The 72,089-nt window shown below is 38.7% G+C and overlaps 1 protein-coding gene and 1 pseudogene across 1 annotated transcript; one reads left to right on the forward strand and one right to left on the reverse strand.

Moving 5' to 3' along the window:
• The first annotated feature begins 11,430 nt into the window (after positions 1–11,430).
• Positions 11,431–40,363, forward strand: MTNR1B (melatonin receptor 1B). The gene is made up of 2 exons (XM_044668996.1): positions 11,431–11,716; positions 39,498–40,363. The coding sequence occupies exons 1-2, from the start codon at positions 11,431–11,433 to the stop codon at positions 40,361–40,363; spliced, it is 1,152 nt and encodes a 383-aa protein (XP_044524931.1).
• A 26,081-nt stretch (positions 40,364–66,444) lies between these two features.
• Positions 66,445–72,089, reverse strand: part of LOC123241324 — a 56,044-nt pseudogene continuing 50,399 nt past the window's right edge.

The raw sequence follows: 72,089 nt of genomic DNA on the forward strand, positions 1-72,089 counted from the left end.
CTTGCCCTAATTAGATGATATAACACCTCCCTCCTTTATAACAGTGCCCAGGCAGGATCCTTCAGGTCAATGGATGATATCCCTTCAGGTCCCACCTGGGGTTGATTGATAGGTATAATGGGCTCTATTAGCTTGGTAATGGTCTGTCTCTGACTGTGTATCTCCCTTCCCAGAGAAGCTATAAATAACCACTTCAGGAAGGTACTTTAAAAGGCTTTGACTGTATTTAACAAAGATGGGGTATTGGGATTGGATAGAGGGATTGGGAAACCCTATCTACTTGGGTGATGATAAACCCTCAGATCTGTAGACAAGTATTGAGTCAGGATGGTTAGCTCCTCTGGTCCAGCCTGGCCACAGCCAAACCAGAGTAGGCAAACTGCTGCTTGATGTTTCAGCTTCTTTTCCTTGCTAGAAGATGTGCCTAACCAGTCTTCAGGATATCCACCCCTTTACACCCACTTCTTCTTCTCCTGCCCACTTCCTGGATCCCTCCCGGGCCCTGGGAAACCTAGATAACTAAGATGATTGATTTCCTAATATCTAGGGGCAGTAGAATCAGAAGATGATGGTCTGGGTACAGGTTGATGATGTTATCAGAAACAAGACAGGAGGAGGATCTTGCAAGATTGAGCCCAGCAAGTCTTAATCCCGAAAGACCAGGATCCATAGATCTCCAGTCCAAGGGAAGGAAAGGAACCAAAAGTCAGGGCTGCCAGGATATTTATACCACCCTGGGCCAATCGCTCTCTCCCCTGTCCTCACGGCCCTCTGGGAACATTCTGATATCCAATGGACCCACCTGTCAATCAACAGTGTGGATTTCTGGCTCCCAGGGTTTCAATATAACACCTCTCTGCAAGGAGGAGGAGAATATTTTTCATCATTTATCCTCTGGAATAATAGCTGATCATTTCATGGATCAGAATTTTTAACTCTTTCAAAGGAAATTCTTTACAATGTTGGAATTGTATAAATTGCTTTCTTCTCATTTCACTCTGTGTCAGTAGATGCTAGCCTTCCCAGTTTTCTCTGCAATGCTTCCTTTCTTCATTTACCCTTAGTATTCCATTACATTCTGAACTTTTCTATGGTTTGTGAACTATGAAAAATGATCTATGAACTTGAGGACTCAGCAAAATAAATGGAACTAACATCAGGTCTGAATAAGTGTGAAATATTACTTAGACCCAATGAGCATTGAACTTACCTATTCTTCAGATGGATTGAAAACCAAGGTCCTTTTCTCTCTGCTTACCATAGAAATTTTTAAAAATCCTCTAAACCTGTAATTTGGTAGGAGGTGTCAGAGGACGTGCCAGTTTCAATACTGGGAAAGACAATCTTTTCTAGACAATGTCTTCCCTTGGGGCCAGCTTTTCTCATTTAAACTGTGATAGCCATTTAGAGCCATATGAACTGATCCTAGATGGGATGTTTGAGCTAAAGGAGGAAGAACACTTCTTCACTTTAAGAGGAGAATCTACCTTAAATCTACCTAAGCATCACTCTAGATTGTTGACTTGGATACAGAGTTTAGAAGTGAAAATAAGTTTTTAATTATCAGCTCATGGAGAATTATTTGAAAATATTTCAATGGTTTTGTAAGTAAAAGTTTTTGTATACCCTCTCATTATTCCATAATAAATCATTTGATCCAAGGACATTTTAATGAAATTAATTCAACAATTTTATCCAAAAAGGAAATGGATTCATTAAGAAGTCTTGAGAGATGAACCTCAAGTTGGTTCTTAATGATCCGTTCTTCCCAAGAGGCCATCCTTTAATTATATGAGCTCTGGAATTTTGTTAGGAAAGAGATATCAAGATCATGTATCCCCCTAAGTCTTCTCTTCTCTAGGCTAAATAGCTCTCTTTTCTTTAACCATTTTTTCATGTAGCATGCTTTCAAATTTTCTCACCATCCTAGTTAACTTCCTCTTAGCACATACTAGTTTTCCAAAATGGGGTAACCAGAGCTGAACAGAATATTCCAGATGTGATCTCACCAGGATCAAATCTAATAAGAACTATCCTCTCCTTTGCTTTAGTCATTATATTTTATTCTCTTTTTAAAAAAGAATGATATAATTGTGTGACATTTTAAACATTTCTATTTTAAACTTGAAAACACCACAAAACATAGATATAAGGATTACTTATGAAAATTTGAATTTCCATCATTAAATTCATTGGCTTTTTTGAATGTATATATTAACTTCAGCATGTTTGTTCCAAAATGGACTCATTTGTTGGTGTTTCTCTTTAAATGCCCTTCTGTTTTATGTTTTGCATTTTGCTAAAAAAAAAAAAAACTTCAGTGATGTTATCTTTCTTTTTGTTTTATCAGTTGCCCGAACTCTTCCAACCTAATTCTTCCACCACCTAAGATTTTTGTTTCTTATAAAATCCTCTTATTTAAGAAATCAGCATAAAATAAGTTAAATCTATGCATTGCCCAAGCCCCAAAATGTCTTATTCTTCATCTCTGGACCATCACCTCTATGTTAAGAGAAGTTATTCATTTCTTTCATCATGCTTCTTAAGGCTTTTAAATCTATTTTCCTTTCCAGTATTATTGGTCATTGTAGAAGCAAACTGGTACTGCTCACTTTGCCATGTATCTATCAGGCCATGTAAGTATTCTTAGACTTCTCTGAATCTGTCTCTTCGACATTTTTATAGTGTAATAATATCCCATTACATCCAAATGGTATTTGTTCAGTCATTTTCCAAATTATGGGGAATCTTTAACTTCCAGCTTATTCTATAACATCAAAAAGTGCTCCCATGAATATTTTTATTCATAAATATCCTTTCTCTTTTTATCTTTGGGGAAAATATATATTCATATATGTCTTTCTCTTATATTCTTAATAATGGTATTGCTTGGTCAAATGTTATATGCCTAGTTTAAGTCCAAATTGCTCTCCAGAATGAAGGTGCCAATCCATAGATCTACCAACAGTACTATGGTGTACCTGTCAACTCATATTCTCTCCAACAATTTTACTTTTTCTAGTAATCTTTTCTAACCTTATGGATAATAGGTAGCTTCAGAGTTGTATTACATTGCATTTTCCTTATTTTTTAAAATGTAGTTGTTGATCACTTCTTTTTATTCTTTTGATAACTGCTTGCTCCTATCTTTTTAAGCATATATCAATAGAAGGTTGAATCTTGTTCCTACATTTCTGATGCGATTCCCTTTGCTTATTTGTATTTTTTTTTTTGGATAACAAACCTTAATCAGAAATTTTTGCAATCAATTTTTTCTTTCTAAGTTTAGTGCATTTATTTTGTTTGTGTAAAAGTTTTTCAATTTTTTAATCAAAACTATCTGTGACCTTCTCTATCAGTTGTTTGCTCCATAACTCTTCCTTTATCCATTATTGTAAAACATATCTCCTTCCTTCCTCCTCTACTTTTTTTTAATTTTAAACCCTTAACTTCTGTGTATTGACTTATAGGTGGAAGAGTGGTAAGGGTAAGCAATGGGGGTCAAGTGACTTGCCCAGGGTCACACAACTGGGAAGTGTCAGAGGCCGGATTTGAACCTAGGACCTCCCGTCTCTAGGCCTGGCTCTCAATGAACTGAGCTACCCAGCTGCCCCATCCTCTACTTTTTTTTTATGCTTATGGCCTTTTATGTCTAAGCCATAAATCTATTTTGAGGTCATTGATGTTGTTTTGTGTGAGATACTAGTCTGAACCTATTTTCTGTTTTCTAGTTTTCCCAGCAGTTATTGTCAAATCCAGTAGGGCCCTATATCTGACCAAGGGTCCAAGATCTACCATGGATATTTGAAACCATGGATATAAATTAATGCCTGCTAATTCCCAAATATATGTGCTTTCTCTCCTTACTCCTTCCCCTTGGCTTAGTGTTATATGACCCACAAAGTGCTCCCCCTCCCAAAGTAAAGTGAAAGCAGAAGAAGAGACCATAAACCTCTGCCAAAGGCAGATTTCTAATGTTTTGTATGTTGACTTCCAGAGCTTGAAGTTGGCCATGGATAACAAACTATGGAAATGTGTAACAATGAGGCAAGCCCTGACATTTTCGGAAAAACTGCCATAGAATGTTGGAGGAAGAAGAGCCCAAGTGACCATTGGAAGAGCAGAGACTTCTGGGAGAGGAAAACCTGACTAGGGTTTGTTTTTTTTTTGGGGGGGGGGGTTGGAGCTGGAGAGTAAGGATATGAAATCTAGCTCTGAGATACTCTGAAGTGGTCATCAGGTTTTTCCTGTCCTGAATAGCAGACCTACACCCATGACATCTTGTCTTCCCGGCATTCACTCCTATCATCAACAGAGATTTACTGAGTTTAGGGTTACTGGACTTCCTTTGGGGGGAGCCATTCCCTGAACCCCACTTGCCTTGAGCCTGGCCCAGCAGTATCCCACCTGGACTTATAGCAACTATAGCTTATAGGAATATTATTAATGGGGTTTGGGAAGGAGAAGCTCTGGTTGAGGGACACCTTGACTCACCTTTGGGTCTGAGGATTGGTGGAGACTTGTCAGAGTGACAGACCTTGGCTTAGGGATACCTATACCCCTTTTCCTGCTGATACCCCACTTTCATTCCCCCCCTACCCCTATTGTTCCTGATTAAACACCCAAGTACCTTCAAGATCAGATCTGTGTTGGTTCTATCTGAGGGAGACTTACTGGGAGGGAGTGAAACAGCATAGGAAGGCTGATCTCCATTTTGAGCCTGCCCCTTCTGTTGTGAGCAAGGAGGAGTTTCTGTGTTCCCCGACTTGCACCATCATCCAATCGGGGTATAGTCTCCTTGAGGGGATGTCATTTCTTCAACCCCTCAATGGTGGCATGCCTTTCCAGGATTCCCCTCTTCCCAAGGGGACATCATTTTTGTCTCCTAGTAATAGGGGTAGCAGTGAAGGAGGGGACTTCCATCCTTCTCCAACTTGTTCTTAACTACATCCCCTTCCTCCTAACACACACCCCCTTTTACAAATGGAAACCATGGATAAGGGGGTCATACTACAATAAATTCTTGCCTTACCTGGAATAACTGAACACTATGCTTTTATGTTTGCTTCTAGATTCTGTGCTCCTAATCTTTCCTACTGATCAATTTTTGAAATTGAATACCAAGTAGTTTTTATGATTATTATTTTGTTTTTTGTTTGAGAACTAGTATTGCTAAGCCCCTCTTCCTTCTCACTCCCCAACCCCATTATTTGTCTTGGGATTCTTGATCTTTTGTTGGCCCATGTAAACTTGTTCTGATGTTTCTTGCCCTATTAAGTAACTCTTTGGTAAAGGTGCCATTTCATAAAGATAACTATAAAGTCTTATGCTTAATAAAATCAACTTAAACATATAGTATGGGGGAAAAGTGCTAAGAAATAATTTATATTAAAGTTCTAGGGGATTCTTACTAAAAGTTCAATATGAAATAGCAGTATGATATGGCAGCCAAAAGACATACTGAGATCTTATTCTCTATTAATGGAAGTATAGAATCCAGAGTTCAGAAATTCTGCTATACTTTGTTCTGAATGACCATATTGAATGAATTAATGAATGAAATATGAATGAAAGCATTTATTAAGTGCTTACTATTTGGAAAGCACTGTGCTAGGCTTTGCAGATACAGAGAGAAAATCAAGGTAGTCCCTAATTTTAAGGAGCCCATATTCTAATAAGGACAGAAAAACATATGGAAGATCTCAGATGAAAGTCAAATGGAAAGGGCAAAAGTCCTTAGGGTACAACAGCAAAGCAGATGGCAAGGCATCCAATGTAATTGCTAATAAAATTATATCTGTTTCTGATGTTGAACTATCCAACTATGCAAGGTCTCTGACAAAAATCTTCTCTGGGTCCTCAACAGATGTGGATGCAGTACCTGTAGGAGCAAATATCTATCAGGTTGCATCTCCACGGGAATTGCTTCTCAAAGAGATAATTCCAAGACATCAGATTAAAAAACTGCTATTTCCAGGGCTCTTGGGCTATGTGCTGCCTCTGTTAGGGGCTGAGTAATCTTGTTAGCAGAGGTGGCTTGACAATTGTCTCTGCCTCATGGTGCCTTACTGCTTCAACTAGGCTGACTTGTCTCCGCAATAAGTGATAGCTGGTTGGGAGTCAGTGGGGATATCTGGTCCCTTCTCTACAAAAACCACTTCCCCAGAGGGTGGCTATGATAGTTGGCTTGAAAATAGGGACCAGTGGTCTGAGAGATACTGCTACTCTAAGAGTTTTTATGTTTAGCTCTCTATTGGTGGCAGTTATTAAAGACTAAAGATAGAGTCTCAGACTTTAATGAAATAAATTGGTGCTAATATTTTTTATCAATTATTTTCTAGTTGCCCTCAAGTTGCTGGATCTTTCTGGCTCAGGTTAGTATAATCCAACTGCCTATTCATCCATCCACACCTTTAGAACCTCATTCTGCAAGCTTTATTTTCAAAAGGGTATTGAAGTGTTGGAGTATGTTTAGAAGAGTCTAATTAGAATGATGAGGGAACTTGAAACTATTCCTAATAAAGACTAGTTGAACTAATAGTTATGTTTAACCTGCATTTGAGAAAACTTATTGGGACACAAGATATTCAACTATTTGAGTGATTTCATTGCAAAAGAGGAAGGAAAGGAGTCAAGTATTTATTACATGTCTACAATATGCAAAGTATTTTATAAATGCTATCTTACTTAATTTACACAATAACCTTGAGTAGTAAGTGTTAGTTTTTACTCTAATTTTACAGTGAGGTAGACAGAAGTTAAATGATTTGCCCAGGGTAGTACAAACTAGTAAGTATCTGAGACTAGACATGAATTCAGATCTTCTTGACTCCAGGCTCAGTGCTCTATCCATTGTGCAACCTCACTACCTTATTATTCTTGGCCCTAGAGGGCAGAACTAGAACTAGAAGCCATGGAAAGTGCAGAAAGGTTTCAATTCAACGTATAAAAACATTTCCTAACAATGAGAACTGCCCAAAAGTAATGGACTGCCTTAAGATGGAATATAGTTCTCTCTCACTAGAGGTCTGTAGGTGGAAGCTAGATGATGACTTGCTGGAGATGTAGTTGGGAGACATGGATCCCTTGCAATTATAATCACTTAATTTTATGATTCTGCCCTGGTAGGGTTATTCTGTGTTTGTGTTAAAGGCTAATGCTGTTTTGCCAAATATTTTCTTTTCTAAATTATTCTAATATTGATATTCTTGTGAGCAGGCTTTTGGTCTGAATTTGGATCCAGTGAAGGGTATATGACAAGAACCAGCTGGGTTTCTTGAACTTCTGTTTTTCTCTTCCCCGTTGATACTTTTTCCTCCAATATAATTTCATCTCACCATAGGTAGCAGCTAATATTTTTGACTATTGTGAAAAAATCCTTTCTATATAAGAGTGCATCAACCTGGAATGCTAAAAGCAATCAGCTTTTAGCTCATACATGTTTATCACAGACAAAGATTGCTTCCTGCAATGATCGAAGTAAAAACTTTTCTGTACTTGTATGGAATTGGGAAACTGGGCTGGATTAAACATTTGAATAAACAACTGGTCTTTTTCTCTTTCTAGAGTCAAGGACATGGGGAACAATATGAAGCCATTCTCACACCATGTGTTAGTAATCTCTCAGCTTCATTTTCCTTATCTATAAAATCACAGAATCTCAAGAGTGGAACTAAGCTTTGGCCCAACTCAGACCTGGACAAGAATCAAACAAGTGCCCATGTGCCAAGGACTATGCTCAGTAAAGGATATACAAAGACAAAAAGAGAAACAGTGTAAGCTTTAAGAAGCTTACATTCTTTCTAGGGAAACAACAAACATAAAGTACAAAATACATGCAAAGTAAATTCAATATAATTGTGTGCATGTTGGGAAATTAGTAGGTGGAGACAACTTCTGTTAGAAATTAGCCAGCCTCTCTTTGAAAACACCCAATAAGGAAAGCATCCAATTTTTCAAGGCTACCTGATTCACTCTTGGATAGCCATAACCTTTAGGAAGTATTTCTTGACATCAAACTTAAAATTGATTCTTTTTAATGTCTAATTATTCATGGTTCTGCCTTCTGGTGCAGAATATAAGTCTATTCCTACCTCCTCCACTGAATAGACCTTAATATACTTCAAGACAAGAGTCTGCGTGGAGTTTGGAAGACCTTGTTCAAATGTGACCTCAGACACTTCCTAGCTGTGTGACTCTGGGCAAGTCACTTAACACCAATTGCCTAGCTCTTACCACTCTGCCACCTTGGAACTGATTTTAAGACAGAAGTTCTTATATCTTCCCCTAAGTCTTTTCTTTGTCTCCTTCAACCAATCCTTGTGTATATGAATCTGAAGTTCTTTATTACCATGATTACCTTCCTTTAGACACCTTATGATCAACCTTAGGATTACAGATTTAGCACTGGGAGAGATTGTAGTAATTAGTCCAATCTCCCTTTTCTCTGAACTGAACTGAAGCCCAGAGGAATTAAGTTATTGATTCAATGTCACACAGGTGGCAAGTAGCAGAGCTGGAATTTTTAAACCCACATCTGACTACAAATTCATTACTCTTTTCCACTGCCTCTGTCCCATGGAGATAAGAAACAATAGTTCACTCATCAGGACTTTGCTAGATCTTTAGTTCCTGGATCTGCCAGCAAATTCTGTGAGCTCCTTGAGGGTAAGAACAGGGTAAGAACTATTTCTGCATTTCTTTTGTATTCCCAGCACTTGGTAACTGCTTAATAAAATACTTTTTGACTGACTTCTGGAGGTTGTTCTCCTAAAAATAGCCTAACATTTATATAGTGCTTACTATGTGTCAAAAATTGCTTTGTGTTTTACAATTAGTATCCCACTTGATAAATCTCACAATAGCTCCAGGAGAGAGATGCTAGTATTATCTCCATTTTACAGATGAGGAAACTGACTTTGTCCAAGATCACACAGTTAGTAAATGGCTGAGGCTGAATTTGAACTTATATTCCTGACTGTATGCCTGGCATTCCAATGCCATCTTCAATATTCCTTAACCTGAGAAAAAGAAGGAATAGAAACAACAGAGACATAAGCTACAGCAGGACTCTGTATTCAAGGAACCTGAGTGGGCTGAGTAGGCCACTGGTTGTCTCCCCACGCAGAGGCTTGAACCTCTTATTGTTTCTATTACTACCAAGGTCAGCTGGTACCTTTTCAATTTCTATCTAGTTCAAATTGAGCAGCCAATCATCAGGCTCCTTTTTGAAACACAGCCACAAAATACATGCACATTTTCTGAAGAATAGAGTAGTGCCTGCCATTACACTTGCCTGGAAACAGACTCACTTCCCATGTGGATACATGGGGAAATTATCAGAGCAGCAGCAGACGAAACACCATACGTGATTGAAGGATGGAACTCCGATTGGCCAGTGACCTGTTACATCAGCATGGATTTTTAGATTGTAAATTATCCTTCCTTTTATACACAAGTATTTCCCAAGTGACATAAGTCCACCCAGAAAGAACTGGAGAGTTGGGTAGCAGTAGGGGTGAGGAGGCAGGAAGCCTCTTTTGATATAGGACTAGATAGTTCTCCATTGGCCTTAAACATGGAGAATTAAATCCTTGAGATGATGAGAATAATAGAAACTAGCATTTATATAGCATTCAGGTTTGAAAAGTGCATTATACATATACACACTAATTTAATTTGGTACAATAGCTCTGCAAGGTAGCTCCTATTATTATTTCTATTTTGCAGACAAAGAAACAAAGACTTTCAGAGATCATGACTTAAGGTCACCCAGATCTTAAGATTGAGAGGAGATTTGAACCCAGATTTTCTACAGAAAAACCCTGAAGTCAATGGTAACTGTGGACAGTGGTGGCACTAACACTGAAATTAGAGAAGATCCTCTCTTGTCCCTTAGCAATAGCCCTAAGGGCTCTAATACTTTAGTTCAAATCCCAGTAAAATGTCAGGGAAGAGAAGACTACTTCCCCAACAACTATTAATTCTTTACAGCTTGAGATAGTATCTTCTTTGACATCCTTGATACCTATGAGCCTTTCCTGAGGGAAACTCTGCCTCTTCATACTTATGTCTCCTTTAGGGCTATAGATATTTCCTCTTTCTTTTTCCTCTCTCTCTCTCTCTCTCTCTCTCTCTCTCTCTCTCTCTCTCTCTCTCTGTTCTACTTGGATTCCTGATAGAAGTGTCTCCCTTCTCCTCCCACCTCTTGTTTGACCCACTTGAACTTGGATTTGTCTCACTTGGTATAGGGAAGTTTCTTCCCTTTCTTTCTGGTACTCAACTTAGGATCAGATGAGCATTCTATCATTCTGTCAGTACTGCCCAGTAATGGAGATGTGACTTGGTCCTAGGACTGCATTTTTTGGCCTCTATTGTCTTGTTGTATGTGAGGAAATAATATGAGTGAGACTTCTGTCATCACTGAAGGAATGAGAGCTGGCCAGGCTTTGGTGAGAAGAGCAGACCACCAACTAAGCATAGCCTGGGACAATAACTAGAGAAAGTAGATGATGGGATTTGGTCTGTTGAGGGCCATGCTTAAGGGGAAAGGGATACTAGGATTATTCTTAGAGAATGCAGTTGAGCAAACAACAAGAATAAAATGAGGTTAACACAAACAGGAAGGTTAGCCTTGATAGGGAAAAGACCTCACAAATAATCCTGAAAGGTCTGAAGGGAAAAGAACATTCTTAATTCCTTACTTTGGTTACTATGGGGGAAAAGGTGTATATACTAACCATGTATCATAAGCCTTAATATATTTTACTTTTTAGTCTTAAATTTTAATTTAAATTGTTCATTATTTTCTTTTTATTTAATTATCCTTGCCTGGCTAGAATCTTTTTGTTTAGTTATCACTGCACAATGCTAGCACCTAATAAGTGCTCAATTTTTCCCTTCCTTCCCTGACCTCTCAACTTTGATCTTCCTCTCTTATTGCCGTGATCAGAATGCCTCACATTCAGTGTGAAGTGCTTGGTCCCTGGAGCTTCTGGCCGTAGCCACAGAAACTACTGAATGCACCATGAACTGCGTGAGACAAGAACGATTTAGCAATGTCACCCACCCAGTCATCATTATCCCTCCTTGCTCTTCTCCTTTCCAATCCTTAATTTTCTTCTTTCAAGTCCTCCTCCTGCATACTCTTCTTCTCCCCACCCCCAGTGAGCCCAGGAAGGCCAGTAGTGCTTAGCTAAGAGGGAGTGAGAGTGCGTGGGGAGGGTGAAGCTCATTATAAACCCTCCTCAGGCCAGGAGGGGGCCAGACAGAGTAGGGAGGCGGGTGATTTGGTCGAGAGCCAAAAGAGCCAGAGTCAGGGACAAAACTAAAGCTAGAGCCAGGGCCAGAGAGGTGGGCTGAGTAGAAAGTGGTCGGAGTCTCCGTTCCTGGGCGTGTGTCCAATCACCTGCTACTGTTCTTGTGTGGTCCATGCTTCGCTGGAGGCAGGAGCCGGGACAGCAGCGGACTGGGGAAACAGACCTCCGAATGTTAGAGAATGGCTCTTTCCACAATTGCTGTGAGTTGGCTGGACCTGGCAGCAATTTCAATTGGGAGAAGGAGTCTGGGGATGGGACACAGCCAGCAGAAGACTCCCGGCCCTTTTGGGTAGCTGCGGCTCTGTCCAGCGTGCTGATCATCACAACCGCTGTAGATTTAGTGGGCAACTCACTGGTGATCTTGTCAGTGTTAAGGAACCCCAAGCTCCGGAATACAGGTAAGGGGTAGTGGGAGGGGCCGTTGACACCCCACTCTTCCTCGTTCCACCCACAAATGTCCCCTCATACTTTTTTTTTTTTTTAACCTTCTGTCTTAGAATCAATACCGTATTGGTTACAAGGCAGAAGAGCAGTAAGGGCTATACTGTAGGGGTTAAGCGATTTGCCTAAGGTCTTACAGCTAGGAAGGGTCTGAGACAGATTTTAACCCAGGACCTCCTGTCTCTGGGCCTAGTTATCAATTCACGGAGCTGCCCCACACCATAGTTTTTTTTTTTTTTTTAAATCTTTCTGACATTGCTTTTGTTTTACCCAAGTTTAACCCAGAACCTAAGAATTGGGCTCAGGATTTTGCTCTATTCTAGTCCCTAAGGCATAGGAAGTGCAGCCCTTTCTATTGATTTGCTTTTCTCCACCAAGTTGAAAAGTTTTGCTTGCTCACTTTCTGAGGCTGCTGCCCCTCGGGGTGAGCTTTTGCTGAGGCATATGTTCCATAACTGAGCTCCACTTAATGCAGTTCCAGGGAGCTCTCTCTGCTAACCAGTTTCTGAGATATTCACTTGTGCTTTGTGTACTCTGTGTCTCTTGATTGCCAGTTGACCTAAGACCAAGTCAGAAAACTTTTAGTCACAGACATTGCATAAGCATATCTGGAACATATAAATAGACTGTCTACTTGGGGGGGGTTAGAGGATTATTGGAAATATTTAAAGACAAAAGAATAATTCTGCTACATATTCATGAGTCTACAATCCTGAAATTGTTCCATTTCTCACGTTCTAGACTTTCAGATTTTCCATGAACAGGATGTGGAAGGAAAAAAATTGAAAAGGGGGGAAAAACCTGGTCAATTACCCTGATTGGACTTTAAGCTTACTTAAATCATAGCCTTAGCACCTTTTGATTTAAATTGGGAGATCATGTAGTCTATCTTCACTATGATATAATTTAGAAAACTGAGACCAAGCAGAGTTAGATGCCTTGCTCAAAGTTACATGGGTGGTAAGAGGCAGATTTGGAATTTGAACCTCTGACTCTGAATTTTTCCACTTGCAACACACTGTCAGAGCTGAAATATCTTTTTTTGCAGCCTTCCTCAGGGAGCAACTCAAACATAAAAGAATTATTAAAATGGAAAAAGCCCAGCAGCAGCAGCAAGCAGCTTATAGTTTAGAAATGTTGTTCAAGAGATCTATCCCATAAGGGAGACCATTTTAGAAGTAAATGCTCTTTTCTTTGACTAGTTGGACCCAAGATTTTCATACTAGCAGAACCATTGGGAGAATTGATCTCGATCTCTTATATACATACATATCCATGTAATCAGTCAACAAACATTTATTTAAGCACTTAGTAATTCCCAGGCACTATATCTGGAAAGTGTCCTTCTTACTAAGAGCTCTTTAAAAAAAAACTCTTGTTATATACAGACTTGATTATTACCTAAATGACTTTAAAGTATTTTTAAGTTCTTATGGCTATAATAGTTTTTTTGAATAAAGTATATGTTTCCATCTTGTTCAAAGTACCATAATAATTGCTAAAAGGAAATGATATTCAAAAATTTTTCAGGAGACTTATAACTCTTTTAAAGTTATAAACTAGGAGCAAAGCATTAAGGCTTGTAAAACACTTTACATAAATAACAAGTTACATGTAGAGAGCACTTTAAATTTTACAAAGTAATTTTCCCCCAATAGCCTCCTGGAAAGGTAGTGCAGGTATTATTACTCCCATTTTGCAGATGAAGACACTGAGGTTTAGAGAAGTAAAATGATTTACTTTAAAGTCATACAACTTGTACTTTATAGATCTTGGTTTGGAATCCAAGTTTTCTCATTTCAAGTCTAGTGTTATTTTCATTATGCCACTGTCCCTATTTGTAAATGCTTATATATGATTTGTCCAGAATCACATTACTAGGAAGTATCTGAGGGAGATTTGAATTTATGAAGCCTTTTCTGACCCTAACTTTGAGGCTCTGTGTACACCTTCTCAGATTCTTCTGGGTTCCTTGCATTTGTTACTTCTAGTGCCTGGTAAAAGGTAGCTAGGTGGAACAGTGGCTAGAGTGCCAGGCCTGGAGTCAGGAAGACCTGAACTCAAATGCAGCTTTAGGCTATATGACCCTGAGCAAGTCACTTAACCTGTTGGTCTCAGTTCCTTATCTATAAAATGAGCTGGAGAAGGAAATGACAAATCACTCTAGTACCTTTGCCAAGAAAACTCCAAATGGGGTCACAAAGAATTGGACATGACTGAAATGTCTGAACAACAACAGTGTTTGGTATGATGGATTATATAAATGTAATTAAATTGCTGGCACCCTCATTTATTCTAATTCCCTTCCCCCTCTTGCATCTGCTACACTTCAGCACCAGAACAATAGTTCTCTACCCTAAACTATTTATTTCTGAAATGCTGGTAGCTACCACTTGTGATATACTCTATTTGAAGTTGACCATTGTGTCTAAATGGTGGTATTCATGAAAATCACTTGGTATTGACTTTTTACAAAATGATTCCCCTGGAGCTGCTGCTACAGAATAAAAATTCTTAAGAGATACCAAAACAAACAGAAACTTTGCTCCTGGCTCTTTGAACAGTCAGCTCCTATGTTTCCCTGCTCCTATTCATCTCCTCTTCTACTTTCATGTTCATATTAAGAGAAAAAAAATACTTTCCTGAACTGTTTATTTTAAACCAATAACTTTTCCATTATAGTCTGCCCCATAATCTAGCAGCCTTAAGAAGACAGAATTTAATTAGAAAATTTGAGAATGACAGCACATTCATTATTAATTAATAACTAAGGTACACAGTGCCATAAGAAGATGGAGGTACCAATAAACGATTTTCTAAAAAATTAAAGATCACTTTACATAAGTACTATGAAAACCAGTCTCTCAACAGAAGAGGCAGTATCTGGGATGTACCCAGCAAAAGATGAAATGACTGAGGGCACAAAGTTTCATCTTCTGAGCATATTGATTTCTTAAATAATGCATACCAATTGCCCAACAAATGGGAACCAAGCCAGCCCCTTCCTCAGTTTAGGACTAGACTCTGAAGATAGGGACATAGACTTTTATACATTAAAAACAATCAAACTAATTAAAGTCCAACTAATTAAAAAGAAACAATGCAACACTAGGTAATCTGATTTCTAAATAGATGAAAGATCAAGGACTTTCCAAGTTGGGAGGGAGAGGGTAAATGAATTTCCTGAATTCAGGAAAAAAGCTATCCCATTCCTCCAGTATCTGTACACAAAGGAATGTGGAAACAATAACTGGAAGGGGCCGGTTTTCAGATTAGACATATGGGTTGCTTAAGATGTATAATTATGAGGAAACTCCTTACATTAATTAGCATAGCCTAGGTCCTCATTTAAGGGTCTCTAGACAACAGATATACAAACAGTTCAGTTTCCCAACCACAAAAGGCAAGTTTCAAACAATGCAAAAAGATTTTCTATCAGTTCCTACAATTGAATAAACTTTTCTAACACCACAGAATTTGGACTAGGCCCATAATTAAATAGAAAGGGAACTAAACTAGCTCCAGAATTAAGTCACAAGATGGATTCAGTGTAGTTAGCTCAATTCTTATAATTAACCACTTGTTCTCTTAATCCCTTCAATTTCCTTGAAGAGGGTCCAGACTTTGCATCAATGTAAGGAATTCCTCTTATGGAAATTCCTCCCACCACTGCAGATCAGCAATTCCTCTGTAACTTATCATTTCAATCAATCAATATGCATTTATTAAATGACTACTATGTGCCAGGAACTATGTAAGCATTGGAAAACAAAGACAAACACTAAACAACTCCCCACCTCAAGGAATTTACATTTTATTGGAGAAGACAACAGATGCATATAATAATTATATGTAAAATACTAACAAGAGATGCAGGGTTTTGAAAGGGTCAGTTAAGGTAGAAGGGTGGGGAGTGTGCTAGCTCCTGAAAGAGATCAGAAAAAGGCTTCACTTAGAATGTGGCCTGGGAGGAGTTTTAGAAGAAAAGTGATTCTAAGAGGCAGAGGTAAGGAGTACATTACAGAAATGAGAGACACCCAGTGCAAAGGCACAGAGATGGATCTGAGGAATAGCAAAGATCTAATTTGGCTAGACTGTGGAATATAATAGGAGGAGTAATATATATGACTAGAAAGGTAGGTGGGAGCCAGGTGGTGAAGGACTTTAAATCCCTTCTAGTTCTAGAACTATGATCCTGTGGTGTCAAATTTCAAACTGAAGTTTATATTAGATCCTACAGATAATAGGGAGCCATTATGTTTTATTTGAATAGGAGTGTGGCATAGTCAGACACAAACTTTAGAAAAACATCTCTCTACCTTAGTTGTAGAGTTGAGATTGAGGTTCAATGAGGAAACATGACAATCCTAGATTTTCTTGACATTGAGGCTAACCTTCTGTCAATTATACCATGTTGCCTCTCTGGTTGGATTCTGTCTATTGTATTATTGTTCTTAATGTTAAAATGTGACGGAAATGGTTAATGACACCATGGGACACTGGAAAGAGTGTTCAAGTTGCATACAAGAGACCTGAGGCTGAATAACAGTTCTGATGCTCACCAGCAATGAGATCTTAGGTAAAATCCTTCACTCCTTCCATGCCTCAGTTTCCTATATATAAAATGGGATAAAAAAAAAACTTTTACTCACTGATAAAGGCTTTTTAAATAACTATGATTTCTGCAAGGCAAATTTCTTTTAAAAAAAAAACTTGCTTTTTTTTTTTCCAATTACATGTAGAAACAATTTTTGACAATTATTTTCTGGCTTTTTGCTGTTCAGATTCTCTTCCTCTCTCTTTCTTCCCTGCTTCCTCAAGGTGATAAATAGTCTGATATAGGTTATGCCAGTGCTTTCATGCATACTGATCTCCATCCATAGAGAGAGTTTCCATGTTAGGAATTCTCCACACTAATGACATCTAGTCTTGAATTTAAAAAAATTGTTAGTAAATATTTATTGATTATTTGCTATGTGTCAAAAATTTTGCTTCATGCTAGGAACTGGGCCCATGATAGCAAAGAAATAGAAGGAAAGAAACAAACATTTCCAAAACACCTACTATGTACCTGGAACTGCATTAAGCATTTTACATATATCTTCTCATTTGATCCTCACAACATCCCATATCTCCCATTTTATGGTTGAAGAAACTGAGGCAGAAGAGGCTAAATTACTTGCCCCGGATCACAAAGTTAGTGTTTGAAATTGATTTTGAACTTCTTGACTCCAGATCCACCCCTCTATCTACTTCAGCAGCTAGTTGCCCAGAGATATGAAGGCAAGGCAACACCAAAAGTGAGGAGACAGGTAGGACTAGCATGTTTGGGACTGCAGGCAATGGCACAGGCTCAAAGCAGAGCTCAGGCATAGGTTGAATAGAAACAGAATCAATGAGTAAATGATGTTCCTAAGGAAGGTTTATTTTTTTTTCAACTTATTTGTTGGAGGAGGAGGAATTAGAAGTGTGATTTCATTGGTACATGGAACTCCCAGACAGGTAACTCCCTTTACCAATGCAGATCAACATTTGCTCTGTAAATGGTAATCTTGCAATTTTGCCTGAGGTAGTGAGAAGTTAATGCTTTGTGCAAGGTTATACAAGCCAATATGGATTAGAGGCAGGACTTGCATTTGGAAAACCCCCATTGAAAAAGGAAGGGAAAAGGTGGAGGCTTGCCCCAAGATTGTCTACCATTTACTCAGTCCTTTATCATCTTCAGTCTCCAGCTGCTTATTATGGACTAGTCAATTCACTATTTCAGCTTCTGAGGCTAATAATAAGCCTTGGGGGCTACTGATTAGTTTGCCATGCCTCTCTTGGACACAGTCCCCTCATTTTTAAGTTCATTCTCACTCTGGAGTGTTTTACCCATCCTTTATCATTGTCTCAATTCCTTTCACTGGATGGGTCCCTTACTACCCGTTTCTCCTATATTTATGTTTATCACTGAACAACCGTGTGTAAATTGGACAGATTTCTTGGCTTTTCTATTTTAAAAAAACCATTTTATTCATGATTTTTTTCCTTCATGTCACAGTCATTTTGGAGAGAAGGGGCACCTTTCCACATGACAAAGAAAGGCAACTAAGTAGAAACCATCTGATACTATGTCTACATCTGATGATGCATAAAATATTTTCCCCTATCTTTCTGCCATGAAATTAAAGATGCGTTTCATTATCTATTCTATTAAATGTTTTCTTTAAAAAAGTTTTGTTAATGCTATTTTCATATATACATATATATATATACATATATATATCACTTCATTCATTAACTTTTCAAGTTTTAAGGCTTAGCTTCCTTTAAACCGAAATAACCTTACCTTCTGTTTTATAATCAATACAAGTATCAGTTCCAAGGCAGAAAAGCAGTAAGGGCTAGGCAATTGAGATTAAATGATTTGCCCGTGGTCACATAGCTAGGAAGTGTCCAAGGTCAAATTTGAACCCAACATCTCCCATATTCTGGGTACTCTATCCACTAAGTCACCTAGCTGCCCCTTAACTTCCTTTTAGTGATATTTCCTTTATTGTTCTTATATATGTTCTCTTAGTTCTGCTTATTTCATTCTATATTATTTACTACAAATCTAACATTTCTCTGAATTCTTTGCATTCATAAGTTATTACTATACAATATCCAGTTACATTCATACGCCTTGGTTTTTCCAACCAACTCAATTCTCTTTCCAAACTTTCCTATTTCTTTTAATACCACTAGCCTTCCAACCTACCAAGTTCATAAACTCATTACTATCCTTGACTGCTTACTTTTACCTCTCCAATTACCAAATCCTACTCTTTCTACTTCTATAACATCTCTTACATCCATCTCCTCTCCATTCACACAATCACTACCCAAATCAGGCCCCCCATATTTCTTGCCTGGACTAATCTAAATAATCTCCCACTCTCAGGTCCTTCCATGCTCCAATCTACCTCCAAAACCACCAAAGTGATTTTCTGTCTTTGAAGGCAGGAGGGGCAGATATTTTATAATTCTTCATTATAAAACCACATCACATTGGATATTAAATGTAACTTTGACAATATGGTTTTTCAAGTTTTACCTTGCTCATAGCCCAAAGGATTTTTAATTTTTGAAACTTAATAAGCATCATATAGAATAGGCAATCCTTATACATAGTAGAACAGGAAAAAACAAATTATACTTGAAACTCTGTTTCCATTTTGTGTAGCTTGCTTTTCTTTTAAAGCATATGATAAGATCAACCTATAGATTTTAAAGCCATTCTGCTTTGCTTTGCATTCCTTCTCTTTTCTCCCCATAAAAATGATGCCTTAATGACTCTCTTTTCTTCTTCTTCTTCTTCTTTTTCACTTCTTTGTTATTTTATCCCTATTTCTCTTTGCCTTCTTATCCTCTCTTCACTGGAAGAAGCGGGGGAAAAAGCCCTCACCAAACCAATTTTCCTAAAATGTAGGTATGACTATATTATGACTCCCTTATTAATTAAATTCAAATAGTTCCCTATGTTAGAGGAAAGCTGAGAATGGGAGTTAAAAGGTAAGAGAAAGGACTTTGCACAGATAGCAGTTTGCAGGACATTACCACATGCAAGGAACTACAGAGGCTGTATTCTGGAACGTGGGGACATTGTAAAAAGTGGGCACAGAGAGAATTCTGGGCTTTTGGTTTCCCGTTTCTGGGAAATCCTGAAGCTGATAACTTCTTCCTGCTTGGGATCCCTACAAGTCTAGGAGGGGTTTTGTTTCTTATTCCCTTGAAGCCAAAGCTACATATCCTGTTGTCCAGTTTGATAAATCTTATCTACTGTGTGATCTACTCATGTTCCAGTATCCTGAGAAGTGTTCCCAACTGCTGGCAAGCCAGTAAACTGTCTGTGGGGAAAGGCCTGAAGCCATCTTGGGCCTAACCCAAAGAGGGTTTATGCCTGAGATAAAGGATCAGTCCAACTACTCTGAAAGACTATAAAATCTAACCAAACGTTATCTGGGAGGATTATTAGCATCAGGTAGTTAGTTAGTAGGGAATTTCTTAGAGTAGGAAAGTAGGCAGCTGGAAGACCAGAAGACATCCCTTTGCAGGGGTCTTAGAAGGGGGAGGGTTTAGCTAGAATCCCTTAGATCAGGGTATCCTATTTCCTAATCCTCCCTTCTAGGTTACCTTGGTTTAAAATAAACCCTTGATCTATTTTGTACATCTGTCTGTGAGTCTGAGCACACTGGCTGGGTGAGGTGTTGGTGGTCCTCATCTCTGTGGGTTACTAATAACACCTTGAAATCTCACCTCTACAAAACCATCCCTAAAGACTATCAATTTATTTCACCTATTATTTCCAGAAATATATATGTATTACAGTGTATGTATTTGTATATTTATAATATACATTATTTATATTTGAATACATATATGCACAAAATTATATATCATATATACATACTTAATTACACATTTTTTTCCTCTGGGATTTAAAGTCTCTCATAATCTGGCTCTATCCTATATTTTCAGTCATATTACATATTATTCCTTCACATGTACTATTATTTATTATTCTCCTCATCACTCTCCAACCTGTCTTTCTTACAGTTTATTATAAAAAAAAATTTCTATCTCTTCTCTCTGTCTTTGTATTTATTATTCCCATTTCCTAGAATTTACTGCCTCCTTACTATAATCTCTCAGAATCTCTAGTTTCCTTCAAGGCTCAGTTCAAAAGCTATCTTCTAAGTGAGGCCTTTCTTTATCTTCCTACTTAGTAATGCTTTTTCTTTCAAATTACTTTATATTTATTTTGAAAATATGTATGTTTGTGTATGTGTCGTTCTACCTTTATCTTATGTGATCATTTTATTTGCTGAAAGACGAAAAAAAATTTTTTTATGAGAAATAGAAAAATGTTTGAGGAAAAACAGATAATTCTGAGATCTGAGAGCAAGCGACTCCTCCGAAACCAAAGTACTTACTGATAATAAAGATGGTCGCAGTGTGTTATTTCCCAGCAGTTATTTTATATATGACCCTTTTTTGGACTTTGATTCAGAGTTTTCTAGTTATAAACTGCAAAGAACTATTTGGGGACTATGGGGCTATTGAATATTACTTGTTAGTGTTATATTTGACAAAATATGGTTTTACATTTTTTTCAACTTGGGATAGATGCAGGTTATTCCACATAAAGAGGCCTTAAAGGGAGAAATGAGAAGCTAAATTAGAAACTAGAGCAGTGATTCCCAAAGTAGGCACTACCACCCCCTCGTGGGTGCTACAGCCATCCAGGGAGGCGGTGATGGCCTCATTTTTTTTTTTTATATTACATTCTATTCTGAGTTCAATAAATAGTTTCATAATTTCCAGGGGGCGCTAAGTAATATTTTTTTTTCTGGAAAGGGGGCAGTAGGCCAAAAAAGTTTGGGAACCATTGAACTAGAGCATTAGCACCCAAAAATCAAGATGGAAAGACAGAAAACAGAGGCCAGAGAAGAGAGACAATAAAAGAAGGGTTTTTTCCAAGGTGATCTGGTTGAGCCCTATTGATTAGAAACAGAAAGTATGAAGTTAATACTGGAAGTCTGTCTGATTGGAGAATAAAAAAGCCCTGCTGTTTGAGAGTTGATTGGAAGAAAGATGGCTGTGTGACTTTAAGAGCTGTTGGAGCTTGGGGTTTTTTGCTCTTTAGCAGCACCTACAGCTTCAGAAAGGGGAAATTCCTCAGAATCTTAAGTCACTTGACTTGCTCTAGTCCTTGTTGCTCTTCTATCTTAGAATTGATATTAAGACAGAAGGTAAGGGTTATAAAAATAAAAATCTTGCCTACATTTCCCATTACTGCCTTCTATGTTTTGAGAGTGAAAAATACTTCAATGTCCTGTGAACAAATATTAATAGCTTTGTAGATCCCAAGCTTAAGGGAACTGATTTTCACTTAAGGGTATAATGCTGCCTCAATTCTCCCCTAAGGGAGTAGACCTAGAAACTGCAAATTCTTGGCTTAAGGTTGCTATTTGCTGAATGAACTTAGGGCTTTCAATGACTTGAGAGTGGCAAAGGAGTAGCTTTGTTCATCAGGAGATTCCAAAAGAGGAAACCTTCTGCCCAGCAGTTAACACATGGTACAGACTATTCTCTAAAGAGATCAAGGACTGATCCAGGTTTATAGATGGACTATCATATTGTCATGGAATCACACAATTTGAGAATTGGAAGGGATCTCAGCAACCATTTGGAATCACCAGTATATGTCCAACATATGAAAGTTCTTGAAGACTTGGGGGGGGGGGACGACAATGCATCCTTATTGTGATTACCAACTCATTTACTTTTTGTTCTGTTTAAGAGTTAATGTTGAGGACATCCATGTGGATCAGTGAATTGAGAATCGGATCTAGAAATGGGAGGTCCTGGGTTCAAATTTGACTTCAGCTGTTTCCTTTGCGTGACAAAGACAGACAGAGACAGGAGAGAAAAGAGTAGGGTCCCAGTGCCTCAACTGTACTATACTTTACAGTTGTGTGGGTGAATCCCCAGTTAAATTATAAACTCCCAGGGGGAAGGGACTATTTCACTGTTATCTTTGTATTCCCAGCGTATTGCACAGTTCCTTGAACATTATTTTTGGAGAACCCTCAACTTGTAACATCTTGGTATGGTCAGTTCTTGGTATGGAAACTCCCTTCAGTCATACAGATTGGTGACTTGGTTGTAATTTATAATTCTAGAAGGTAGCGTAAAATGTTAAGACACAACACAACTTTCCTGTGGATGAATAGCTAATATGTGCCAGAGACAAAAATTGAACCAAAGTTTTTTTTGACTCTAGGACTTTTCCACTAGTCAACAGTGTTGACTTATTCATAGTAGCATAGCTTGATTTATAATTCAAAAAGACAAAGATTCCTCTTCTCCCTGAAAGCAATTTTGACTATGATCTTTAAACTGGAAGGTGGTTTTGAGAGAAGCCTAAGAGTTCTTAAAGGGACACACAAAGTATATAAGAAAGAGGCTGAAAGAGCTGAGCAATATAGTAGCAATGGGAACCAATATTTCCAACCCTGATAAGTATTTAAATTGAGCTGCAAACAATCAGTGGCACAGGGGGCAACAAAATAAATGAAGAACCTGAAAGCAAAGGAGATTGCATTAAGCAAGCTGAACCGTGGTAGAGAAGGTAAAACCTCTCTAAAGCCATCAGATTATAGCTACCTTTTTAAAGGACTAAGGAAAGTTCCCCTCTACACATAGCTCTCAAATCTGCTCTTTATCCAACTTTACCTCTCCAGTTCTAACCAATAACAGAAACTGCAATATACTCAGTGCTTACTTTTTTTTTACTTAAACATTTCCTGAATCCTAATTTTTGCCTCAAACATAAAGAGGCCAGGGATTAGTTAGATATCAACATACATTTAAATTGGGTCAGAGAGAGAGAGATCTCTAAGCATTAGGAATTTTCTAGCATATTGGTTTATATAAACATTATAAATGTTAAAGGGGATACGAAGGGAAAAAAGGACATTAATATGCTGTGTGTTGGTGGAGTTGTGAACTAAATCCAACCATTCCGGAAAGCAATTTGGAGTTATGTTGTAAGGATTATAAAACTGTACATACCCTTTAATGTACAAGCATTATTATTAGGCCTGTATCCCAAAGAGATTTCTTTTAAACAAGGAAAAAGACTTATTTATATAAAAATATTTGTCGCGGTTCTTTTTGTGATGGCAAAGAATTGGAAACTGAGATGTACATAAATTGGAGAATGACTGAACAAGTTTTGGCATATGATTGATTGCAATTGAAAACTAATGTGCAACAAGAAATAAGCAGGTTATTTTCAAAAAACTTGGAAAGAATTATATGAACTGATATAGTTAGATGAGCAGAACCAGAACATTGCACACAGTAACAGCAATATTGAATAATGATCAACTGTGAGTGACTTAACTGCTCTCAGCAATATGATGATCCAAGACAATTCCATAGGACTTATAATGAAAAATGTTATCTGCCTCCAGAGAAAGAACTGATGAAGTCAGAATGTAGATCAGAGCATGCCATTTTTCACTTTATTTTATTCATTTATTTGATAAGTCTGTTCCACATGATTATTTTGGAAATGTTTTGCATGATTGCACTTTGTCAATCTTTATCAAACTGCTTACCATCTCAGAGAAGGGGGAAGGGAGGAAGGAAGAGAGAGAATTTAGAACTCAAGATGTTAGAAAATGAATTTTAAAAATCATTTTTACATGTAATTGGGAAAATACAATATAACTGAACTAAAAAAATTAGGAATTTTTCTAATTGGGGGCTCTATGCTATTGTATGGTACTCTAACTTTTTATCTGATATAAATTTCATAAAGCAACTTAGATGGAGCCCATGTGGATGTGAGGGACCATTACTTTGCTCTTCACTCAAAAGCGGTCAACCTTCTACATTTTATTCATCCCTCATCATAATACTGAAATTTTATGTCACATTTCCAGAGGGCCAGATGCCTCATGATCTTTCCAAACCATGGTAGCCATTGGGTGGTATCTGTTGGAGTTCAAATCCATTAGTCTTGGACTTCACTCCCTAATATCCTCTAAGCCTTCCAACTTCTCACTTCAAATGTGAATACCTTATTATGTTCTCTCTGTGCAGAAATTAACTAATTTTAAATCCTGTAATTATGTCTTTAGCTGGATAATCAGAAAAGCTTGTAATCCTCTTTAATTCTTCTTATGCAATACCCTGTAGACAAAGGTTATAAAGACTTTGATGTTTCTTGCCTTTATCTTTAGACATCTGGCTTACTGTTTAGGCTTAATGATGAAATATACTTATTCAGAAAATAGTGGGTGCTCTAATGTACTATTTTGCTGCTCATCAAAGATATGAAAAAAATCATAAAAATGGAAGATATAAGGAAGTGATCCAGAGATGATGCTAAGTTTATTACAACTTCAGGTTTACTCAGACAACAGAGCAAGAAAGGAAAACAATTGACAGCGAATCTAGAAGTGAGGATTGGCCAGCTTGGGTCATTGAGATTTGCTGAAGACCTAGATGCAAATCAATAACTTTCTTATTGAGCCCAGAGTTCTTATATTCATGAAGATGACTCCAAGTCTGAAAGAAGCTGAATTCACTTTCTGACTTTCCTCTATCTTTTCTCATCTATCCTCTTTGGACCTTAGTTTTTTCATATGTAAAGGGGGAGGTTGGGATGTGATAACCCCTAAGGTTCTTTCTAGTTCTAAACCTCTGATACATGATGATCCAATGAACACTAACGATACAGTAGACTTTTTGCATAAAACATAGTCTAGATCTTTAAAAACTAATGCTGTTAACAGAAGTTGCGGTTTCTAGAAATTATTTCTGGGCTATGTGAAAACTACAAAAAAATATATCACCAAGAAGCTCATGGATATAAATTTCATTATTAAGAAAAAATTACTAGAACAAACATTCATTCTGTTCCTAGATAGAGTAGCAACAACAACTAAAACTTATATAATGTTTCAACATTGTTAAACACTTTAATTATTTTGTCTTAAATGATCCTTGAAACTATCCTATGAGAAAGGTGCTATTACTATGCCAGTTTTATAGATGAATTAAATGATGTTGTCCCAGGTTGAATGACTTGACCAAGGTCACACAGTTAATAAATATTGAGGTCAGAATTGAACTGATTCCAAATCCAGTGCTTTATCTACTATCCATGTTGCCTCTATGCATATATATTTATTGTACTAATGATTAATCCATCAGAGAGCTTTTATTTTTTAATATTGCAATAAATTAAAATTTTAATTCTTAAAATTAAATTTTATTTTTTCAATTTATAAAGTGTTTATTGTCTCTTCTTTTCACCTCCTCCCCCAAATAGGTAAGCAAAACCCTTAAAACAAAAAGGCATCAAGAATCAAAATGATTTCCAAATTGGTCATGTGTAAAAGTGTATGTCTTATTTTGCTTATATTTAGTTCATTGCCTTTATGTCAGGAGGTGGGAAATATTCTTCTTCAATGGTTTAATTAGACCAGTAGTCATTGGGATGATCAGAGTTCTTAAGTCTTTCAAGGTTTTTCATAGTATTGTTTACTAAATGATCGGCATAATAATGATAATAATTATAAGATAAGTAGAATTATAGATTTAGAGCTGTGTCTACCCTTAGTAGTTACATAGTCCAACCCCTTCATTTAAAAAGACTGAGACCCTATGGATTGAGAGCCAGGCCTAGGGATGGGAGGTCCTGAGTTCAAATGCGACCTCAGACACTTCCTAGTTGTGTGACCCTGGACAAGTCACTTAATCCTCATTGCCTAGCCCTTACTACTATTCTGCCTTGGAACCAATATATAATATTGATTCTAAGATGAAAAGTAAGGGTTTAAAAAAGAAAAGTCTGGGGTCCAGAGAGATTAAATTACTTCCCCAGGGTCAGATAGAGAATAAGTGGCAGAATTAGATTTTGACCCTGTGTTTTCTGATAATCAGATTCACTGGATGCTCTTTTTATACACATTATCTTGTTTCATCTTCACAATGTATATGAGAAAGGGTAGTGTGAGTATGTCATTCCTCCCCCCTCCAATTTTAGACATTAGTAAACTGAGGCTCTTAAGGATTAAGAGAACTGACAAAAGCCACACAACTTATTTAAAATGGCAGATCCAGAATTCCATTGAGAGTATTCTGATTCCAAGTTCAGTGTTCTTTATCACACAATCTCAGGGTAGAGAATGTAAAGGAAATGGGGAATTTAATAGACTAGTGGGCTGGAATAATAATTCCCAGCTCCCTCTGTTAAATGCAGTTATTAGAAAGAGCTACCTTGACCTCAATGACTTCATGGTCAGAACAGGTCTTGTGTTATCTCTGGAAGCTTACTGTATCTAGAGCCCTTGATATTGTCAGATTTTAATCACCTCTAGAGCCTTTGGTCTCACCAGATGTTAGTCTCTCCTCCCCATTGTCACATCCTTCTAATCCCTCCTTCCCAGTTGAAGTTTATTTACAGACTCACTCAGGGTGAGCCCTCCTTCACTTCCAGCTGGGTGGGACTCCCACTGCACTTCTTCTGAGCTGATGATTAGAGACCCTTGTTGTTACTACTTGGCAGTCCTCTTTATTTAAGATTAACACCTGGTCAACCAATAAGCATGTATATGTTTACTGGATTACTTTTCCAGAGAAATGTGCATTGGATTAGGATTGAGAGTGGGAGGATGAAATGGAAGTATTTAGATTGAGGTAAATTTTTTTAGATATAGATAAATATATATAGAGATGCAATAAGAGATGGATGGTTAGAATTAGTTAAAATTCCATATAAAATACAATTCTGTTAATGAAGTATTTCCTGTTTGAGGTTCTTGGGCATCCTGATTAATGGGTAGGGAAGAATGATTTATAATGACCATATCAATTATTTTATGTAACTAGGTGCTCTTAAAGTGCTTGAAGAAATGTAAATTGTTTTTAACATTTTGTTTTATTGATCCCAATTCACCTATGGTTTGGAATATCTTCCTCTAGTGCTATCAGTTTGAGTCCCCACTGGATATATTCCCTCCATTGGTAACTATGAATGACTGATGTCCCAGTTCCATTTAATCAATTGAGATGTTAGCTTTTACAAAGGGATATTTCCTTTGAAGACACGAGAACAGAAAAGAAGAAATATTTCCCCCCTGGCATCTTAGGGGCATACTCTCCCCATATCACCTTAGTCTCTGGAAGAAATTGGCTCAGACGGAAAAAAAATTTTTACATGGAATTGGTCTCACCAAGTTCACATCCAAATGTGGCATTGCTGCCAGATGTGTTGTCATCTCAACTACTGGCTTTCTCTAGCTAGGCTGGTCCTGAAGGATTTTCTCTGGGTCATAAATTCTGGGCTAGCTTCAAGATGAAGCATAAAATCCACTGCTAAATCTTAGGTAACTTGCTTTCCTGTTATTAGGTTATTGCTCCTACCTTCCTTTACCTGAAATGAAAAAGATTAATAATAATAGCTAACATTTTGTAACAGTTACTTTCTGCCAGGTACCATACTAATCACTTTATAATTATCATCTCATTTGATCCTCATAATAACCCTGAGAGATTGGTACTATTATAACCCCCATTTTACAGATGAAGAAACTAAGGCAAAGGTATACTGGCTTAATCAGTCACATAGCTAGTACGTATCTGGAGTAACATTTGAACTGGAGTCTTCCTGATTCCAGGTCTGGTGTTCTGTCCACTATATCACTTACCTGCCTCTGATTCAGGCAAAGAACTTAAGCCCATATTCATAGTGTATTCTCAGTGCCTTGCACAGTTCCTTGCACATTAATTTTGGAGAACCCTCAACTTGTAACATATCTAGTGTGGTCAATTCTTGGTGTACAAACTCCCATCACTCATGCAGCCTGGCAATTTGGTAGCAATTTATAATTTTAGAAGGTTGCCTAGGATATTGTGAAGTAACATGATTTGCCTGTGGATGCATAAATGTACCAGATAGGAATTGAACCAAAGTTTTCTTGGCTCTAGGCCTTGCCCACTAGCCACTACACTGTTGACTTATTGATCTTAGCACAGCGATTTGAGAATGGGGATGTACTTGAGAATTAAACCAACAGCAAGAGATCCAACTGAAAATAGTGCCAAAGGCTGAGTAATGCCTTTTAAAGATATTTCAGGTTGTGTTCTACAACTACAGTCAATTAAAGAGTGCCATGTTTAGCAGATGGGAACCAGTTTTACAGAATATTCATACATTCTCTAAAGTCTCTCCAAGGTACTTTTGATTACACATCAAGAGGACTGACCTAGAAGCAAGTCTCCAAAGCCCATGAAAGCCTACAAGGTCTGAGCTGGTTGGTCAGTCTCCTTTTATACATGCATTTCCTATAAGCACTTACCTTGAAAGAACTTTTTTTTAAGTCTTCATTTGAATACTAACTATAGTTTATTTAAGATTTGAATTTATTGTTTTATTAATTTTACTATTATATTGTATATTCATTTGTTATTTTATGTATTTATTTAATTTGTTTTTCTTTTCTAATTTTATATCTTTAATATCTTTAAGATTTTTAGGTTTTTGAAACATTATAAAACATATGTCATTTGATCCATATAAGTCCTCAGGGAGGTTAAAAGAGTAGATATTATCATCTCTGTGTTATTGGTGGTGGTGGTGGTGGGGAATAAAAAGAATCCTATTTTAGCTTTTGCATCAGCATAATAAAACTTTCTTTATTGCTTTCTACTTCTCAGGACACTTTCAAAAATATTCTCATTTGTCATTTCTGTCTTTACAGTAACTCATTTGTAATTACAGTTTAGATTTTGGTTATTGTATGTATGTGTGTTTATCCACACATGCACAATGTAATGAGCTAAACCTTGTTTTGGTGCTACCTGTATACTGCCCCTTCTCTCCATTCACACAGCCACTACTCTTGTTCAGATCCTTATCATTTCTCTTCAGGGAAATTTTATTAGTCTTCTAATTGGTCTTCTTGCCTCAGGTTTCTCCCCACTCTGGTCCAAACGCCATAAGACTTTTCCTAAACAGACCTATATGTGATCATGACACTCCTTTTCACAGTAAACTCCAGTGGTTTCCAATTATCTTCAAGGTCAAATATAAAGTCTTCTATTGGACAGTTGAGATTCTTTGCAACCTGGATCTTTCCTACCTTTCTGTCCTTATGTTTTACTCTCATCCATGCACTCTGGAGTTCAGTGATACTGGCATATTCACTATTCCTCCAACACAACATTCCATTTCCCATCTCCATGTCTCTGTGCTGACTGTCCTCCATGACTTGAATGATGCCCCTTCTTATCTCTGCCTCTTAGAATGCCTGACTTCCTTCAAGATTCAATTCAGATGCCATTTAATTCAGGACCTTCCAAGCCCTTTCCTCTTTCATCTCACCACTTGAATTTCTCTCTGGTTACCTTCCTTCTTTGAATATAGCTTCAAGTGCATATTTATCTACATGTTTTCTCATCATTAGTATGAATCTCTTTGAAGACAGAGATTATTGTTGTGGCTTTGTTTTTCCCTTTCTTTGTATGCCTAGCACTTGACCCTGTGTCCTACAAATAGTAAATGCTGAATTAATCCTTCTTCATTGTTTTGGTTCTTACAGCAACCCTAGGACATAGCTTAGGTAGGTATTATATTTCCATTCTATAGATGAAAAACTGAGGCGTACAGAAGTAAAATCATTTGCCCAGAGCTATATACTTAGAGTTAGCCTTAGGTTTTAATCATGAGCAATGTACTAAGACCAATATTTTTTCCACTATCCATGTTCGAAAATATAGACTAATTAAAAACTGATCCAGTATCCCAGTTCTTTTTCTCTGAGTCTTCCCATTACTCACTCTAATACCCTCCAGCATTCTTCCATCTTGCTAGTTACTATGATATTATAGCTCTTCCCTGGCTGGCTCTTCCCCAGAAAGTCTAGATACCCCAAGATCAGACCTTCTTTAAGAAGATAAGAAATGAGGAAGAGACTCTAAACCCTGGGGGTTTTATGATGAAAGTTTGTTACTCACCTAGTGGGAACACTATAAAAGGCATTTTTGATTAGGGATAACATTTTCAGAACTGGAGGCTCATCTTTTTAATACCAATAGTCTGTTAATGTTCTATGGTTATGAAATTTAAAATTACAATTTCCAAGAAATGAAAATGATTATAACTCAGAAGAGAAAAGAGAGGCATGTGTTGTGCAGAAGGTAAACATGAATGATCAATTATGAAAACATCAATGAACTGTTTAAATTCTTTTATGAAGAAGTAATACATGAATTCTCTCCAAATTTTGTCAACATCACAGGTAATAGAGGGGATCTAATTATACAGAGGCCTGAGAGTAGTCCTTTTTATGTTTTGATGATATTCAATGAAGAATGGAAAGGGAACACAAGATAATTCAAGAGTTTGGAGAGGAAGGTGAAAGGAAAGGAAGAATGGTGAAAAATTATCTCATATTATGATTGACAAGTAGATACCAAAAAAATGATGAAGAGGAGGAAAGAACAAGTGATATTTTTAAATTGCTATCATTTGGACTTGGTGAAGGAGTGACATATACACATGCATAGTTGGGTGCAGAAATCTATTTCACCCATCAGGGAAGTTAGAGGAAAAGGAAAAGAGGAATATAAGAGAGGGATGATAAAAGGAGGGATTAGTCAGAAGCAAAACAAACTCAGAAGGAGTAGAAGAAAAGAGAAAAATAGAAAATAAGTTAAAAGGAAATAGACAAATAAGGATTCTAATTACTTATTTGCTCTCTCATATATATACACACATACATATATATACATACATACACACACACACACACACACACACACACACACACACACACACATATATATATGGGGTAATTCACCCATAAAGTGGAAAAGGACAGCAGAATTGATTAGAAATCAGAATCCAATACTATGGTTATAAGAAGTACATTTGAAACAGATGTACAAAGTTCAAGCAATGGACTGGATCATTACCTATCATACTTCAACTGAAGTAGCAAAATAAAAAGATAGTAATCATCTTCTCAGAAAAAGGAACAGCAAAAATAAATGTTAACTAAGAGATAAGCAAGGAAACTACATTTTGCTGAAAGGTAGAATAAACATGAATTAATATCAATACTACATATATTCCCCAACAACAAAATTAGAAATCTTTCTCAGCTCTGAATGGTATCCATACAAAAAATTGATTATACATAGGAATAAAATTACAAAAACTATGGAAAAACATCCTTTATGAACAATAATAAAATAATATTCAATTAAAAAAAAGATATGACCTGGAAGTAATATGTGCAGTAAGTTTGAGAGAGAGAAAGCATGAAAGGCAGTTTTACCACTTTTCCATTTCTTAGGCTAGCCCTTTTTCTTTGAGGGAGGCAGCAAACAGATCTTAACGATTCTTATTAGCTTGGCCTTTGAATTGTGTCTTATGCTGGTCAGTTTCATAAGTCTTATAATTGACATTATTCAAATTATTTCTGACTTTGCCCAAGTCATGTTGACCCAAAAGTCACTGACTTGCCATTTTTATTTGTAATCACATTTTAGGTTTTGAGATGTGTGTGGGTGTGTCCATTGTGAGCTACTAAATCTTATTTTGGTGCTACATCCACAATAATTTCTCCCCATCTGACCCAAGCACAGGGACATCATTTCATGGGTTTTACTATAAATATTCATGAGATGCTCCTGCAGAAGCTTATTAGTGATCCCAATGTGGATCTTAATTTAAACCTGTCATGTCTAGGGAAGAAATGGATGGGGAAATGATTCCCTACCTTGACTGCAGACTAAGAAGGCTGAGTCTGATTTTGTCTTAGAAACAAAACAAAGCTCCTTCCTTCTTCTTCCAAGAACTGTGCAACAGATCAGGTACAATGAGAAGTCAGGCCAGGTGAATATGTTGCTGCAATTAGTTCATTTGAGTCTGCTAGGAACAGCCACTGTGTTAGAGAAGAACAATGAGATCTGTTTCCACGAGGAAACCAGTGTTTTACTGCCTCTTTTTCCATGCTGTCTCTAGCCCTGCAGGACCTCATTCTTGCATATGGCAGCATTATAGAACTTAAGCTTTCTTCCCAAGGGAAAAAGCTTATAGAGAGTTGGCAAGAATTTCTACAAGGATTGGTCTTTCTCAGCATGTGCTAGCAAACATGGAAATTGGTTCAAGAGAGGCACCTCTGTTCTCCCCTCCTGAGTAACTAACAGGCTTTCTATGTGTTGGAAAAAGGCACATTTTAAATTCCTTCCAAAACCAGTGTTATGAAATAGATGGGGGTGGAGCAGACAGCTTCATTCCAAGACACATGTGAGCATTGGAACCAGAAAGGAGAAGGAAATACAAGGTACACAGTAAGGATAGAGTCAATAATTGATTGATTAAACAGCAAAAGTACTAAAATTAAGGAAATTCTTTAAAAGTCTCCTAACTCACTCTAGAGAGATAACCAAGCTATTGATTCATCTGAATCCCTTAAATGCTGCCCTAGTACTTCAAGTAACTTCATATGTTCATAAAATCATTTATTCAGAGGTGGAAGAGACCATAGAGATACAGACAAACTCTCTTATTTTCCAGATAAGGAAATTGAGGCCCAGAAAGGTTAAATAACTGCCCAAGGGCACAGGGAAAAAGTGGTAGAGCAGGGATTTGAACCTGGGTCCTCCAATGACCAATTCAGTAGGCTTTCCATTGTTCCACACTGCTTTTCAACTAAAACTCCCAGAGAGTGATCATGTTTTGAAAATTGCTCTTGTTAAATAATGCACTGATGATTTGGATGTTGACACCAGAGTCCTGTCCAGAGTAAACCTCTAAAAATGGCCAATACCTATAGATCCTTAACCACTGACAAAACTATGTATAAAACTCAGCATCATTAGAATGCTCTTATGGGCTGTTTTGACTTTTCTTCCCTTATCTGTGCATATCAATAGAAAAATTTCCCCTTCCCTGATTAATGTTAGTGCTCTCTGAGGCAGCTAAGCAGCACAGTAGATAGAGAGGCAGACTTGAAGATGGGAGATCCTGGGTTCAAATCTGTCCTCGGATACATCCTAGCTGTGTGATCCTGTGCAAGTCACTTAATCCCATTTGCCTAGCCTTAGTTTTTCTGTCTTAGAGTTTTTCTGAACAAGACAGAGTTTTTATAAAAATGCTAGTACTTTCTCTCAATTGTCTATCTCCAATTTATCATTGGTATACAACGTAAATGTACGTGTGGCATGTTGTTTAATGTTGCCTTTTCACTTTCTCTGCCCTTAGCATGGAACCTGGGACGTAGAAGACACTTCTTTAAAAAAAATTTTTTTATAACCCTTATCTTCTGTCTTAGAATCAATACCATGTAGGTTCCAAGGCAGAAGAGTGTAAGGGCTAGGTAATGGGAGTTAAGTGACTTGACCAAGGTCACCCAGATGGGAAGTGTCTCAGGTCACATTTGAACCCCAAACTTCTTGTCTCCAGGCCTGACTTTCTATCTACTAAGCCCCCTAGCTACCCCATAGTAGGTACATATGGAATGTTTATTGACTGACTGACTAATGTAGAAAGCTTATGTCTAGAAAAGTCAAGACTTTCCGGAAAGAAAAGACAAGTAAAATTGGCTGCTTCCTCCCTACTCTCTTAGAAAGTCTTTTCCTAGTTCTTCTCTGGTGCTTACATGGATTTAAAGTGCAATTATGGCCTGGGAAGACCCAAACTGTTTTCATTGTGAAACAGAAGTATTTCTGTGAGATATTTAGCAAGAGAGAAAATCTAATATGTCCCCAGAGACATAAAGGAAGGAGAGGTCCTCTGAAAAGATGGGAATAATTAAGGTAGGATTTTCACTAATCAAAGGTTCCAATAATGTTTTTGTTTGTTTTTTTAAACTTAGTTAGCTGCTCTCTTACAGTCCAGGGGAGACAACATGCAAATAACCATATACAAACAGAATATTTATAGGATACCGTCTGTATTTGACTGCATGTTATCCTCTCTCCTTCACCCCCATTAAATTGAAGCTCTTTGAGGTCAGGGACTGTGTTTTGTCTCTTTTTCTATTCCCTGCACCTAGCATAGTACCTGGCACATAATGGGTGCTTAATAAATGTTTATTGATTAATTGATTGATACATTTGTCATCACACAAAAAGAAGGCACTTAGACTCTAAACTGCACAGATTTACAGCAGGAAAATGAAAAATTTCTCAATTCCTTAATCTGATCCTCTGCCTAGTATCTCATAAACTATAGGTTTCCTGAGAACATCCTCCCTTCTTTTTTGTCTTTGAATCTCTGGCATTTAGCACTGTGCCTGGAATATAGTTAGTCTTGTATTTTTTTTTAAACTCTTACCTTCTGCTTTAAAATCAATATTATGTGTTGGTTCTAAGGCAGAAGAGGTAAGGGCTAGGCAATGGGGATTTGCCCAAGTCACACAGCTAGAAAGTGTCTGAGGTCAAATTTGAACCCAGGACTTCCCATCTCCATACCCGGCTCTATCCGATGAACAGCTTCCCTGCTCTCTTATTCCTTTATAAATACTTTGTAAGTTTTAGCAAAACCCTTGACTAGACCCTCCTTTATCAAAGAAGTAATCACATTGGATGGGACTTTCTGTTTTTCTTGAGCAGATTATCCACTCTGAATTATCCTAGATCATTTTAAAATCACAGGATGACTTTTCTTAAACTGGCTGGTCCCTTAAGTGGATGGCTCAATGAGAAGATGCCCTTCTGTTTACTCTCATCATTCACTAGAATCATTCCTCCTGCTGCCATCAACATTTGCTTTAAACCTACATAGACAGGCAGAGACAACTATCCATCCCAGTCTCCCAACAAAGCAAAGGACAACAGCAAATTTACTCCCTTTGAAAGTCAGGAGAAAAGTCTTCCAAGAAGTCTCTAGGAGTCCAAGGAGGGCTGGGGAGATCCAGGTGCATTCTTGAGATCCTGCTTGGCTGAGGTCAAGTATGTGTGTGGTGTGTCTGTGTTGTGAGTGTATCCATTGAAACATACCACTCCACAGCTGATTCCACTTCTTTACTGTCTTCAAGTCAAATCTTCAAGCATTGTCAAGTTCCTACTATGTTCCAGGGGCACCTAAGTGGCCTAGTGGATAGAGCACCTTGACTTCTAGTCAAAAAGACTCCACTTTCTGAGTTCAAATCCAACCACAGGCATGTAATAATTGTGTGATTCTGGGCAAATCACTTAACCCTACTTGCCTCAGTTCCTCATCTGTAAAAACAAGCAGGAGAGGGAAATGGCAGACCGTTCCAGTATCTTTGCTAGCACCTAGTGCAGAGTCTGCCACATAGTAGTTGTTTTAGTCATTGACTGACTTTGTGACCCCGTTTGGGTTTTTCTGAGCAAAGAAAAGCAAAAGATAATCCCTGTTCTCTGAACTCATTGTCTAATGGGAAATACAACATGCAAATAACTTATATATAAACAGAATAGATTGGAGATCATCTTAGAGGAATGGCAGTAGCATTTAGGAGTATTGGGAAAGCATTTTTGTAGCAGGTGGAATTTTAGCTGGGACCTGAAGGAAGTTAGAGAGCCGGGGGTGGAGGAAGAGCATTTCATACATGAGTGAAATGCCCAATGAAAATGCCCAAAGGGTCTTGTGTGCAAGGAACAGCAAAGAGGCCAATGTCTTTTTTTTCCTTTTCTTTTAAAACCCTCACCTTCTGCCTTAGAATCAGTACTAAATATTTATTGGTTCCAAGGAAGAAGAGCAGTAAGGGCTAGGCAATGGGGGTTAAATGACTTGCCCAGAGTGACACAGTTAGAAAGTGAGGTCACATTTGAACCTAGGACTCCTATTTCCAAGGCTTGGCTCTCTTTCTCATCTGAGCCACCTCTCTGCCCCAGGCCACTGTCTTTTTTGATGTTATTTTAAAAATAGGGAGTGAGAAGAGGAAGGTGTCAAGTTCTGTGAGTCTAGCAGTGTAGAGTTCATACTCCCAGTATGAAAACACCATCCACTGATAAAGATGAGCAGCTCCTCTATAACAGACAGTCTTATTTCCTGGAGGCAATCAAGAAGAGTTTTGTGGATCCACAACAGGTTTGTTTTCCAGAGACAAGACTTGAACTCATACCTTCCTGATTCCAAGGAAAGCCCACTGTCCATTATAACACACTACCTTTTGTCTTTATGACTTTTTTTTTAAATCAACCTTGTTATTTCATCAGTAATAGAGAATTCCTTTTACCAAAATAAATCTGTACCTTTTCTACAACTTAAGAGGGATGAAGAGTTTCCTGGAGCATGGAGAAGCTAACTGAATTGCCCAGGGTCACATAGTTGGAGTCAGGATGACCTGGGTTTGAATTTTATCTCTGACTGCTAAGAGCAGTTCTCTATCCAGGTCTATAGAGATATTTGTCATATCTCTGTATCTCATGGATAAAATAATCCACATCCATCCTTGATTCAGTTGAAATGAGTAGATAGCTTCTCTACTCATTATTTACACAAAAATCCAAGTTCAGAGAGGATGCCAATTGACCATTTTTAAATGGCAAGGACCTTCTTATGAATATTCGTGAGTTTCCCAGAGAAAAACTCTTTCCTCACTGAAATCTGGTTTCTTCTGCAACTTTTCACCCATTTCCTGACATCCTTGTGGCTCACAGACACATGGTGGCAGTAAAGGGCTATAGTCATCATTATCAAAGCTGATGACTTTACTTGATAGTCTGCTCCATCCCACTGGCCTTTGGGATGTTGTCAGAAATAAAGCTGACATTCCACATAACTCTTCCTGTTGCTTCCTAATGAAGCTCCCACCAAAGATCAGGCAGGAGCTTTGCTTTAACACCAAGGACTCTCTCTTGATCTCTGCAATGAGCTATAGTCAATGGGCTGAATTCAATGGATAACAGTGAAGTTGGAAGACAGTCCCGCTCTAAGTGGTTACTCTCTGGGAAAAAACAACATTTTAGAAGACCAGGGTGGCTTAAGGGCTAACTCATATAGGTTTGTGGCTGACTCCAGAGGCAATAGAAAGAATTCACTGTTTGGCCTTCTACTAGAGAAGACCCAACATTTAGGTCAGCCCAAGAGGCACTCATGCAGAAGTATCTATCTTATTCTTCTTTCCTGATGTCTGTTACATTTGATGCTGTTGGCCATCCTCTCTTCTTGAAAACTTTCTCCTTTGGGGGTTTTCATGATGATATTTCATCCTGGTTCATTCATTCCATTTCTCAGACAGAGATTTCTCAAACCTCTCCTTCTCAGTCTCCATTGCTGACTCATAGATGCCATACTTCCTAATTATGGGAGCTCTCCAGGGCTCTGTCTGTTTTAGGACTTCTTCTACTTCTATACTGTCTTTTTTGGTGAAATCTCCCAAGGGTTTAATTTATGCAGATGATTCAAGATCTCTAAATCTAGCCCCAGTCTCTCTTGTGATCCAAACCCACATCACCAACTACCTATTACATATTTTAAACTAGAGGTACCAGAGACATCTCAAACTCACACATCCATAACAGAACTCATTATTTTTCCCTCTCTGCCTTTAATCTACTCCTAAATTTCCCTATTTGTCAAAGGTACCACCATCTTTATAATCTCCCAGTTTTATAACCTTAAGACTAGATGATTGCTAATATTTCTTTGGTTTTATTTTACTGGAGGGGGACCAATAATCAACTGAGACATGTTTCTCCTTTCCCCAACTTAATACTTCAAAATGACTCAGAAGCAGGAGCAATTAGGAGGCTCAGTGGATTGAGGGCCAGGCCTAGAGATAGGAGGTCCTGGGTTCAAATCTAGCCTCAGATACTTCCTAGCTATGTCGCTCTGGAGAAGTCACAACTCTCATTGCTTAGCCCTTACCACTCTTCTACCTTAGAAATGATACACAGACCCTAAGATGGAAGGTAAGGGATTTTATTTTTTAAAATAATTTTTAAATGACTTAGAAGCTCCTTGCTCCAATGATGATAATAAGGCCTCTCTCTGTATCAATGGGGATTGGCCAGTGAAGGGAAGGAGGGAAGCTGCCCTTTCAGTATACTTTAACAGAAATTAACTCTACTTGGGGACTTTTTTTCTCTTCCTCCCTCTAAAGTGGGATATGTTAAATCTCTGAAACTTCTGAGGTAGAGGAAGGACACTTTCCCCTTTTACACCTTTATGTTGGTTTTAAACACTTAACTTGAGCCTGGGTCTTGAGTCTCTGACTGCTCCTTCTGCTTAGTGGTGTATGGGTGTCTGAATAGTTATCTCAAGGAAATGTCTTCTGAACATTCAGGTCAGAGGTTGGGCTATTTCCCCCTGTCCCTAGTAGTTTCTCCAAGAGACTGCAGAGAGAAATCCATCATACATTTGATACCCACCAAGGGACTTAATAAATCCTGAACTCTTGAAGTTGCCATTACTGGAAAGTCTACCTTTAAAAACTGGCACAGGGAAAGAAGGAGGGGAAAGGTGAAGAATTATATCATTACCACCATACCAAAAGGGAAATCACATATTATGAGTGAGAGATTATTCTAGCCATTCACTCTAGGAAGAAACACTTCAAGCAGAAGGGGGAAAGACCAGAAGTGGGGAGGACCCCAAAGCTTCCTGAAGAACTGAGGGGGAATATGACCCAGGCATTTCACTTTTTGTCATTCAGTTCACCAGAGGAAATTGTTTTTCTAGTGACTGGCATCATAATCACCTCCTTATTCCCACATACCTCATATATCTAATCAGTTGCCAAATGTTGTCATTTCTACTTCTACATATCTTGCAATCCCCCTTCTGTCACTTAGCTACCAGTACAACTCAGAACCTCATCGCATAAGATTTGGACTGTCTCCATAGTCATCTCTTAAGTTTCTCCCCATTCCAAGTCATACTATGCATGCACCAAAGTGGCATACCTAAAACAGTTCTGACCTTGGGTAGGAATCAGTCTCTCTCTAATCCTTGGTTTCCTCAGCTATAAGATGATGGATTTGAATCAGATGATTTAAGTGTCTTGCAGATTCAGTATAGGACTTGAGTATGTTTTTTTCAATGAATGAGCAAATGCTTTGGTTATAGAACATAACCTTAAATGTATGATGTATTGGGGGGTTAGTCATTGATTTGCCATTTAAATATCTGCATTAATTGGTTGCTTACCACGTGCATTTATTATAGATGGAATCTCAACTGATTGTCATCTCTCTTCTCTCCCACCTTAGGTAATATGTTTTTGGTGAATCTGGCTTTGGCAGACCTGGTGGTTGCCTTGTACCCCTACCCCTTGATCCTGATGGCCATTCTCCACAATGGCTGGGCCCTGGGTGAGATACACTGCAAAGCTAGTGGATTTGTGATGGGCCTTAGTGTCATTGGCTCTGTCTTCAACATCACCGCCATTGCTATTAATCGGTACTGCTGCATCTGCCACAGCCTTGGCTACAAAAAGATCTTCAGGGCCTGGAATACTGTCCTCTACATCTCCCTCATCTGGGTCCTCACAATTATTGCCCTGGTGCCCAATTTTTTTGTAGGCTCCTTAAAATATGACCCCCGCATCTATTCCTGCACATTTAACCAGACAGCAAGTACCCACTACACCATTGCAGTGGTGGTGATCCATTTCCTTGTCCCTATCACCATTGTGACTTACTGCTACTTGAGGATCTGGGTGCTGGTGATTCAGTCCAGGAGAAGGGTCAAGTTGACCATGAAGCCCAGGCTAAAGCCCAGTGAGGTCAGGAACTTTCTCACCATGTTTGCGGTCTTTGTGATCTTTGCCATTTGCTGGGCTCCATTGAACTTCATTGGTCTTGCTGTAGCTATTAATCCTTTGGACATGGCTCCCCGGGTTCCAGATGGGCTGTTTGCCACCAGCTATTTCCTTGCCTATTTCAACAGCTGCTTGAATGCCATTATATATGGTCTTCTCAACCAGAATTTTCGGAAGGAATACAAAAAAATTATTTCTTTACTTTGGATACCAAGGCTTTTCTTTCAGGGCAATTCCAAAGACGGAAGTGATGGTGAAAGGAACAAGCCTGCTGCTTCAAACAAGGACCAACCAATAGAAACCAATGTCTTGTAATCTTTCTATACAGCACCTAGTAGAAATCATAGCATCTAGGATGAGTTCTCTGACAGAGAAAGGAAAAAGAACAGTGGAGTCTAACTGGGCTCCAGGATATATTTTTTTAAGGCAGCAATTGACTGGTGGAGTCTCATCCTTCAGATGATCAGCTAACTTTGTACAATATACTCAATGGACTTGTATAGGGACATTATGGTTAATTAAACTCATGTGTTCATCATCTCTTTACAGAGTGACACTTGTCTCTTTCATTTTCTGCATTATAGCCCTGGGTATTTGGTGCATCTGAGGACAGACTAAAGAGCTCCATAAAGCATCAAGGCTTTGATTTCCTGTCCCAGTGGGGACTTCTGACTGTAATAAAATTTTAATCTCTTGGTACCATGTTCTCACTGTTTTACCCAGAAAAAGAAAGAATACTTTCCTTTCTAGAATGGTGTCAAGGCAGTCCTATATGGGGAAAGGTCGGTCATCCAACCAAGGAGATCCCTCTGAAAAAGGAGCCTCAGCCAAGTTAGCAAACACTTCATCTCCCCTCCATATTCATTATTTAGTTGAAAACAGGTTAAAATAAATCTCTATGGCAGTCTTTGAGGGTGGGGGGAGAAAATACCACATAAAAGTAGTCAAGAGGTAGGTAGTGGGAATGGTAAGGGGAGAAATAAAATCTCACCTTTTGCTTTAGCTGTAGGTGTATGGAAGGATGTCTTTGGTTCTTGATATATATGAAAGAACCTCAGATTTTTCTCTCTTTTTAAGTACTGTTAGAAAGTCACTCTCTTCCCAACTCTCCATAAATTATTTCTCAATTATTGATAATCTCTGGAAGTTTCCCAAAGATTAGACTGATCCATCTAATGTAGTATATCCTGAATCCATCCAATTTTTCTATAAATATAGAAATAAATGCAGGAAGAATGTTACATTTACAGAGGCTACTCTAGTCATAATCCAGCTATGTCATGATCATCTCCCTGATGTCTATATGGGGGTGGGGAAGGAAAAAGAGAGCACTGAGGTATTCAGGGTGTACTACAGACAGCTCTGGAGTACAGATTGTCAAGTTGTTAGGGTGAGCATTCACACAACAGAAATCATACAAGCCAGAAATCAAGGCTTGATTTATTGAGGAAGTTAGTGTCTAGACTTAAAAAAATCATGGAGAAAATGTTGATAATGAAGTTTAAACTTAAAAGTGTGCCACATTTTCCCACCTCCAGAGTGTCAGTTTAAATATTTACATTCTAGAACACCCCTGGGTGGAGGGATTGGGATCATGTAGTCAAGTACACGTATTTGAAACTTTCACAGTCCATAGGGGAGTTATTCTCAGACTTACTCAACCTATCTTTAACTACAAGCTCTCCTTGTTCTATAAAACCATGACCTGCACACTCAACTCTTACCTGGCTATAAATACTGGACTCATTGCATAAAGAACTTCATGCCACAGAGGAATTCTGGGCTAACATACAGAGAGAGAAAACACAAAAGGAAGAGGTAACTATGAAAGTTAAGGTCAAAGACGATTCCAATTTTTTCTTTGTACCTTCAGTGGCTAGCACTCTGACACATAGTAGGTGCTTAATAAATGTTTCTTGATTGATTGAAACAGACAAGGAAATAGGTAGGAGTCAGGAGAGGGGAAGAGAAAAAGAGAGCGGAGAAGAAGGAAACATCAAATAGAATGCCCTGAAGTGCAACTGGAATAAAATATTAACTAAAGTGAGGCAACTGGGGCTTTGTCTCTGAATTTAATAGAACGCTTGCAATCCTTTAACAAAGTAGAAATGCTATGGCTTAGCAACACCCTAGCAAAGATTAGTGGGAAGCTTCCATGTGATGGGTTAGGCTCAGTTCTTCTTTTGCCACCCCTCACCCCCACTGTAGGTTCCAGGTTCCCTAAGAGTGGTATAATGGATGTCTGGGGGCAGGTGTCTCTGTTTCCTGGATCTGTTTCCTACCTTTAGAAGAGGAAGCCAATGTGAGTGTGTGTGTGTGTGTGTGTGTGTGTGTGTGTGTGTGTGTGTGTGTGTGTGTGTGAGAGAGAGAGAGAGAGAGAATGTTTTGGATAACAATTTGTCCCTTGATCATAGTCTCTTCTGATTACCTTATCACTCCTTTGTTGTCTAATATTACACTTCACCAATCCAGACGTCTCCACTTTTTCTCTTAGGTTCCTGCTGTTGGGCCTGGAGACTGGGGAAAGGGATAAGAATGGGGCAGGTGGGGACGTCTAGTGATATGTGTGTGATATATATGTGTGTGTGTGTCTGTGTATATATACACATACATATTCACACACACACGTGCTGTTTCATTCACATACACCTACATGAAAGCTGCCTCAAGCTATACGACTTGACTCTCAATAAAGAAAATTACCTGAAACTCTGTCTGGACTTGTCTTCCCAATGGTTCAAGAACTTGCCTATATCTACATTTTTCCTGCTCCCTGTCTCACATGTATGCTGGTTGCTTTGTCTCCCTATTCTCCAGCACTCTTCAAGGTCTTCATAATAACAACTACTCCATACATTTGTATATCACTTTTTAGTTTTACAAAGCACATTCCCTATAAATGAAGCCAAAGATCCTCAAAATAAATCTGAAAGGGACAGTCACGGAGTGAATAAAGTTCCTTCAGATTCTGCTATCTTAAGGCAAAAGTTCTTAACCTTTTGTTTATCATTGACCTTTGTGAGATTCAGATTGCAGATTGGAATTCTAGCTGCAGAGAGGGGGTCAGGCCACAGCTCAGAATTCCATAGGGCCCCCCAAGAACTCTGGGAGAGGGGGCGGTTGGGTCCTGGGTTTTGAGTAAGCAGGTCACTCGGCTTGCTGTGTCCTGGGTCCTCCGTTACTCTTGGGGGCCTGAGGCTTGAATCTGAGCAAAGCCATTTTAGTTCCTAGCTGCCAATCTGCTTTACCTTGATTTCACATTCAACTACATCAGAGTTACTTCTGTTTAGCTATTTAGATATAGGAGAAGATTATTTATAGGCTTAGAGAACAGACTAGTTATTCAAATTACCTTTCCCCTTTGGGGGGAGGGGCTGCTTAGATATAACAATTTGAGGGCTTCCTAGACCTTGTCAATCCTTATTTGATCTCCCTTCCTTACCATCCCCTCCAGTTATTAAACCTTTAATCAATTGGGAGCAGTACCTGGTTATATTTAGAGAGATACAACTTCCTCAAGCTGAGTTCTTCTGACTTGGTTGCCCTGGTTTTCTATCTTATCTTCAGAGCCTGTGAGCTTAAAGACATCAAGCTTCTCCTATTCTCTCCTATTCAATCCTGTGGGGAAATAGTTTAGAGAAAGTTAGCATCTTTAGGAGTTCAGCCTTTCCTTACTTACTGTCCTGGCCCTGTAGTTAACAAGTTTGTCCACCATTATCATACAGTAACTGATTTCCCAACTGCCTAATGGAAGGGGGGAAGTGAAGGAGCACTCAGCAAGATCCTGCCCCTCCCTTCAGTCAAGCCTGTGTGTGCATGTCTCTCCATAGACCAATAGCTTTGTGAGGCTTGAGTGCTATGGACCCCTGGTATCTTACAGCTTCCCAAATATAACACCCCTTAGGCAGTGTGGTGAACTAGAACCCTTCTCAGAACAATAAGCAAAATTAAGAGTGGAGAGGGAGAAGTTTTGTCTCATTCAAGACCTCTCCTGAATAAAAGAAAATTGACAGTTAAATTGGTGAGAGTGGATAGTAGACTTGTGCAGTCCATGCTAGCTAAGAATGACCAAGGGAGCATTGGTTTCAAGATTCAGTAGAAGGGTCTCTGTGCTGTGGGAGGAAGACTGACCTGGTTCAGGTGAGCAGACTCACCCAAGGAATTACAGGCTCACCAGGCAAATCTTATACAATAGAGAAATTTATTAGGAGATAGGATAATATTTTTTTTCCTTTTTTATTTTTACTTCTTCAGATTTGGCCAAAGTATTAATTTGTTTTTCTTGTTAGCCAGTTAGAAAATTAACATTTATTATTAAGCATCTACTATATGCTAGTGCTAAGCACTGAAGATATAAAGAAAGACAAAAGATAGTCTTTACTTGTAAGGGACTCAGAGTCTGATCAGAGAGACAATATGCAAACAACTATCTACAGATTATTGGAAGGGGATGAGTTGGTGGGAGAAATAGAGATGCAAAAATTTTAAGATTTCAATAAACATTAAAAAGTATTCAAAAGAATGCAGAAAGTTGAGAAAGGGGTACAGAAACAGGGCAATTTTGATGCTACATTGTTCATTTTAATATGCATTTAAGACAGAACAGTAAGGGCTATGCACTGGGGATTAATGACTTGCTGAGGGTCACACAGCTAGAAAGTATCTGAAGCTAGTTTTGAACCTAGGACCTCCCATCTCTAGGCCTGACTTTCAAATCCACTGTTCTCTATGCATTTTTAAAGATATTTCAATAACCCTTTTTTTATTCCCTTTTTGGGGGGAGCAATGCTATTTTTCTCAGGAAACTTTATTTCTAAATTTAACTGCATTGATTTTGTTTGTACAAATACTTTTATCAAGTTTTGGTAATGCCAGTCAAAATTGTCCATTTTATCTTTTGTCATCTTCTTAATCCTTTGGTAATGCTTCTATCCATAATTGCAAAAGACATTTTCTTCTTTGTTTCTCTAATCTGTTTATGATGTGACATTTTATAACTAAGTTGTGTATTTATTTGGAGATATATGGCATAAGACATTGTTCTAAACCAAATTTCTGCCAAATTATTTTCCAATTTTCCTGATAGTTTTTGTTCAATAATGATTTCTTTTCCCAGTAGCTGGGTCTTGGGATTTATCAAACACAGTATCACTGTGTTTGCTTCTCATTCCGAGTGATCATTTTATTGGCATGGCAACTGAAGTCTAAAGAGCTTAACAAATGCCATTGTCACGCAGGTCCTAAAGAAGAGAACTGGAATACAAACTCATATCTTCTGACTCTAAATCTAATGTGTGGCAAATAATTTCTCATCTCTGTGCTACAATTTCCTCATCTATAAAAATGAAGGAGTTGCACTAGATGATTTCCAAGATCCCTTCTAGTTCTATGATTCTGTGATTAACATATCTAATTCCAACTTTCACATTTTAAGACTCTCAAAGCTATTTTATTTTGGTTTGATGGTGGGATGTGTTGATAAAGGTTTAACAATGAGCACTCAGAAACATACATATCATGCTTTTAAATTTAATGTTATATTTAATTTAATGTTATTTTCGCTCTACTTTCTTAAATGTGGACAATCAAGAAAGTGATGAGTCAAGCCCTGGTTTGTAACACTGCCATTTCCAGGGTATAAATGTTCATGCTAAAAAATTTAACAATCAGCTCTCTCGAGTCAATAAAAATTATTGGATATTGGATAACTGAATGTCTATTCCTTTGCTATTTTTCATGCTACCAGAATTGACAAATGGCAAACGGTGAAGAGAGTGAAAGAACAACTCTTTTAGGAGGCCTTCTATATAGTCATGTGGGAAAACAGTGAGACTGTGCAGACCATGCTATGAAGTCCCCAGGATATTTTGTGAACTCAGTAGATGCTCACATCCTATCCTTCTGCTTTCCTGAAGATGGAGCTCTTTTATAAACATAACTGCCTTCTAATGTAATCATTCTGAAGCTGATGACCCATTATCTAGACGGGATCCCAAAAGAGACACAAATGCCAATAAACGACAAGCAAGTTTTGCCTTGCAAGGGAACTGTTGAGAAACTCCCAGAGAGTTGTTCATTTTGCAACTAAGCTAATAATGGCTAGCATTTAGATAGTTGTTGACTATGTTGACTCCCTTTATTCTCATAACCCTCAGAGAAAGGTGCTGTAATTATCTGCATTTTAAAATGAGGAAACTGGGGCAGAGATTCATTGATTTGCCCAAAATCATATAGCTAGTATCTGAAGTCGGATTGAACTCACAACTTCCTGACTCCAAGTCCAGGACATTCCATCCACTGCGCTACCTAGCTGCCTAATACAATACAATATAATTGACTTTTATTAAGCTTTTATACTCAGTGTGCAGAGTACTATGTTGTGTTTTGGGCAAGATGCAAAGTTTAGATAAACTGAAGACTCTGCCCTCAAAAAAATTATAGTCAAGTAGGGAGATCTGAAAATAAAACAGAAGCACACATAAGCATAATATTGTTGTGGATATTTTGAAACTGTATCTGTTTGTTGGTAAGAAGGGCCAGCTGGCCAAACTTTATAAAATGTTGTTAGAGGCTGGGAAGAACAGTGAGGGATAGGGACTGCCACAACTGTGGAGGCAGTAGGTAAAAACAAACCTCTTTATTAAGGTTTATAAAGGTTTAGAAGGTTGAAGGAATAGAAGGGTAGGGTCTAAAAAGGTCTAAAAAGAAAGGGACTAACTCAAACCACCCAACTTCAAGATCTCTCACGAGAACCACTTCTTTCTGGTTAAAAACCAGACCTGCTCTGGGGCAGCTGGGTAGCTCAGTGCATTGAGAACCAGGCCTAGAGACAGGAGGTCCTAGGTTCAAATCTGGCCTCAGACACTTCCCAGCTGTGTGACCCTAGGCAAGTTACTTGACCCCAATTGCCTACCCTTACCACTCTTCTGCCTTGGAGCCAATACACAGTATTGACTCCAAGAGGGAAGGTAAGGGTTTAAAAAAAAACAAAAACAGACCTGCTCACTCCTTATCACTCTTACCCAAATTCCTAACTATCTAAGCCTATTTCTAATAATTATTATTCTTACATATTATAATGTTACTGCTTCCTTGTAATCGTTCAGTTCAGATTTTCAGCTTCTAGTCACAGGGTTTTGGGCCTAGTGGCTTCTGGCCTAGAATGGCCGAACCCAGCCTGCTCCACTCTGTAACCAAAGAGGAATAAAAATCAGATTTTCTTCTTCTAACTGTTGATCTACTTTTCACAATTCTTCCCCCAAATTCCAACTTTCTCTTCTTTCTACAACTGTCACTCCAGTTCAAGGAATTTCCAAGAACCAAAGATTTTGCCCCCTCTCTAGGCAGGGACAGAGAGAGAGAGAGAGAGAGTGAGAGAGTGTTGGTTTTAACAGAACTTTCAACTCCTCGGGACTCACAGTCTTCCTAAGGAAGAACTCAGCTCAAGGTTCCATCTCAGGCAGTCTGACAGCCTGATAGGATTCACATTCCTGTTACTGACTTATCAAAACCCCAAATCTTATAAATATTCCCAATAATATGCAGGGTGAGGAAATTCTGGATCTGGTGCCATAAGCTATAGAGCAGTGGTTCCCAAACTTTTTTGGCCTACCGCCCCCTTTCCAGAAAAAATATTACTTAGCCCCCTGGAAATTAATTTTTTAAAAAATTTTAATAGCAATTAACAGGAAAGATAAATGCACCTGTGGCCATCACCACCCTCCTGGATCGCTGTAGCACCCACTTTGGGAATCACTGTATATAGATTTGGGAATCTGTAGTATAGAGCAAATCTTGACTTTGCCATTTTCTAATTGTGTGATCTTGGAGAAGTTGCTTAATTTCTCTGGACTTTAGTTTCCTTATCTTGTAAGAGGAAGATTACTTTCCAGTCTATGATTTTAAATGCATAAGTTATAAAACAAAGTGCCACGGGGGATAGGTACATAGTTATTGTGATCATTTGTCCTTTGTACTCAAAGAGGACCAATGACAGTTCAGTTTTATGCCAATAGCAACCATCCAAAGCACTTTGATGCCCTGAAGACTATGGACCAAAGACTACCAGGTGTGTCTCAAATACTAGTGCTGATGGAGCCACACTGATCAGTGATAAGGATATAATCCTAGAGAGATGGACTGAGCCCTTCCATATTGTTCTCAATAGACCATTGTCAACCAATGCTGGAGTCATTGACCATATACCTCGAATTGAAGTTAATTGTTCTCTAACTGAACTTCCAATTGAAGAAGTATTGAAAGTCATTAGGCTCCTTTCATGAGGCAAAGCTCTTGGTAATGATTCCATCTGAGAAGAGATTTGCATAGAAATGTTATAAGTAAAAATTAATCTGGAGACTTATTACCAGATTTATAAGCATTTATTAGTTAAAAAGAGAGAGAAAGAGAGAGAGAAATAAGAGTTTTCAGCCTTTCTAAGTTTAGGGAAAGCTCCAGGCCCCCATTTCAGCTGGCCAGAGATGGGTCAGGTCAGATAAAGAGCAGGAAGCCAGTAGTTTTGGAGCAGAAGTAAGGACTTCTCTCTTTCTCTTGCTCACTTTTTAAATTCCCTAGCCCCTCCCTCCATGGCCACGTTGAGCTGTATAAATTTGTAGAATGAGGAAGGGTATTTTGGGGAAGGGAGAGACCACACAGAGAGATGGGACAGTGACTAAATGACTCCTGGCTTCCCTTCTCAATGTCCCCTTATTGTTGTGGCAAACAAAGGGGATTCTCCAAAATGGTGGTAGTTAGGAGGTGGAAGCCAGCTTCCAGGGACAGGGGGGAATCCTGTCCTAAGAGTTTAGGTAAGTGGGGACCCCTGTTAGTGTGACATGGGGCCCCAAAATCCACAAGCTTCCCCTACCAGCACGCTCGAAAAGCAGGGAGTCTGGCTAAGTCAACAGTTCTAGTTGTGGTCACAGGGAGGAATACCCTCTGTGGCTGAGAGGCTGTTTTTGAAATTCCCTCACATGCACCCCACAAGAGAGGTACCCCGGGGTAAGGTTAGGTGACAGGACCAGTGTCTTTGAGTGAACTTCTTTCTCTTCTTTAGAAATATGACTGTGATTTTCTATTTCTCAAGTAGTTTAATAATTTATAATCAATCAAGAAAGGGGATAGGTTTGAGGGGAGAAGAGACCCTACTGGATTTTCTTTTATTCTTCAGCTAAGCCAAGATGACTCAGATCCAACTTAACTATCCTCTTCATCTAATCAAAGTCTCTCTCCTACCTTAACAAGTAGTCCATCTTGAGAAGGTCAAGGGAGGGAAAGGATCTTCAGGGTGACCCCCTGAAGTTAAGGGATCAGCCCCTTCTTAGCAGCTGTACCTGTTCTTTCTTCCTCTAATGGAGGCTCTCAAACAACAGGAACCTGCTTTCTCTTCTGGACAAGAAAAATGGAGGCCAGGCTTTTCCACAAGGTGGAATCTAGAGCTCCAGGTCTTTGCTCCACACTCGATCGAGTTCAGAGGGCAAAGACCCTTCATTTAGCAGTTTCTCCCACAATCCTCTTCTCTCACTCCAACTGTCACATTCCAAACACAGTTTGCTCCATCTCAGTAGGTCAAAAAGCCAAAAGCTTGATTCAGTTTTCCTTTCCACAGCTGGCTCTGGCACATTTATGCTCGGGACCCTCATGCTGATGCCGGCTGGACAGGGACACAGTGTCTGGGCATCAGACACATGATTCTGTGGCTCCTATGTCCTCCATCTAGGGTACGTGGGATCCAAACCCCCTAAATAATTTACTTCACACAGATATAGAGTTGGAAAGGACATCAAAAGCCATCTAGTCCATCTCCTATACAGATGAGGAAATTGATGCCCGCAAGGTCACATAGATAGAAAACCTAAGAGCCTGGATATGAACTCACATTCTATGATTCTATAGTCAGTGCTCTTTCCATTCTAAAGGGACCATTTCTGAATTGTTATGTTTATTGCTGGTTAGTGCTAATGAGTTTATGCACTCTTCAATTTCCCTTGAGACTATATGCCTAAATTTCATTTTGTAAGCGCATTATTTTAGTTAGTGGCCCATGAAATAGTCCCAATTGTATATGTTATATATGAATCATGTGGTCCATGTTTTCATGAACTTCATAGTTCAAGCTACTAACTTGGAGGTTGGAATTCATAATATTATCTTGTACTGTTATTTTTTTCATATATACCTGTCTTGTCACTCCAAATGGATTTCAAATACTTGAGGGCATGGATTACATCCTACATTTCTCCCCTCTTAGTACCTATCACAAAGTCAATAAATGCTAATTGATTAAAGGATCATAGATCTAAAATTGGAGGGAGTTAGTTGAGTCCAACTCTCTCATTTTGCAGATGAGGAACATCTGATCAGGGAGCTTATTACCTAGATCTCTCAGGAAATAAATAGTAGAAGTGAGTTTTGAACCCAGGTCCTCTGACTCTAGAGCCAGTGCCCTTTCTATGGCACCATGGTACTTCCTGTAATTGATTAGAAGTGACCATTGTGAGGGGAGACTCCATAATATTAGTCTCATTAGCTCTGCTATAACCAGCCTGTGCCTTTAAGAGAAAGAAGGACCTAAAACATAGTTATATTCAGAAACATTTCAGAATACTATTCTAAAGGCATCATGATGCGGTGGAAATAGTGTTGGATTTAGCACCTCAGACTGGTCACAAACTATCTTTATGACCTTGGCAAAGTCATGTGTCTTTTCTGAGTTTGTTTCTTCATCTCTAAAGTGAAAGCAATTGGATTCAGTGACTTTTAAAATCCCATCCAGCTATAAATCTATGACCCTATAAAAAAAAAAAAGTGAACCAAACATTTGCAACCAAAAGTAGTGATGGAGAGATTATCAGATAGTCCACTTACTTGTTTGGAGTTAAGTAAACATATGATAAAGGAGTCTACAAAGTGTAATTATAAAGCAACTACACAAGAAAAATCAGTCCCATCTCTTTAGCATCATACTTTATTTTTGACTCTAATGAATAATATGACTGACTTAGTTAAACTATTTAGACTTGACCTCAAGTAACTTTTGGTGTTTTGTATTATTCAATTAACCAGTTGTCACCAGTCACTACTCTCTCAAAGTCACATTGACTTGCATCTGTTGCTCAGATTTCTAGGGTACCCTGAGGGGTTGAGGATATCTCTTAACGCTATTGGCTCAGGCCCCAACTGTCTGTGATCTTTCACTTTTAGTTGCTGGTGAATAGCATTCCAGTTCAACTTAATTACAATTAGCTTTATGAAGGGATATTTATTCAAAAGACAGCAATAGAAAAAGTCCAACCATTTCTCCTTAACACTTCGAGACCTCAATCTCCCCTGTCCCACTTTAATTTTTGGGAAGTATGACTCAGAGTTAGCTCAGTTCCTATATGATATTCATCTCTTCAAGTTTACATTGATATATAGCATGACTATGTGATGAGATCTTTTCTCAACTTTTCCTATAACAGGACCCATCCTAGTAGTGGCTAAGTTTAAGGTGTGTAAGTTTGCGGAGGGTAGCAGAGTGCAGGATTCTAGAATCCTGGGGAGCTGTGCTATTGGAGAGAGACAGTGGCCTGGGGGATGTGGCTTTTCTCTCTGGGTTTGACCTAAGGAGACAGGCTATTTCCCTGTGGCTTTCTTCCTGCCTTATCTTCCCATCCTACCTGCTACTCAGTTATCATGTTTCCCTGTTGGCTGTTTGATATCTGCTGAGTTCCTGTGCTGATCCTGTGACAATTGACAGCTGATTGTGAGACCCCAACCTAGATCCTTTGATAGGGCCCAAAGATGGACCAAGACCCTTTCCTTAAATCATCAAAGGGGGGGGTTTAGTGTTAGCTTAGCTTAGTATAGGAATTTGGGGTTAGATAGAAAGAGGAGTAGAGTAGGAAAACCAATCAGAAGAAATCTCTGTGAAGAGATATTTAGATCTGGGGAGGTATAGTTAGTTAACATTAGAGTAAGTTTATCCAAATCCCTTCTAACCTTTCCCTTATTGATTAAACCAACTGTAATTTCATATTTTAGTGGTCTGTGTATGTCATCTCAGTGTCTGGTTCTGCCTGCATTGGGCTCGGGTGGTCTTCTCCAAATATTTTAATCGATTACTAGCCCTATGAAACATCTAACCCATCCCCTAAACCCACCAATATTTCAGTCCTAAAGGTCACTCCTTGCTCTATTGGGTATTAAATCCTGAGTTGGTTGGAAAACCTGGATGCTGGGATACTGCAATACACTCCTCCCCTCCACTAAATAATGCTGAGGCAGGAAAAGAACCTTGGCTTGTATTTTTAGAACCATATTACCTTTGAAGGGAAAAGGTCCAAGGCTATTCTCGTTATAGCAAGAGTTAGCAAACTGGCCAAAGGGTCCAATGTAGACAGATTTCTATAGCCTGTAAACTAAGAATGTTTTAAAAATATTTTTAAATACAAAAAAAAATCCCCTTTAAAATCATAAAAAACTATTCTTAGTTCTGTAATGAATTAAATTTTAGGGGTTTGACTAAACATGTTAGAATTCTAAATTGATATGGTGGTTGCTGATTTAAAAATATTATTGCTGAAGCCAAAATGACTTTTAGTAGCTTTATTTACAAAAAGGTGGAAAGAGTGAAAGTAGAGGAATACAAAAAAGAGGGTAGAGAAGATGTCTAGCCTATCAGGGCAGAGGGGAAGGCCTCTCCAGAACTAATCTCTCTCCAGGAAGCCAGGAAAGGAAAAGCCAACTACTCACTCACCCAAGAAACAGTCCAAGAGCCAAGGTCCAAGTTGAAGCCAAGATCCAAATCCAAAATCAACTCCCGAAAGACAACCTCCCAAAGACTCCTCTCCAGAAGAAGAAATTCGAGGCTTTTATAGTGACTTTTTGTCCCTTCCCCTCTTAACAGGGGCCAATCACAGCTTCCAAATTGCCTAGCACTGCCCAAGAGGGCAGTGTCTGTGGGATTCACACCTCTCATCCTCTGAAAGTATAAACTCTTATCAAAAGGATTCACAAGTTCTTGACTGATTGAATTTCTAATGAACTCTAATTAAGTGACCTGGGAATTTTCCTACCTGATGGCTAACAAAGTTCTAAGTAGGGGTATTTTCAGTTTTTTGGTTGATTAAATTAAAAGTTTCTAAGAAAGTTTGGTTCACACTTCATAGTTCTTAGGCAACACAAAAACAGGGAATGGACCAAATCTGCCTTACAGCAATTTTTCTCACTGCATGCCATGAGTATAGTAGTCAAAGAGATGCATTTGAGGGACAGAATGAGAAATCTACATCAGAGACTACTAATGCCTTTTTGAAGGCACCCGCTATTCCATTTCCACAAATGCAGCCAAGCAAAAAGGCTTCTCTTAATCACACTGTTAGTAGACCAGAACCAGTTAAGAATATCTCAGCATGTTCCAGAATTTCTCTAAGGTACTTCCATCACATTGGCAAACTACAGGCAGGAAAATTCCTTTGATCCCACTATGTAACCTTACCTGACTCTGAGTCAAAGTTTGGATCTTGAGCTTGGAAATATAACCCAAAGCGTTCTGGATTTCCTCCAGAATCTGGGATAAAGAAATTTATCTGTAAAATATTGTTATTCAAGTATTTATAGATGCCCTATTAACGTGAGCTTTGCGAAAGGATATTCTGTAACAGAATCATCCCTTTTCAACTCTACAAACAACTTAAGAATCAAACTTCCTAAAAGATCAATTCCTATCCGAGGATGATTTCTGGAGATGAAGTCTGTTGGCTAAGATACCCAAATGTTAAGGTTTAATGTCAGTTTCTATTGTACTAAATTTTCTCTCTTTATATCTGGGGTTCTAGTTTTTGCCCCAGTCCTAGGTTCTATGCTCCCTCTTGTGACCTGTGTCAGCCAGTCCAGGGAAACAGTCAAGTCTCCAAGCCTTCAAGACCTTGGCACTCACTGCAGACACATCCCTGGAGACCCTGTGCCCACAGCTTCTCCTTCTCCTCCTCCTCTCAGGGATTGTATGCCCCTTATCAGCTATGAATAAGCTACAGAAGGCTGAAACCATCGCCCCATTCCCTTAGATATTTGGAGGAGTGGGGAGACGACATAGGACATTGTACCACTCTAGTGTAGACATTTTTCAGGCAAACTACAGGCAGGAAAATTCCTTTGCTCCCACTATGTACCCTTACCTTACTCTGAGTCAAAGGTTTGACTCAGTTACTAGTAGAGGGGGAACTAAGGTGGTACAATGAAGCCTCCTGGGAATGGGCTGGAGAGATCCTGCAGGCACTTACAGGAAAAAAAAAAACAAAACAAAACTGCTCTACCTGGAAGGGAGCTGCATTGCCAGCACTGCCTCTGAGCCTCTCCCCTTTGCCTTGTGCTCACAATCCGCCCTGAGTGCCCATTCTCATCCCAATTTTGGTAGGACTGGGCATAGGAAGCCTCTTCCATTGTTCTCCATAGCTGACTATGCTCATTTCCACAATTCTAGGCCCCCTTCTCCTCCTATTCCTCCTCCTAGCCCCTGCATGATTAACTGGCTGGTTGGTTTTGTGAAGGATGGCTTTAATGCTGTCCAACTTATGGTCCTGAGGCTACAATATCAAACAATTTCCCCCTTGGAATACAGTGAAACCAGTCCTTGGGAATGATTTCCCAAGGGTCCAAGAGAAAAAGTGGGGAATGTAGAACCCCAAAGTTATGACACAGAAACTAAGCAACCACAAGCAAACACAAGCTAGGGACTCCCAAATCAGGATGGCTCCGAGAAACCTAAAGTTACTAACAGGTCAGGATGTCTTAGAGAATCCATGGTCACTAACAATAGGGTGTTATTAGCCTCCCAAATGTAGCATAAAGACCCTACATGCTTGGGGGGGCAGCCAAAAACCACTAACTACAAAGGCTACTTCAAGAACTACAGGGCACCCCTGAGTCTGCTGATTCCCGCCACCTTTCCCACCACCCCCTGAGTTTCCTGCCACCCCAAACATATAAAATCTTTACTCTGACTATGCTCCCCCGCCCCCACCCCTGAACTCCTTTGCTGAGCTCCCCTAGCGCGCACTAGAAATAAAGACTTCCCTTTGCTTGGATTGCATTGTCTCTGTGCGTTCCTTGGGTGGTGATCCATTTGGACCCTAACACTTATCAACTCCAGAAGGGGGAAGGGAAGAGGGGAGGGAGACAACATGAATCATGTAGCCATGAAAAAAAAATTTTTAATTAAATTTTAAAATTAAAAAGAAATTCACATCACATTCTAATAGTTGAAACAATATAAAAATAACCACGAAATAAATCAGAGATAATCTTAGAAGGAAGGCACAAGCATTAAGAAGGACAGGGAAAGGCTTCTTGTTGAAGCTAGGATTCTTGCTGGGATGTAAAGGAAGCCAGAGAAGCCAGGATACAGAGAGATGAGGGAGGAGAGAATTTCTTAGCTTAGTATTACGACTTGTTCATTGCTTCAAAGAAAGGTTACTCTATAGTGAAATTACATCAAGACAGTTTATTGTGCAGTAGAATTTCGTTAAAGATTTCACCAAGAACCAAACTAGCTCTAAAAGTAAGGTTTGTTAATAACTGCCTTTAGTAGGTTGGCAGTGGATTTGCTGACTTTAAATCTGGAGGTCTGATGTTCACAGATTTTCATCCATTCTTCTATCTATCCATTCAACAAATATTTATCTCAACACTCATTGTATATGGGGTGGAGTGAGCACAGTGCTCTCCAGCTTTAGGAACTTACAGAAAAACAGAATTTTAAGACTGATTTCTACTATCTGAGCCATTTATAGACTTGTCTAATGAGAACAGTGGCAAGAACTTCAAAAGCATAAAGATAACAACTTTGTGCTATTTTCTTGGCAGCTAAAGTGTACTAGAAGGCACCTAATTATTCCCAGGGCAGTTGTTTGGTTAATCTCCTTGCAGCACTTACCTTCTACTACTATTACTAATAAATAACTATCACTTCTATAGTGCTAGAAGTTTTGGAAATTGCTTTACCTTTTATCATCTTATTTTATTCTCACAGCAACATTGGGAGTAAGTGCTATTGCTACTCCCATTTTTTCAGATGAGGAAACTGAGACAGATGAGTTAATTGAATTGCCCAAGATCACAAAACTAGTCTCTGAAGCTCAAATTGAACTTGGGGTCTTCTTGACTCCAAGTCCAGCATTCCATCCACTTCCTACTATAAGAGAGAATAAGAAATCAGGGGTTTGCAACTTTGCAAGCATAGCAAAAATAAGTTTTTCTCGATATAAAACATCAACAATTTTATAAGCCCCATTGAGTCATCATACTAACCTATTTCAGTTCACTATTTCAGTCAACTATTTCAGTTGGCAGAGCCAGAAAATGGAAAGAATCTAGGATATTCTGGGTGAAAAACAACCTTGTTTGGGCCTAGTGGCAGTTGGGCCTACACAGCCTGCAGAGGGCAATAGGTGGCAGCCATTTTGAAAAAAAAATTCCAACATTGAAATCTGCCTAGTAATAGCATCTGCCAATCATCCAACCAGAGAACTACCAGGCTAGAAAAATTTAATGGGACAGCACATAAAATTTTTTTTTCTCTCAAATTTGAAAATAAGACCTGATATAAAGAAGAATACTAACGAAATATGATGGGAGTTATGGAACTGCTCTATTATTCTTTTACTCTCTTTTATGAGTTCTTTTTATTGGCAATACCAGAACAATGTTATAGGTTCTTGGCATTTAAAATATTGACTCCAACAATCTAATCAATATCTTATTAGAGAGGATTATGTCATATATACCAGTGATACTGTTCCTTCTTTGTGCTGCTTATTATGGGTACCTATTGGGTGTTTCAAGATTCCAAAAACTAAAGACCCCTCTATAGTTAAGTTTGAAGGACAATGAGGTGAAAACAACCAGTTCTGGCAATGAAAGAAACCTTAGACAAAATGCAAGGTTCTTATAGAAAAGAAGGAAAGGAAACTGAGGCAAAGCTAGAACATCTAGATAAGCAAGTTGATAATACCCAGGCAACAAAAATAGATCTTGAGAATACAATTATAGATAATGCTGGAGCTAAACTACAGCTTCTTAGGGATGTTATCTACTTACAGCCAGATGTGGGAATAGTCCATGTCAGAAGCCATAAACAGCTTAATGCTGGAGGCTTAGAATCAATAAAAAAGCACAACCCAAAATTTTTTGAGGACCCACATAGGTGCATTAAGGAATTCAAGATCTGTGAGGTTTTTGATCTAAACATTGCTGACTGTGAAATTCTTTTGAGAGGATTATTTACCAAAAGGGAAAAGAAACAATTTATTTTTGAGACTAGACCAGTGATGGGCAAACTTTTTAAAGAGGGGGCCAAAGGAAAAGAAATGCTCATCTATCAGTCTGTTTCTAAGGCAATTCTTTCGAAGTTTCATTGTATTGTATCCTATTCATTGTATTTGTCAGATTAGGAATAATGTCCCACGGTCAGATAGAACATTTCAGGGGGCCACATCTGGCCCACGGGCCATAGTTTGCCCATCACTGGACTAGATAAAATCCAGATTTAACATCATGGCCCAGTGAAACACAACAGGAAGTAGAATTGAATTTCATGGATGGGTAACACTTTTAAAATCAGGCTAGAGAATCCCTTCAAAGCAATGAAAGTGTATGCAAAGAGACCTAACACCTGGTCTAAATTCGAGAAAATAAAATATGAAGTTGAAGAGAATCCTACAACTTTCCTGGACAGGACAACTGAGGCTGGGGGAAAATTTTCTGGGGATGGAGAATATGAGTGGACAAGACATAGCCCAAATCAAGAGGCAATTTGTGAAAATAGCTGCAAGGTAGTGAAAAATTCTTTCACAACAAATTGTCCTACCTGGGAATCTATAGTACTGGAGGAACTTAGGAAGACTGAATATTATATATGGAGTGCTGATAAGGAAAAATGGGTGGATAAAAAGAATGATCTGGTAGAATATCTAAGTCAGTTAAAGGAGGCTAATAAAAAGCTGAAAGAAGAAAAAACAGTGGCAGCTTTAAGATCATATAACCCTAGGACTGAGTATAAGCCTAGACAACAGAGATCCAATCCACCCTGTTGTTTTTTCTGCAACAGACCAAGGCATTTTCTCAGGGATTGCCAGTTTAGGGGACAGGTATCTAATCAGTTCAACAGGAATAACAGATATAATAACAATGGGTAAAGACAGAATGGGTATGGTTATCAAAATTCAAATCACAGATATCCTAAATTCCAAAGGCAGGAGAAGGCACAGTGCTGCAACCATAACTTTAGCCAGGGTTCAAAACAACAGGCACTTGATTTATACACCATACAAGAATATATTAGGGTTGGAGATAAACCTAAATCCTCCCAAATAATAGGGTATGGGTACAGCAAACAAGAGATTAAGGGTACAGCTGCATTATGAAGGTTTGTCCAGGAAGGCAAAGAACTAGAAACCTCAAGGGAAAATGTATCAGGAATTGAAAATAGTAATGGCAAAAGAGAAATACAAAATAGCGAAAGTGAAACTAATAGTGAATGTATAGAAGAAAAGTAAATATCTATAACACCAGTAATACCAATAATAGGAGAGGAAACAGAAGTAGTAACAATGTATGTAGTAAAAGAAGAACAAATAATGTGCAAAAGAACAATGAATCCAATGAAATAGTAGAAAATGGGAACAATGATCTAAGACTAGATGAAGGAAGTTGTGGGGAAGTTAATAAGTCCTGGGATAGCAAACATAAGACTAACTCCTGGAAGTGTAAGAAAATAAAAGAAAGTGAGGAGATAAGCTTGGATACTTGGGGGTAGAACTAGACTTTTCAGATCCAAGTATATTAGCCACAGTGCTAGAGACATTCTCGCCACCTAATAGCACTGAACCACACATTTCTCTTAAAGTAGGGGATCAGGTTTATGATCTTTTGGTGGACATGGGGGCTAGTAAGTCAGTATTACAAACTCCTCCTGAGAACTGCAGGGTAATAGGGTCTATGGAAGTAATTGGAGTTATGAGTAGACCACAGAGAGTAGCAAAGTTATTGCCCAAAATGATTTCTTTGGGTCCCTTGTCATTAGATCACATGTTTCTCCTTATGCCAGACTACCCAATGAATCTAATGGGTAGGGATCTACTGTGTAAACTGAGAGCCACAATTCAGTGTACACCTGCTGAAGACATATCGCTACATCTTCCAGAGGAATCTTTGAAAGCCTTTCCAATGCTTTTCTTAGATTCAGTAGAGGCTGAGGGAGAAACAGTCTATTTTCCCAATACCTGAAGATATTCCTGAAAGTACTTGGGCTAGTACTTCTACTGATATGGGGTTATTAAAGTCAGCTACCCAAGTCAGGGTGAGAACTAAAGGGGGTCCTCCATTTTGCATAGCTCAATAAAATTTGAGTAAAGAAGCAGTGGAGGGCACAAGACTGATCATAGAGTCATTGATAAAGCAAGGGATAATAGTACCAAATTCTCAGAGTATAATACACCAATCCTTCCTATAAAGAAATCAAAGCTGGATGAAAATGGCAAACTAGTCTACCGATTCATCCAGGATTTAAGGGCTATAAATGATCATATAATAAAATCCCACCACGTAGGACCAAGCCCAGCTACAATAATCTCCTCTATACCAAATCATGCCAGATATTTCACTGTAGTGGACTTATGTTCTGCTTTTTTCTCTATATCTATTCACGAGGACTCACAAAATAGTTTTGCATTTACCCAGGAAGGGGCCCAATATAAATGGTCCTGTTTGCCCCAGAGATTCTCCAAATCTCTGAATCTCTTCTCCCAAATCCTAAATAAAGACCTCAAAATGATAAGATTTAGGGAGAGCAAGCTTGTACATTTCATGGATGACATATTCCTACCCTCCCCAAATGCAAAAGTTTGTCTGAGGGGACAGTAAATTTCTTCTCTGTGACCTCTGTAAGTGTGGACATAAGATTTCCAAAGCCAAACTACAGTAGTGTTTGCCAAGGGTTGAGTATTTAGGGTTTGTTATATCAGGAGGTTCTAGAAGTATTACTCAGACATTGATTGCAGATATCCAAAAGCCGACTGCTCCAAAAACTAAAAAGCAACTCAGAGCAATTCTAGGGACAATGGGGTTTTGTCATCAATGGATCTCAGGGTACAGTGAAATTACCAAATGTTGCACTGACCTAAATAGGAATGTAGAACCTGAACCTCTAGAACTTAAGCCTGAACATCTGCAAGCTCTTTCAAAGCTAAAAGAATCTATTTTAGTTGCCCTGGCACTAGGTATACCAAACTAAAACAAACCTTCAATGGTCTCCAGTCCTCAGGTTTATATGTTCCCCAGATTCTGGAATTGCACCTTTAGTTCCATATGTAAGAAGGAAAAAATAGGTATTTATAGATATATATTAAATATGTGGCCGCCAGGAATCAACAATTCAGGTTGATTCCGTAATTAAATCAGACCCAAGTCAGCATCGGGTTGAAGAGTTTATTTACAGTCTGGTAGGTAAAAAGTAGGAGTAAAGAGAAAAGGAGAGAGGCTAGTCCAGGCCAAAGGCCTGGACAGAGAGAGAAGAAGGTTATAAAGCTTAATAAATGAAGCTGTAAGACACAAGGCCCAACAGCCAGATAGGCAGAGTTTAGAATTGGCCCAGCTAGGCCAAGGAAGTCAGCCTAACTTACCCACGTGACAATATAGAGCATAATCTGTCTGTGGTCTCAGGAGATGCTTCTGCCCCCATTTCGAGATGGCAACTGCCCCCACAGGAAGTTCACCAACTTACTTAAAGAGATAGTGTCTTTCATCACTTCCTGTGGTCCACCTCTAATTCAAATGGACAAATGGCAGTTTCTACATTGATTTGGACTGCCCAAAGGGCATCCCTTATTCTTGATTTGTTACTTATTGTCACGTGTGGGTAACTCATCTCCCCTCCCCACTAAGGGAGGTTAGGGTGACATCATTAGCACGCCTAGGTTGAATAGAATTTTGACTATTAATGGGCTCGAGCTAATTCTATTTACACACATGCATGTGCCCAGACCCTTTTGCCAACCTTTTGCTATGCTTGCAAAGTTGCAAACCCCTAATTTAATTTTTCAGTATAATAGGGTTAGTTTTGGGGATGGGATAAAATGGATTAAATTGGGCCAGTAACAAGATGTTACACTGTGGGTCAAATGCCAACAATTAACTCTGACTATGACAGAGCATGGTCTGAGACCAACACACAGACCACTCAGTAACTGGGAAAGGGAAGTTTATTTAATAGGGAAAGGTTAAGAGGGAAATGGGAGAACCCTGATACTAATTTCACTGCCTAAAGTCCCCAAGATCTAAATGTCTCCTCATGGTGTCTTTAAAGAATTTGTTAGACTACTCTATTTCCCTCTCCTCTCTCACCTAAAAAATCTCAGTCTCTGCTCTAGCTAACCTGCACTAATCCCCCCTTAATTAGTATTAGAGGTAAAGGCAAGCTCGGCAGGGCCCAGGAAAGGTCCTAGATCCAAAAAAGGACCCAGACCTCATCTTACAATTGGCACAGGCAGATGTTCAAGATCACAAGGTTCTTCTCCAAGGGAAATACAGAAACTGGATAATAACAGGACAGCAGGAAAGAAGATCAGGGTAAAATCGACAACTTAAGGACAAGCAACCACTCTCCCCAGGAACCTCCGGAGAGACAGCCAATCCCCTCAGTTCAGGTTAACCCCTCCTTTAACATTCCCAAATCTTTCCCTCTGCATCTGTCCCCTGCAGACGATCCTCTCTTGCTATAACCCTCTCTTCCTTATAACATCAGACACCTCTACCTTTATTCAGGGAAGGAACATAAGAAGAAGAGGTATCTATAGGCCCATGTTCAATGTCACAAATCATAAAAACAATCAATAATTTCACTAAAGCGATTGGCAATGAGACAACATACTAAAATTTGAGAAGATGAAGAGATGGCTCAAGGTCCTCTGATGGTATGAGGACCTGAGCTGAGTGAGAGTGAGAATGTCTAGGTGAACACCAAGATGTGGTAGTGAACATCAAGATCCTTTCCTCTTTTTTCTTTTTTTGGCTCTCTTTGGGATACAGACTTAGTAGTGATATTGAAGTGGGGTACTTCATAATACAAGTCCAGATGCCCAGAAATTCAATAATTAGAACCGTTATTTATTGATAAAAAAAAAAGAAAGAAAAAATCTACCAGCTGGGACAGCCTTCCCTAGTGGAAGTGAAGTGGGGTACTTCATAACATGAGTCCAGACACTCAGAAATTCAATAATTGGAACCATTATTTATTGATTAAAAAAAAGAAAAGAAAAAAGAAATCTGGGACAGCCTTCCCTAGTGGAAGCTGTGCAGACTAACATTACAACACAGCTTATATAGGTTTACAAGATACAAGACTAACCAGGTTCTTACTTGTCAAGAAAACAGTCATCACAAACATAGGTAGTGATAAATAGATAACACTCAGATCATTCAGAGGATATTTACTTTTCACATCAACCTAAACAGTCATCCCTAGTTAGCTTATATGTTTACCTTGCATTCCATCCTGACTTATTTGTTTGTACTTAAACACTCATCCAAAGTTAGCTATGTCCCTTTGTTGTCCATAGGGGAATTTGGATTCTAACCCACCACTTGCCTAGGTTGCTTGGCCTCCTGGAAGGATTAGGTCAGTTTCCTAAATAATGCAGGAATGGGTTAATCTACTTCAATTCCACTTTATTCTCTAACCTATTTCATTCATTTAGACTACTTCAATATTGGTGGGTCAAAGGGTATAATGCCCCGCCTTGTAGTTTCAATTCTTTGAGACCTTTCCCTTGTCAAGTTTCTCCAGTTTTGTGTAAGTTCTTCCCAATGGAAGGAATGTGAAATAATAAACCTTAATTACCCAGAACAGTTTGAGATAATGAGTTCAAGGTAAATGAATCTTCCGAAAACTAGAGTTTTTAATTTTTTAATCTGGCCAAGGGACAGCAACTTTGCTTTATTTTAACCACTTAAGATAGAAATCTTTTTTTAAAAAAATACCCAATTCTACTTTTACAAACAGTATACTGTATTGTTGAATTTTTACAAACCCCCAGACTTCCCAAGCATGATTGTAAACATTCAGCAATGCAGTCTTGGGTCTCCTTTTCAGTTTTCATTTCACATCTCCTCCCTCTGTCAGGCTGCTTCCTGCTGCTATCACTGTGCCCACCTTTCAGAGCCACCCACCTTTTTCTACCCCGCTGCTTCTGAGCTGCTTCAGGCATAGAAACCACACAATTATAATAACAGCTGACATTGATGTAGCATTTTGAAATTTCCAAAGTACGTTACCTCCACTGATCAGGAAGTAGATGCTGTTATCTCTTTTTATAGATGAAGAAACTGAGGCATAGGGAGGTTAAGTGACTTGCCCAAGGTCACATAGGTAGTGAGAATCTGAGTCAGGCTTTGAAACATGGTCTTCCATTGTCTGATTCCTGACTGATACGCCCTAAGCCACACTAACTTGCAAAGTAGCCAAGTCTGTTGACCTTTGTGTTTTATATAGGAATAAATAAGCACTGAGTGAGAGTCTGAAGACCTCTCCTGTGGTCTAGTGGTAGGTTTTCACACTGAGGCTTTGTGTCAACCCTTCTGAAAAACTTTTTACTTTTTCCTGGTTGGAGATCACTTCCTGGAGAGTTGAGGGTGTCAGAAGGCTGACCTCCACTTAAGTGGGGAATTACTGCCTTTGTATCTCCTCCACTGGGAGCTTTGCTTCTACTTTTTGAAGTTCTGTAATTGCTGTCCTCCAGGAGAAGAATGACTTTTCAAAGAGAGTGCTGCAGAAAAAAAGCCCCTTTTAAACTTTATTTCAATGTAAATGGGATGTTCTTTTTCAAAAGCTCCTCAACAGCCCAGCTGCTGGGCTTTTCAAGTTTCTAACTCAAGGCCACCACAGAGAAGATTCAAATCTGTTATGGTGAAAAACCAGGAGTCTTAGAGGAGACTGCAGAGCTAGCTACAGGGAGTAAAGCTGGTGGGGAGGGATGGAGTGGGGGTGAGATGTAGAGAGACATGCTGATTGGTGACTCTTAGCCCTGTGGCAGCATCATCCATCACTTCCTAGGCTGTTGAGACTCCAGTGTGTTTCAAACTGTATGAAATGGAGGTTGAGTGCAACTGCCACCAGTGCTGCCTTTTACAGTTTGACCTAGGTTCTGTGTCTCAGGCTGCAAATTATGCTTTAAAATTTTTTTTCGAAAAGTCTTCAACAGAAAGAGTGTGATTTCTGTCTTGTTGGCAGGAGGCTGGGAGACAACCTTTCTGCTGCTCTTTAAGGCTGTTCAGAAAAGGACTACTGGTCTAACTTCCAAGTAGCCTTGGCAACTATCAGAAATGGTCCCAGGAACTGGCTATTTCCGGCTCCCAAATATATTTTTCCTATCCAGCTAGCTGATATCCAAATTCTCTTAAGCTGGGGACAAAGCTTTTGTTCCCTAGTGAGAAACCAAGATTAACATAGAAATGTCCCTACAAGATGTACTGGTAAAGTAAGGGTCTTTTATCTTTCTGCTTTCATGAACTCTTTGACCTAATGAAGCCCACGGACCCCTTCTCCATCAGATACCACAATTTGTTCAGCCATTCTCTAATCAATGGGCACTCCCTCATTTTCCAATTTTTTGCCACCACAAAGAGCATGGTTATGAATTTTTTTGTGTAAGTCTTTTTGCTTATTATCTCTTTGGGTGGTATGGCTGGATCAAAGAGTATGTATTCTTTTAAAGCCCTTTGGGCATAGTTCCAAATTACCTTCCAGAATGGTTGGATCAATTCACATCTCCACTAGCAGTGCATTAATGCCCCAAATTTTCCACAACCCCTCCAACATTTATCATTTTCCTTTGCTGCCATAATGGCCAATATGCTAGGTGTGAGGTGCTATAGACCCCTACTCAGTCAACCCATCAATAAACATTTTTGGCACCTACTGTTATGTAGAGATGGATGCATGGAATCCATGCAAAAATACAGGGTTAGCCTCACCCAGAATTCTGGGGACCCCCCTGGAGAACTTTGGGTGAGGCTGACCCTGTATTTTTGTAGGGATTCCATGCATCCATCTCTACATAACACTACTATGTGCCAGGCACTATGATAAGCACAAGGGACACAAAAAAAATGTTAAAAATAATCTCTGTCGTCAAGGAACTCAGTTAAATGAGGGAGACAAACAATGATGTACAAATAAGCTATATGCAGTATAAATGCAAATAATGAACAGAGGGAAGGCATTATTAAAGGAGATCCTTTCTATGGAAAGAGGGATTTTAGCTGAGACAGGAAGGAATCTAAGAGGGGGAACATTCTAGGTATGGGGGAAGAAAATGCCCCAAGCCAAGGGATGGAGTATATTATTTAAGGAAAAACAAGGAGGCAGTATTACTGTATCCAAAGGTTTAGTCGGGGAATGAAGAATGGTGCAACTTGTAAGAAGGATTACAAAGAAAACTAATTATCTTGATATATACTTAATTTATTTTTCCAATTACATGTAATAATTTTTAATGTATGATTTCTGAAATTACAAGATCCAAATTGTCTCCCTTCATTCTTTCCCCCTTCCCTCTCTGAGAAGGTAAGCAATTTGATCTGGGTTATACATGTATGATCATGTAAAACATATTTCCATATTGGCAATGTTGTGAGAGAATAACTCATAAAACCAAAACCCATAATAAAACACATACAAATAAAGTGGAAAATGGTATGCTTCAATCTATATTTAGTCCAAATTCCAATCAATCCAATTTCCAACACAAATAAGAACCCATCTGATGTCAATTGATGTGTATAAATCCACCCCTTACACAGTACTAGGCTAGCTGAAGTAGGGTTTACTTCAAGTCTGGATTGTGAAAGAGATGGGGACACAGCTAAAGAGAGCACTAGATCCACTCAGCATTCTTCGAATCTTAGCATCTGTAGTCCAAGTCACCCCAAGTCCTAATAGATACTGGTATATAGTAGTTACAAAATATTTAAGTTCTTTTCCTTGATTGACAGGGTCTTCCTTATGCCCATATGTATGTCCACTGCATGTTTAGAGTCTTTCTCTCTATGATTTTTTTCCAAATAGGTATGTGCAACATAGGACCCAACTGTACATTTGACAGACATCTTTAACTTGTGAGTATTTATCTAATTGCACTGGCTTTGCATTATCAGCTACAATTGTGGATTTAAAAAAAACCAATTGTTAAAAGCTTTATTGTAAAATCACAGATACTACAATCCATTGATAGTCTTTTATTTGCTGTTGTGCTCCAGTCTCAGGTTGTAGCTTTGGAGAACAAGAGTTACCCAGGGGTGAGAGCTCATTTTATCAGCTATTCATGGAGAGAAACAAGCCAGAAGTGGAATCTGTGGGCCCATCACTCTGAGATCTGCCAACCAGAGCATTTTCAGCAGCCACAGTGGATACACTTAATGTTCCACCCCACTTTCAACTTGCTTTTTGGAACCCTACATATATGATTAGTTTCAAAATTGGTATCCTGCCTCGGGATGCAACGGAGGCAGCACAAATTCTCATAACCTTGTTTTTTTCCACTTGGCAATCAAGTTCTTAACTGCATAACCTTCTTTAATGCAGTACTCATACAATTCTTTACTTATAGTTTTTCCCTTATAAAAGAGGTCAAATATGTATCTTGTTTTCTGGTGATGAATTCTGAAGATTGGCCAGAGAAATTCCACTTTCCTCTTTCCTTTATGAGGTTTAGTTACATCTTCTCTGAAGTTCTGATCCAATTCATCTAGCACTGGTTCAATTAACTCCCAGCCAACTGGTTCAATTAACTCCCTGCTTCTTTTTCCAGAATGTTTCTGTGGCCTCTCCATCATGAGGCCAATGACACCCAATTTTTTTATATGCACCTCTGATATCCTATTAGGAGGCCTCTTGGTCAGGAACACAGATCCAACAAAAATCTAGACTCTGTAATGGTTAGAATGGATTTGACAAATATAAGAATCAAAATAATTGCTGTGATTGCTGTTTATAGAAATTAACTCTTATGTCTCAAGACTATTAGTAGCTTTATTATAGCAAGGTAGAGATAGTAAGAGAAGGGAAGGTAGGAAGGAGGTAGAAGGAGGTAGTCTGTCTCTAAATCTGAAGTCTCAGAAGCCCTCAGAGTGTCACCACACAGGCATTTCAATAACTAAAGATGGACACTAAAGAGGTTGAGCTGCAAAGAGCAGTCTCTCCCACCAAAGAGGCAAGAGTCTCACCTGAGTAAACATCCCTCTTCAGCTTGAGTCACCAGTGCAGAAGCTGAATCTCCACCAGAATCCAAAGCCAAAATCAGGAAGCCAAAAATGAAAACTTCCAAAGACTCAGACCAGAAAGCCCTTGAACCCACATGAGGCACCAGAGACCTCACACCCAAGAGAGTGTCCAGCTGAAGACAGGACAGACATACAGGGTTCCAGAGGCTCCTGCTTATACATAGTTTTATTCACCCACTAGCTCTCCCACTTCACCTCCCAGGAACCAATCATAGTTCCTCAATTAGCCTGGCACTACCCAGGAGGGCAGTGTCTGTGGGATCAATTTCCTATCTCTGAAGGTGTCAGTTGATTGATTAAAATTGAAAACAAATGGAAGGGAAGTCCAAATCCCTGACTGATTAAATCAAAGCACAAATTACCTTTTCACAGTTCTGAGAAGACTTCTCAAACTGAGCCACTCCTGGTCTTTTATAATGCTTTTTCTCCCAGGGTTTCTCTTCTCCTTTCCCATTCACTTAAAGGTGTGAATCCCTAACCTTATCTCTCTTATGAGAAGAGATCTTTTGAAAAATCCCTTTGTTCATCCTCACCAAAGTCACCCTTCAGTAGTTTAACACCTCATTTAATTAACATTTAACTTTGAAACCTTATAAGTACCTCAAAAGACTTCACTCCTCAGGAACCAAAAAAGAGGGAGTCTACATGGTGTTGTTATTGGAATTGATGTTTGGCAAGTTACAAATTTCTGCCCAGTTCATTTTTTTAAACCCTTACCTTCCATCTTGGAGTCAATACTGTGTATTGGTTCCAAGGCAGAAGAGTGGTAAGGGTAGGCAATGGGGGTCAAGTGACTTGCCCAGGGTCACACAGCTGGGAAGTGTCTGGAGTCAGATTTGAACCTAGGACCTCCTATCTCTAGGCCTGGCTCTCAATCCACTGAGCTACCCAGCTGCCCCCTGCCCAATTCATTAAAAAAAATACTCTTACTTGATATGGTGCAAACAGAACCAGGAAAACACTCTGTGCTATGGCTATAATGCAAATGGAAAGAGCAGTAACACTCTATTCACCCCACCTCCTTTTTTTTTTTTTTTGACAATGTATATTTCCCTTTGCAGATAGGACTATGGATATAATACATTTGTACTAGGATTGGAAGCTTTTACAATGCTTTTGTTATTCAGAGGCAGGGTTAGTAAAAAGTAATCAGTTGTGACTATTTGGGAGGAGCTCAGGCTATGATAATTAAAGTTATGGGGATACCTTTGCCATCCAAGATCTAAGTAATTGGCTTTACTGTATTAGAATTTTCTTTTCAACTTCATCTTGAAAGAAAATTGGGCTGTAGCTTTTCCCCCTTTCAAAATATTCAGTTACTTAGAGATTATGTTGTCCACTCTAGCATTGGGTGTAATTCTTGTGTATGCATATAGATATTTATAAGCTAAAATTTATTTATTTACATTTTATTATTTATCATACTTATGCTATGCTATATTTTATTTTAATAATATATTTAAATTTTAAATAATAAATATTTAATGTATCATATTTATTTATTTTTATATTTATTATATTTATTTATAAGAATATATACATCAGAACTATAATTCTGAGGTCCTCAATGTTATCTCTACCTTTTTTTTTTTGAGATAAATGAAAATTTAGTATATCACTATTAACTAGATATGGTGTTGTGGGGGTCTTGAGGTGAACCTCCGGAGTTCGGGAAGGGTACCTTTTGCAAGAATGTAAGACTCCAAAGCTTAGCTTAAAAATTTAAAAAAGAGAAATTCATTAATTTAGAAAGTTATGTTAAATCTGGCCAGGAGGATAGTATAGGTAGAACAGCAAGATGAAAGGCTACTCCCTGAATCCATATATTCTGNTTTTTTTTTTTTTGATAAATGAAAATTTAGTATATCACTATTAACTAGATATGGTGTTGTGGGGGTCTTGAGGTGAACCTCCGGAGTTCGGGAAGGGTACCTTTTGCAAGAATGTAAGACTCCAAAGCTTAGCTTAAAAATTTAAAAAAGAGAAATTCATTAATTTAGAAAGTTATGTTAAATCTGGCCAGGAGGATAGTATAGGTAGAACAGCAAGATGAAAGGCTACTCCCTGAATCCATATATTCTGGGGATTATATATTTTTTATAACAGTGGGGATGTGATATTATGTCGTGGTAAGGACATGATTCTAGAGTGGTAAACACTCAGGCATTTGTTGGGAGAGTTTGGTTATCTGACCCGGGTCTGCCTGACTCATAGTTTAGGGGACAGATGGATGTCTGAGATACAGCCCGATGGTATGGAGGTGTAGACTGGAGGTGCATCTCTATGTCCATCTTAAATCTAAAGGACAGTCTAAGGATGACAATAATCTCAGGGTCTTATAGAAGTAATCAGATGTTATTGGATTAGGAGTCACAAGGAGAGAATGGAGCAAAGGAATTTCCTTGCTTACAGTTTGCCTGAGTTTGGGGGCTATAATGCCCATGACAATGGAACCCATCTCTAAATGAAGGGGGTAAAATTGCTGCTGCTAGCACTTTCTTTAAAAGAAGCCAAAATTTAGCTTTGCTTCTGACTTGCTTTATACTATGCCATATATATGGAATGCACCTCTACCTATTGAATTCTTTCCAATGCCTCCCATTTATTAGTAATTTTTACTTAGCAACCTGCTAACTTGTGTGTTTGGTCTATTCATAAATAAATTAAAATAAGTTGAAGTATTTGCTGTGTATGAACAAAATGCAAACAAGACATATCCCTGCATAAAGGATCACCTGGACATATCAGGGCATAAGTAAATGATCTGCCAGAATAATCTTCCTGGCACCACGTACCTCATCTTATAGGGAAGCCTTACCCCCAACTCCTGTGGGGCAGCACAACCATCCAGGTCACCCAGTTTCTGGGTGACACCCCCTGAAGTCTCCCAGTGTATATTCAGCCTGAGGGGAGAACTAAAGTAGAGAGTCACCACCTATATGGACTCTCTCTCTCTCTCCTTCTATCATATTATCCAGAACTGGCTCTCTTTATTGTTACATGTCTCAAAAGCTGGATGGCCACTGGACATTTTGGGGAGGAGTTTAGGTATAGGATAGAGTAAGAAGATAGTCTTAAGATCTCCTCTATCTCCTATGATTCACTTAGTCCCAGGGGACATTTGTAGATGGGAAATTTGGATGTCTCAATTTACCCCTGCCCTTTGAGAAAATCCAATACCAGGCATACCTGTTTTGGTTTGAACTATGGATTTAAGACTATTTGGGAACCCTATCGAGGGTGGGATTCTGGGGACATAGTAAAAATGTTGTGTGCCTTTTATTTGTTTTAAAGTCTTCTCTTAATATGTTAAAATCCCCTCTCAGGAAGCCCAGTTCTTAGTTTGACCCTTTGCCTTTGATTTGTTACAGCTGACTGCTGGTTGATACCCCTGGGGCTGGCTACAGAACTCTTAGCAGCCCATTTGTGGTTTGTCTCTGCAGACTTCCCATACCAAATTTTCCAAAGGGTATAAGAAACCCAGGTTCCATTCCTCTTCAGAGTTGGCACTTAGTGTGGTGTTTTCTCCCAGGGTAGAATTGGCATTGGAGATGGCATTTAGCAGAGTGCCTTCTCCCAAGGATAAGGTTCCTAGAGTCCCCAGGGTATAGGCCCTATGTGGTATTTGGTGCTGGGCTCTGTGTGGTGGCCAATATTGGACCTTATTCCTACTCCTGATTAAAGACTTGGGTTTTTCTGACTACTTTGGTAGTTCTGTGTTAATCCAAGTTAAAACACTGATGCCCCTACCCCCAACATATCAGGGTGCTTATAAGAAAATAATTGACCCTACTCTATCTTAGTACTTTATGTATAAGTTTACAAAGAATCTTCAATACGTTCTCATTTAGGCTCACAACAGCCCTGTGCAGAGGAACTAGTTCATTATCACTATTTTACAATTAGAAATACAGGTTTAAATGATTTTGTCCATGGTGACCCAAATGGTATCAGAGATGTGGAAAAATGACTTTATCAGGATTGGTTAAGTCTACACAAGTTAAATTTTTTCCCTAAAATGCTCTTCCTTTCTAAAATAAATAGCATTAAAGTATGAAAATGCACAAACTTATAAATGCATTTAAGCACTGGATACAAAAATATAAATCTTCCTTTATTCATACAGTTCAGTGGTAGCAATTTACTTGAAGATTCACTTTATTATCATGTTCAGTGTTTCCTGAAGTTTAGATAGCTATTCCTCTCTGAAGAACCTAACACATTTATTTAAGTTAATTTCTTTTTATATCATTTAGTACAAAACTAATTAATCTCATATTATCCTTTAAATAGTATATGTAACTATAATGTTAGAAATGTTAATCCCAGGTTAAGATGGTGGCTGAGTAGAAGCTGGGCCACTTTCTCTCCTTACCAACTGATATGGCATACATCTAAAGGAAAAGAAAACAAAATCCAGACAAAAGAAGGGACCCCACAATAGAATGCAGTATCGAAAGTACATGGGATTTGAGCACTTCCATGCTATAAGGGGGGAAATAGCTCCCATCAAAATGCAAGCAGATCAACCCTCCCCCACCCCACCCACAGTACCAGAGTCAGAGGCTGCACTCCAGAGTTAGAGCAAGTGGGGGCACAAAATCTAGCCCCTTGGCAGCTAGCTGGTACTACTAGGAACTTGCTCCTGAGAGCAGCAAGACCTGAGATCCCAGGTGGCTGGAAAACTCAGACCTTGGACATAGGAGTGGGGCTGAGAGAGGCAACA

The sequence above is a fragment of the Gracilinanus agilis genome, chromosome 3, assembly GCF_016433145.1.
Source record: "Gracilinanus agilis isolate LMUSP501 chromosome 3, AgileGrace, whole genome shotgun sequence".
In the NCBI taxonomy this organism is placed as follows: domain Eukaryota; kingdom Metazoa; phylum Chordata; class Mammalia; order Didelphimorphia; family Didelphidae; genus Gracilinanus; species Gracilinanus agilis.

Bases quoted from the DNA above. Each gene is read 5' to 3' on its own strand.
- MTNR1B (XM_044668996.1), top strand. From the start codon at position 11,431: ATGCTTCGCTGGAGGCAGGAGCCGGGACAGCAGCGGACTGGGGAAACA. The intron at 11,717-39,497 runs GTAAGGGGTAGT...CTCCCACCTTAG, and splicing joins CCCCAAGCTCCGGAATACAG to GTAATATGTTTTTGGTGAAT.